Source organism: Lissotriton helveticus, chromosome 3_1, assembly GCF_964261635.1.
Source record: "Lissotriton helveticus chromosome 3_1, aLisHel1.1, whole genome shotgun sequence".
NCBI lineage: Eukaryota > Metazoa > Chordata > Amphibia > Caudata > Salamandridae > Lissotriton > Lissotriton helveticus.
This window is the reverse complement of record NC_136061.1, coordinates 41,525,110-41,597,198: the sequence shown is the minus strand read 5'-3', so window position 1 is coordinate 41,597,198 and position 72,089 is coordinate 41,525,110.

The window sequence follows — 72,089 nt, the reverse complement described above, 5'->3', positions numbered from 1 at the left end:
TTTCCACCTTTGAGAAAGAATAATTTTGTTCCGCACAGTAACGTGCGACTTCATCAGCGTATCTATTGCCTTGTGACACAAAATCTGTATTCTTAGTGTGAGCCACACACTTTACTATTGCGATGTCAACTGGACCTTGCAATGCTTCTAACAACAGCCGCACAAATTCTCCATTTCGAATGGGCGAACCAGAGGAGGTCATGTAACCCCTCTGAGACCACAACTGCCCGAAATCATGAACCACACCGAAACCATATTGGCTGTCCGTGTAGATGGTGACTCTCTTTCCGTTTCCTGCTATGCAGGCACGAGTTAAGGCAATAATTTCTGCTACCTGTGCGGAATGTACTCCTTCCAGGCAAGCGGCTTCCACAACTCCAGTAATAGTACAAACAGCATAAGCTGCTCTCAACCGACCAGTATCGTCTCTTAAACATGAGCCATCAACAAAATAAATTTCATCGGGGTCAGACAATGGCTCATCCACAATATCTGGTCTGGGTTTCGTGCATAGTTCAGTCACATCAAGGCAATCGTGGTCTTCACATCCTTCGCCTTCTATCACAGTGGGTAATGGCATCAAAGTAGCAGGATTCAAGACAGAGCATCTCCTGAGAGTCACGTTCTCTGCGGCAAGAATAACTTGCTCGTAGCGCGTGAGCCTACTATTGGTCAGATGCTGCGTCTTCGTCCTGGTCATTAACAATTCAACTGAATGTGGTACATACACCACCACTGGATGTCCCATCACAATACTCTCGCTCCTTTCAATGCTGACACCCGTTGCAGCAACGGATTTGAGACATCCGGGCAACGCTGCGGCTACTGGATCTAATGTAGCCGAAAAATATGCAACTGGTCTACGGGCGTTTCCGTGGGTCTGTGCCAAGACTGACAAAGCACATCCCTCTCTCTCACAGCAATAGAGTGAAAATGATTTATCGTAATCGGGCATTCCCAGAGCCGGAGCACGACACAAATCGTCTCTCAGCTGCAAGAACGCCACCAAGCATTCTTCGTCCCATGGTACCGGATCACTCACCTCCTTGTGCGTCAGTTTCTGTAAGGGCTTTGCTTTCAGTGAAAAGTTAACTATCCATTGTCGGCAGTAACCCACCATTCCTAGGAACATTCTAACTTCTCTCTGTGTTGTAGGCGCATTCATTTTCATTATCGCCTCAATCCTCTCTGGGGACACCTTACGTTTCCCTTTTTCTAACCTGTGCCCTAGATACTGTACTTCTGTCAGACAATACTGCAACTTGCTCGGAGATACCTTATGTCCATTTTCAGCTAAATGGTTCAGTAAGGCAATTGAGTCTGCTTTACAGGCTTCCTCTGTTTCTGACGCAACAAGTAGGTCATCTATGTACTGTACCAGAACCGAGTTCTGTGGCAGTACTAGATTCTCAAGATTCTTCTTCAACAACTGATTAAAGATGGATGGGCTGTCTGTGAATCCTTGTGGGATTCGACACCATGTTAAAACGCGATCTTCCATTTTAAAAGCGAAAAGGTACCTGCTCTCTTCATCCAATGGGATTGAAAAGAAAGCCTGACAAAGATCTATCACTGTGAACCATTCTGCTTGACATGGTATTTGAAACAGTATCACTGATGGATTCGGTACCACGGGACAACATGAAACAACTATGTTGTTAATTTTTCGTAAATCCTGAACTATCCTAAACTTCCCGCTAGGTTTCTGCAAACCCATAATCGGGGAGTTACAAGGACTACCCACAATTTCCTTCAGTATTCCCTGTTGAATCATTGACTCGATCACAGGCTTTATTCCTGCAATCGTTTCCTGTGACAATTTGTATTGAGGCGTTCTTGGAAACTCAACATTTGGTTTTACCAATATTTTTACCGGCTCTACCCCCTTAATCAATCCTATTTCTTCTCCTGTGAAATCCCATACCTCTGACGCCACTGCATCTCGTAGGTCTTGGGGAAGATCTTCTATTGTCAGAGTAGGATATAGTTCTACACAGGATTTCGAATTGGCCACCTTAAAAGTAGCATCTTCGTCGGTAGTCTGTACCTCCACTCCTTGCGGGGTGCAGTATATGGTGCAGTTCAATTTGCACAACAAATCCCTTCCTAACAGACATACCGGACTCGAGTCACAAACCACAAACTGATGTTCGTTCATGTGGTTTCCAATTTTCACAGACACTGGTTCTGTCAAAGGACTAGTCATTCTTTTATTTGCGACTCCTACCACCTGAATTGTTTCCCCTGACATTGGCAAGTCTGGAACCACCGCTGATCTCAGAGTCGAACGAGTAGCCCCAGTGTCCACTAAGAACGTAGTGGGACACCCTGCCACTTCTGCCTCAACAAATGGCCCTCTCTGATCCACTTCTAGGACTGCCCCGAGGGTACAGTCCTCTTCACTGCTCACCCGTTGTCCTGTCAATGGATCAATGTAATAACACTTTTCTTCCTCGATAAACAGAGGCATTTGTTTAAAGACCTTTCCCCCAGCTGCTATCTTCGGTGGCTGTGGGAATTGGACCCGTGGAGCCGAAGTCCCCCCTTTGGCCACCTTACTGCTTGGAACTGTCACCTTTTGCGTTGGGACTTCTTGGACCTGCTCTTCTACTTCTAGCTCTCCATTTTCCGGGTTAAAGGGACACTCGCGTCGCCAATGCCCCACCTGGTGACACTGATGACACTTTGTCGTTTTCTTTAAAGTGGCAAAGTCTATCCTAGGTCTCTGCCCTTCCTCATTGTCCTTATTCTGACCGTTTGGCTTTCGTCCCATCCCCTGTTTCTGCTGGCCACCCTTCCCGGCGGACTGCATTTGTACCACCATCAATTTCTCCTTTAGATTCTTGGCTTTAGAGTCTATTTCATCACTACAGTATCGTGCATAACGTAGAATCTCATCTAGTGGTTTATTCTGCCAACAGATTAAATGTTGCTGTATCATCAAACAAATATCAGGTCTCAACCCCAAGACAAACTTTGACACAAATTGTCCTATATCTTTGGGATCCATTACATCAAGTCCACTGTATTGCTTGAATGTTTTCAACAACCTCTCATAAAACTCATGCACGGTCTCCTTCGGTTCTTGCCTTGTTCGATCTATCTTTACCCAATCTATACCTTATCTTTCAGCCATGCTATTACCCTTTCATACTTTCGCATGACAATCTCAGATGGTCCATTAGTTCGAGCATCCCTCAATGGTTCAGCATTTGGCCATTCGACACTAGTCTTACAAGGGGTCCACAGATCAGATGGGACCACGATGTCAAACAACGTGTTCAAATCAATCCACAATACCTTCGAAATTTTAACAAACCTCTCTACCTGCTTATACCACTCTACTGGATTGTCCCGCAACTTCGGAAATGAGTTGGTAAATGCAGCTAAGTCTCCTCTACTCCAGGGCACATGTACATAATTTCCGTTGGATATTTCTCGCAAAGGGAATGCCTCCATCTGCCTTACCCTTCCCTCCGGGGTCATCACATTTGTACTTCGCCTAACCGTGCCCTTTTTCGACCACCTTTCTTCCCATTTGTCCTGTTCTCTCCACACTCTTATCCCAGATATCAACTCCCTTATGTGAGTTTTCAATCCAGTAGTCCTCTTCTCATCTAGGTCTTGGTCTGAGTATTGTAACCTATGGTTACTCTGTAGTGCCCTTGTCCTAGATAAATCTACAGCATACCTGTCGGCCAAATTAGATAGTTTCTCGTGGAATGCTCTAGCTCTCCTAGTAGTATCCTTCGCTATGAACAGCAATTCGTCTTGTTCGTACAAATCGATCCTTTCTAAAGGCACCGTTCCTTCTATAATCTCGTCAAGATCGGATTTTAGACTGGAGACATCAAGCCTTTTAACCTTTATCGCAGCTTTCAGCACCTCTGGTCCAGATGTACCTTCTGCCTCCCTCCCGTCCCAGCTCCTAGCCCTGCGTCTAGGCACTGGTGAGTTAAAGGGAGTCCTCCCCTGTTCCCATCTCTCTAAGTCCCATGCCTTTCCATCTTCTCGGGGTGGATGGTGAAATACTTCCTTGTTTCTCACCTTCCCGCCTTCCCCATTCTGCCTGTTTTCACTGGGTACATAGTAAGGCATCCCATTGCTCCCCCTTTCCTCACTATTTCCCCGTGATTCTTGATTACTCGAAGTATGGCGGGACCTATCACTGTTCTCTTTCCTCCAATGTTGAACATCTTCCCCAGGTGCGTGTGAGTGATGAGTACACCTAAACCTATCTCTGTACTCTTGCGTTCTTTGGTCTCCCTCTGTTTGCGTGAGGCGAGACACCTCCTCACACTCCATACTCCTCGTATTCTGTTCCTGCTGTTCTCTCTGATTTGTAGGACATGCATCCCCTCTATTCTCGGGACTTCGGCCTTCCCGACCCTGACTGCTTTCGCTGGCCCCACAGTGAGATACAGTCCCGTTACCCCTGCTTTCCCACTCTGGTTCCGTTCTTGTCCTGTTACTCAGGGATACTATGGACCCGTCCCATTCCCTCAAATCAGCTCTTAATTCTGAATAGGATCTTGGCCGCGGTCCCCTTAGATCCATTGGTCCTCTCGGACCTCCCTGTTCTGAATTGGGACCGACAGTCGTGTCTAATGGGGTATTCCATGTTACCGATCCTGGCAATTGTTTCCATGCATTTGTCACATTATTCCTCCTTTCCATCTCAATCCTTTCCCTATCCGATTGCCTTTGTTGTTCCTCTCTATCTCTCTCAGGGTTATAGATCAAAACTATGGGTCCTATGGTAACAGGCACCTGAAGAGCATCTGGCAATCCCACAGACTCAGCCCTTTCGGTGGTTGGCGTTTTCTGCACCACAAACCTTCCCACTACACTCTGTACAGTGTTGTTTTGAGGTATTTCTCCGCCTTTGATAGGTGTCCATTCCGATATAGGGAGTGGTGTATATCCCTCTATGTCATTCCCATCTTCTCTTGCGAGCCCTCTATCTTCTATCACCCCCACCCTTGGAGGTGGTCTATCCATCAACAACCTGTTTATCAGATTGTCCTCCGACTCGCTTTCCTCGTCTTCTTCCATGAGGTTTCCTCCTCCTCCTGCCACCTCCCTCATCGGATACATTTTTTCCACCTCAATAGCCTGTACCCTCCAACGCTTTGCCTCCTCATCCCATTTAGAATCCCGCACTGCTCTTACCGATCGCGTCAGCCTTTGTTGAGGCCTGTTCAAATTTCTATCGTGTGCAGCCTTAATCCATGCATTAAGGGCCTCAAACTGTGTTGGTCTGGGCGAGGGTTTCAATGAGGACATGGTTGCTTTTAGCCGATGTAACACCTCTAACTTAAACGTCCCGTACTTCGGGAATTGCATTTCCTCATTCCCTTCCGTAAGCTTATTCCAAGCCCCAATCCATAATATGGTATGCAGCCCCACATTCGTTGCCATATAATGAGCTGGCGTACCCTCTGGCGGAGCCTCTTCCCCGTAATAATGTTCACTTCGTTTACGTTTAAAAATCCCTTTCAAACACTTAAAACACTTCATGATTTCTCTTTTCTCTGTGTTTGTTTACTTCCTGATGACACTCCACCAATCTCAGCGCCGTTCTCACTAACTGGCCTATCCGTACGCGACTTTCCTCCGACGTCACTCTAGCCGCCCAACCAGAGCGCGGCTCTAGCTAACGTCACACCAACCGCTCAATCACAGCGCGGCTCTAGCCGACGTCACCCGTCCCCCTTCGCAGCAGTTCCCCTCCTTTCTCAGCTCGTCTCCTCGGTCATGCACGCGTCCCATTCATACTCTGAAAAAAAAAATGATTACTTCCGTCCAAGCGATCACCTTTCTTGACTGTACGCCCACAGTCTTTCTGTAGTTGTCACCTTAACTTGGCGAAATATCTTTCCGTTTACTTCCAGACAATCGCCTTCTCCGATAGGTTACTCACACACAGTAACTTTCGACCAGCGTCCGTTACTCATACACTCACTCTTACACTCCCCCTATCTTGGATCCACGGCGGTCAATGGTACCTCGTGACCTCCGTACTATGGTCGACAACTACCCTGGATGTTCGATACACCCAAAACCACTTAAGCTCTGGCCTGAACTTAAGATTTCACCAGTTCACCCGTTTACCAGGTTACCAGTTTACCAGGTTGCGCGCGCTCACAACCTTCTCTCATTCACACTACAGGCATTCAACTCCGCAAGACATTACAATACAAATACAACACAAAACACCGCAATCTGTTCACGCATGACCCTTTGTTATACTCACTCTCTTCCGATACTGCTGCTTTTCTCGCGCCGTCTGCACCTTTCGGCACACGATTCTTCCGCTGCTCGTCTCTCGACGTCTCGGGCCTTGGGGTAAACTAACCTCTCTAGATTACCTTCCTCAAGAAGATAACCATCCTCACTCTGCTACCAACTGCTAACGCGGGATTACTGGTTACTAGTTACCTTACCAAATCCCAAACTAAGTCGACTGAATCGTTGGTACCTGTCATTGAGTAAAAGGTAATCTTACAATAAGTCAATCACTTTAAAAACTTACACCACTCTAAAGGACCACTGACCAAATTTTAAGTTTCAAAGATTTAATATAAAGTCAGAGATAACTGAAGGTACAAACTTCTCAAAATGAGATTCAAAAGATAAATTGGTATCACTATGAACATGAACTTCTTGAGTAGTCTAAGTCTGAAAAACAGAATAATAAGTACAATCTCGAAAACCATAAGGGTTGTCAAAATGGATATAAGTTGCAATCTCAAAGTCATTACAGAAAAGAAAATTAAGGTTAGTCTGTCCCTACACTATACTAAGTGACATCCCTACTTAGCAAGATCTTTACCCTCTAGGTGTCAGCCGTGGTGACTTCCTAAGAAGATCACGCACTTCTCTTTGTCTCTTCTCTGATAATGGGTCTCTCCTGATCAGCCTATCTGCCTACCCATCCGCTTCCTTAGGCTCCCAAAATCATCTGCTCTGCTCTCCTCCCGGGTCTCTTTCCCTAATACCAAATCACATTTCTGATAGGAACGCCCCTTGGGACGCCCCTCACGTGGTATCTCTGTGCGCGGCAAACTCCATGATGGTACTCTTGAAGACCCTTGTTAAAGTTGACCTTGGTTCCCAGGCTTCTTCTCCAATGCGCCGATACCCCCTAAATTCCTGGAAACTCCTACAGGCCTGCGCAAGGCGCCACTGAACAAAGTCCCTTTCATTCGAGCTGATTAGGACCCTCGCACCTGCATACAGCTCGTCCTGCAGTGGGCCTCAAATTCCAGACTCCACCATATCTTTAAGTCGTAAAACACACTCCAAGCTCTGTGCTGGACACCTCTCGACTTCTTCCCTAACGAGCACATGGCGGTTCAAACGACATGTCATTATCTGTTCAGGCCTACTTGATTTACATGCAGCAGGTCCCTGCACTCTTAAAACGTTAACTTGATTTAAACAGCAAACATTCTTAACTAGCATACGTTTCTAAAATAACACATCTATAAAGCATATACTTTTAACCCTAAGTTCAATAATACATTTGGAAGAACCACGTCAACCTTATCTCACATTATTTTAGCAGCACATTTAGGTTTGCTGTGAATTGCCCTGAGGCCTACACATTTAATCTGGATTTCAAAATTACATTTAATTCGGACATGATTCTTTTAACATGAGAACATGAGGTTTTCACATATATTCCAACATTTCTACATTAATCTCACACCGTTATAATTATAGTTACTCTACTTAACATTCTATACAGTTCGCTACTGAATATAAAACACTCTGTATATTTCACTCCTGGATATAAAACACTCGTGTGCAAAACATGTTTAAACTAACTACGTGCTTGTAAATATGGCGCACTTATACATTTTTTCCCAAACTTGTGCTCTCTCACTACCATCGCAACGCGGGAGAAATTTCCAGAATTTTTTTTAGCAGCCATTTTTCCATTAGAGTCTAAATCTTGTACCAACAACCACCTACCCCAAGGAGAGACACAAAACAAACCATTCTTCACTTCAGCAACAAGACCAACAAAGTACAAGAACACACCAGCAACGCAACGCCGTGAGGCGAACCCTGCAACAGCTCCCGCCTGCAGCGCACACAAATGCCCTACTGCCAGCATGCTCCTTATCGATGACAAGTCTGTCTTCCTCCTATGAAGTCTAAGTCCTCTGCGGATAACATCTTCCCGTCTTAAGTCATGAAGGAAACAACAGGAAGCCTGGTCACTCCTATGAAACTAGACCAATGCTTCTTTTGGCCAAGATGCCTTCCTGGACACAGGTTCAGATAGGTCTTCCTTAGTGGCCCAGCTTGCACCCAGAGGTACTTATGAACTACCAACCATTAAGCAAGCTACTGTTCCTGGGAGAAATTAATGCTAGGGTTGCCAAGCGCCAATAGATGATCTTACTACGAAACCAACAGTTGTGTTTCCGACCACAGTGGCCCAGAGACCGCCACTATCAAGAGATGAATCTCTAGGTGGTCATCGCTGAGCCAGAACCCACCTGTCGACACCCCTGACACCAACGACGCAGCAGACAATCTCGCACAGTGGCTCACCAACTGCGCCGACGACCTCGCCCTACTGGAAACCCTCAGGCAAGACTAGTAACAGAAAAACCTCATGGTTCACAGACACCCTCAAAATCGCAAAGAAAAAATGTCGAACCCTCAAAAAAGATTGGCACCACAAACGAACATCAGTAAACATGCCAGCCCTCAAAAGTGCCACCCGCGAATACCACCAGATGATCCACACCACCACAAGGATATCGTTCAAAGAGCAGCTGGACAACAACTCCCACAACAGCAAGGAACTCTTCAGCATCGTCAAAGAGCTCGCCAACCCCAGCGCCAGCAACAACGACATCACACCGTCGCAAGACCTCTGCAACTCCCTCGCCACATTCTTCCACTGCAAGATCGCAGACATACACGACAGCTTCGGACCCCAGACTCCACCTCCAGCCACCAAACCAACGACCACCAGCCTCAGCGCACGGAAGCCCATCAGCACAGAAGACACCACCCGCGTCATAAACACCATCTACTCCGGCTCACCCTCCGACCCATGCCCTCATCATATCTTCAACAAAGCCGACACCATCATCGCATCCCACCTCCGGAACATCATTAACAGCTCCTTCACGTCAGCCACCTTCCCTGGAAGCTGGAAACACGCAGAAATCAACGCCCTTCTGAAGAAACCAACAGCGGACCCCAAAGACCTCAAGAACCTTCTCCCCATCTCTCTTCTCCCCTTCCCGGCTAAAGTCATCGAGAAAACCGTCAATGAACAGCTGACTGCATTCCTCGAAGCAAACAACTCGCTTGGCCCATCCCAGTCCGGATTCCGAGCCAACCACAGCACCGAGACCGTCCTCATCGCAGCCACCGACGACATCAGGACCCTGATGGACAATGGAGAGACAGCCGCTCTCATCCTCCTGGACTTCTCGGCAGCCTTTGATACCGTCTGCCACCGCACCCTAATAACCCGCCTCTACAACACTTGGGATCCAAGGAAAGGCCCTGGACTGGATCACATCGTTCTTCTCCGACAGAACCCAGAGAGTCCGCCTCCCTTCCTTCCTCTCCGAGGCCACCAAGATCATCTGCGGCGTACCCCAGGGCTCCTCACTCAGCCCAACCCTCTTCAATATCTACATGAGCCCCCTCGCCACCATCGCACGCAAACACAACATCAACATCATCTCCTATGCCGATGACACCCAACTGATACTCTCCCTCACCAAAGACCCTCTCAACGCCAAAGCCAACTTCCAGGACGGAATGAAAGATGTCGCAGAATGGATGAAGCACAGCCATCTGAAGCTCAACTTGGACAAGACGGAGGTCCTCATCCTCGGACAATCCCCATCCGCCTGGGATGACTCCTGGTGGCCCACGATGCTGGGCACTGCACCGACACCCACGGACCACGCACGTAACCTGGGATTCATCCTGGACTCCTCCCTCACGATGACCAAACAAGTCAACGCAGTCTCGTCCTCATGCTTCAACACCCTACGCATCCTCTGAGAGATCTTCTGGTGGATCCCCACCGAAACCAGAAAGACGGTCGCCCAGGCCCCTCGTCACCAGCCGACTGGACTACGGGAACGCCCTATTCGCAGGTACCACAGCCAAACTTCAGAAACGGCTCCAGCGCATACAGAACGCCTCAGCACGACTCACCCTCGACATCCCTCGCCACAACCACATGTCTACCCACCTGAGAAACCTGCACTGGCTCCCCGTCAGCAAGAGGACCACGTTCAGGCTGCTCACCCACGCACACAAAGCGCTCCACAACATGGGCTCGAATACCTCAACAACCGCCTCTCGTTCTACACCCCCACCCGCCAGCTCCGCTCCACCAACCTCGCCCTGCCACCGTCCCACGGATTCGCAGAGCCACCACTGGAGGAAGATCGTTCTCCTACCTGGCAGCCAAGACATGGAACTCCCTCCCCGCACACCTACACTGTTTGCAGTAACTGAACCAAGTAGTTTAATCAATCTGGGCCCAAACTGTTAGGAAACAACATCAGGTTTAATCCTAACTCAAATATCATAATACTTGACTTCCAACTCTCAAATTCAGTCACCGCTGAATTCAAGAGAAGTGTCAGGCCACAATAATTCCAAAAATCAAGAAATTAGTGTGTGCTGTAATCAGACGAAGTGTAGTGAGATTTGCAGTTCCCGCAAGTCTTGGCTAAACTCGGCTGCCATCTTGAGTGAACTGGTTCTCATTGAATATCCGAGCGGAGACCAGCATGTGAGGGCCAGGCCTGGAGTGGGCTTACGCGCTTGAAGTAACTGCAGACAGACACGGTGGCTAGAGCACTCAGCTGGGCTGGAAGTCCCGAGCATCCCCAGTCCGTTTATTTAAGCCTTCTCGCCACGCCTGGCTCGAAGGTGATACATTGTGTTTATTCACTTCCGGGTAGCGGTCTAGTTGTTCACCTAGAGTTACGTGGGACCGCTACCCGGAAGTGAATAAACACAATGTATCACCTTCGAGCCAGCAGACAGTATCAACTCACATGAAGGAACAGCTAAGTACCCGAAAAACAAGAGATCCTGTTACTGCAAGGGCATTGCATAGACTAGTAAGAGCTCGATGGAGATGGGAGCATAACCAAATTATTGTATTATTTGAATTGTGACTTAGCATCCAGACAAGAATGAACTGTTAAGAGCACAACGCCGAAGATATGTAATAGAACTAGGGGTAAATGAAACATACATACATAATTTGCTGTAGTGTTATTACGTGAAATTACAGAACATTTCTGCCAAATTACCACACAATTACACAAAATGCATCTCATGCTCAAAAAATTACCAAAACAGACCATCATGTAATTTTGAGTATATTTCCGGTCACTCACGTACAAAATACTACCACTTAGGTTTGGATTCATGATTTCACGCTCACAAATTTTCTGAACAGTATACCTGGGTAAAAGAAATCTACCTGAATCGCCATTAGCATTTAAAAATTACTTGAACGGTACACATTGTGTTAAGAGTTGTCCCCAAAATTACACGATGTGGAGTAATGCTATTTCATCGATAATTTTGCATATATTTGTTACATTTATCAAAATTATGCCACTTATGCTCCTGCCTGTGCAACAGCGCGGCTCCAGAAATCATTTCTAATCATTTGATGGCCCAACCTATAAGCACGTTGTATATTTAGATCAGTATCCACAGGCAGACTCACCAACTTAGGCAAAAAAAATTATTTGAAGAAGGAAAGAGGATCTGCACCTTCCGTGTTCTCCGGCAGGCCATAAATGCGTAAGTTATTCCTTTGATTTCTGTTCTCTAAGTCTTCAACATGCTCCTGTAGGAGTGTAGGAGAGATAACTGTGATTGTAGAGCAGACACTTTAGTTTCAGACTCAGGATAAGAGGAAACACTCTGTTCCACCGCAACAAGTCTCTCATCTAATTGGGACCATCAGTTGGTCAGAAATTGAAGTTTTGATTTTGTCTCTTCCATGAAGGGTCTTAAAGCCCGTATTTCCTCTAAGAGTAAGTCTAAAGAGGAAGGTGGTGGTGACTTTGCCGGTGAGGGAGGGTCTTTTTTGAGACGTTTAGGGTTCACCTTGACAACATTTGTTGATATAGGCAACAGCAATTGTGACTTAGAGGGTGTACCAGACTTTGATGAGGAAGCAGAAGCTGATTCCATCATAGCAAACTTAGTGAAGATTGTAGAGTTTTTGATAAGTCTATTCGATGGAGATGAAGTGGAGGAAGAGAGCCATCACAACCTCCCCATCAATTTAACATTAGTGACTTGAGAGAAATGTGAGTCAATTGATTACACAAAAATCAAATGCAGAAAAGATCCAGAAATAGTATGGACATGGAGTGCAGGCAGCGTAGTAGAAAATAAGGGCCATATGTATCAAACTCAGACTTTGCGATTCCCAAATTACGATTTTTTGCGAATCGCAATTTGAGAATCGCAAAATGAGATGTAAGTAGGATTTGCAAAAAGATTTGGGAATCCTACATATTCCTTGATTGCGAGTCGCAAAGTGTGATTCGCAATTAAGGAAACATTCCCCATTCATTCATTCATATGGGCCTAGAGACCCATAGGAATGAATGGGAAGACACTTTCAATCTGCGATTAGAAATTAGAGAATCGCAAATTGAGAATGCAATTTCACGGTTGCAAGGGTGTCAAAAGGACACCCTGTTGCACCCCTGAAATAAGCATGGGTGCACATGAAGGGCATGTATTGCACATTGCACTTTGAAAAATGCAAAAAATGAATTTTTCAAAGAAATCGCAAATTACCACCAACTTGAAGTTGGTGATAATTTGCGATTCCTGAAGCCCAAATTGCACTTTTTCTGTGCTTCTTACATTGCATTTAAGGAGTTACCATTCCTTAAATGCAATCGCAAAATAGGGAATCACAAAGTTCTTATTTTGCAAGGCAGTTTTTCATTCATACATACCACTAAGCCCAATTGCGATCCCAACCGCTGAAATTCTGCGAATTTCTGCGTTTGCGATCACAATTTGGAATGATACATATGGGCCTAAATGGGTTAATATGGTCTGGATATCAATTATCCTGCAGAAATAGATATATCACTGGATATAACAATGAGATCCCATACAAAGGGTATTGATGAAGGAGATGAGAATTAAGTTAAACAGTGCGCACAGCTTCAACACTTCAGGAGTGACCAACGTTGCAACCACAATCATATGAAGAGAAAAGCAGTCGATTCAAAAGTGAGCAAGCGACACCATAACAACAGCAGCCTGTGTAGGTAAAGCAAGCCTCAGTTATAAAAAGTTAGGAGATAGAAACTGAGATGTTGGAGGAAACTCAAAAAAAGACTGACAAGCGACAAGTGTGCACCACTACCTCAGAACATTGGAGATACTGCATACAGGATTCACAGGATGAAATTAAGGGAGATAAACTATCAAGTTGAGCGGTGTGTCTTTAACACCTCAGCAGTAAGTTACGTTGCGACCGCTTCATGTTAAACGAGCCACGGTTGATTAAAAAATAAATGTGCAGCATAACAAAAATAATGACATGGCCTGGTAGAGCAAACCTCATCCATAAATGGATATATAACAAAAAAGAAAAGCTAAAGGAGATTGAAAGTTTTAATAAGCAGATTATGCATACCACTGCATTTCAATGCGGCGGGTGAATGAGGAGCGTGTACCGCAAAATGGCGGCCGCGTCTGAGGCGGCAGCAGGGGTGCGGAAAATACCTCCGAAACTCGGTGATGGCACAGCTTCTGCATAACCAGATGAATGTTATTATTATTATTTATTTATTATTTAAGAAATGTATAGAGCGCTCGGCTACCCCCGAGGGGGTGTCCCGGCGCTAGCGACTAAAAACTCAGGAAATAATAGCAGAAACAGTTTATTGAGAGGAAAACAACCAAGTCTTCAGTTTGCGGCGAAAGATGGGTTCAGTGGGAGCAAATCTTAAATCCAAGGGGAGTTTATTCCAGAGTCTGGCAGTCAGGACTCCGAATGCTCTTCCGCCCATCCTAGAAAGACGGAAACGTGGGACAACCAGGAGGCGTAGACTATTCGATCGCAAAGATCTGACGGAGTGAGAAAGGACAATCCGTTTTTTCAAATAACCTGGACCGGACTCACTCAAGGCTCGAAAAGCGAGTGTTAAAATCTTAAAATGGATGCGACGTGCAACGGGGAGCCAGTGTAGCTTTTCGCGGTAAGCTGCTACCGACTGGCGGTAAGGAATGTTACCGATCAGTCTAGCCGCAGCGTTCTGCACAATCTGTAAGCGTTCGATCTGGTACATAGGAGCACCAGCGTAGAGACTGTTAGCGTAGTCCAGATGAGACGTAATTAACGCCTGGACCACAGTTCTACGGGCATTTAGAGGGAGGTAAGGAAGAATCTTTCTAATCATACCCAGTTTCGCAAAGCAAGCGGAGGTGGTTTTGTTAATGTGGGGAGTACAGGAGAGGGTATTATCAAACTGGAAACCCAGATTGCGAACTGTAAGGGCTGGAATGGGCGGGGGGTCAAGCACCGACGGCCACCAAAGGCTAGGGGGAATAGTAGTCTTCTGATTGAAAAACATTACCTCCGTTTTGTCAGTGTTAAGCCTGAGATGGTTGGTAGTCATCCAGGCACATATATTATTCAGACACTGGCGGAAGTTGGCAAACCCGGGGTCAGAGTGATCCCTAAATGAGAACACCAGCTGAGTGTCGTCAGCATAGGAGATCACCCTGACTCCCCATGATTCTACTACTTTAGCCAGCGTGGCCAGGTAAACATTAAACAACAAATGTCAGGTGTTCTAGGACATAGACATTGCAATTCACATGAATGTAGGATCGTCAGGCTCACACATAACGGACTATTCCTATGCCGATCCGGTGGGGGTCACAGAGTGTCCGCCATCTTCCTTGGGCGTCAAGCCACACGCCCCAGCAAGCCTGCCTTATAAATGCTGATATTTCCTTATAGTGTGATGTTGAATCTGGTATATATGGGGGGATTGTAATTATGGGGTTCAGCACCCAGTAGGGCTGGAGGGTGTCACCAAAGCTATCTCCATATACCTGATGTATATATTTGTAATCTAATATGTAGTATCTGGATGATAAGATGTTGTGGCGTGCTAGAGAATGGATATTAGTAGTACACACCACATCTCCTGAGTAGGCCTTGGACTACTCAGCTTCGCTACCCTGAGAAAGTCAAGTGCTACAATAGGGTACTTGGGTCCCAGTAAAAAAACAATTGTAGACCTATTGCTTGTAAAGGACTCACATGCTTGCAACTCTCAACTCAAAACCTAGTTTCTTACAGTATGGTGATTATATCAGAAATGTATTTGATATTCTTTGAGTCCCCCAGTATATTGTGTGGCCACTCTATAACAATATGTTTGCAGGACTTGGAGTCTCATTATTTTGCCGCAATTATGAATGTGTGTTGTAACAAAGTTTGAACTTTCTTGATGTTCGATTAGTTAAAATCATTACATCCCAACTCATTCAATAAACCCGTTCGCTGCTTCTGTTGGCCAACGGCCATCGTGAGCACTACCTCCGTAGTGCTGCGCATGTCCGTTGGCCGAAGCGACCCCGCCCGCTTAATAAAACGCTCTGCACCGTGCGGAATGTTTGAAGCAGCAAACGGGTTAAAATCATCTCAAGACCTAAAACCAATATAAATAATTGATAAGACACTGTTTTGAGAAGGTAAGGAAAAAGGTATCAAGTTTGATGTCCCCTTTTGGAGCCACAAGTGTTCCATGGGGACGGCTGATTGAAAGTGCTCCGTGCTACATTGGATGCGACTCCAGAAGTCTAAGCCCCCTTTTTTAATTCATGTCTGCAAAACAACACCATACCGCCTTCCTGGCGTGGAGCCATCCTTGCACCAATCTTTAAAGGAGGGGATAAAAAATCCCCAGGGAATTACCGTCTCATCGCACTCATCGACAATGAAGCAAAGTACTTTGCGGGAGTGCTGCTCAACTCACTTAGGGCATGGGCTGATGATAACTCTATAATTCCTCCGAATCAAACAGGTTTCACAATAAACACCGGCACCTCAGTCAATCTTATGACCCTTTCTTGCCTGATTGACCAAGCGAAATTCTGTTCTTGCCCACTCTATATGGGGTTCATTGACTTCCAACGGGCCTTCGACAATGTTAACAGAAGTAAACTCTGGCAGAAGTTGTCCAGACTCAACATTCCAGTGGGCCTCCTAAGAGCCATACAACTTCTACACCAGGACACATGGGTTAGAATTAGGATCGGGGACGGCTCAAGATTGTCCCGCCCAATTCCGATGGAAAAAGGCCTTAAACAGGGCTGTGTCTTGGCCCCGACACTCTTTAACCTATTTTTAGCCGACCTCCCTGAAGCTCTCAACAAGGTCAATTCCCACGTCCCCAAACTATCTGGTCTGTTGCTGACAAACCTATTATATGCTGATGACGTGGTACTGTTAAGTAAAACAAAGATCGGAATGCAAAGACTTCTGGATGCTACTTCCGACTACTCAAATAACAACGAGCTTCGCATTAACAACAGGAAGACGAAAATTCTAGCAGTGCACTCAAGGAAAGCTAAGAAACTGCCTTGGGCTTTGAACAATGAAAGCATCGTCGAATCAAATTGCCAAAGGTACCTTGGAGTCACTTTTAACAACAATGAAAAATACAAATCTCACCTAGAAGAGCTAAAAAGGAAGGGTACGGCACTTGCTTTTGCAATCGGACTAATTCAAAAGAAGCTACAAGGCCCAACTCTTGCACCCACACTACAGGTGGCTCAGGCAAAAATCATTCCTAACTTAACCTACGGTAGTGAAGCTTTAAAAGGATTGGACAGTGACCATCTGGACAAAATTATTACCAAGATCTATAGTTCTGTGTTCAAATTACCAAACCATACATCACCGGCACAAATTAGGTTGGAACTTGGCATCTGCAAACAACCATTGGCCAGAGCCATGTCTTTTCTCGTGTGCTGTCACAAATTGAGGTTATCAAAGGAGGGAAGTTTAGGACACCATGTGTGGGCCAGCATTGATAACAACTCATGGCGAGAAGGACATGACTACTGGTCAAAAGGACTAAAAACCCTATGCCTAAATGACCTCTGGAACTTGCACGCTAGTCAGAAGGAATTCAAAAGGCTAGCGAAAATCAGTACCAAACAATTATCAATAGTGGAAGATAAAGCCACCCTTGCAAAAAGAAGCCATGGGTGGATGACCCTTCAATCCTATGCCTTGTTAATTCCACAGCCGTACCTTACTATATCGTTCAGTGCTCGGATGAAACTAAGTTTTTTTTAAACTGAGACTAGGAGTTATTAACCTGTTGACTCATTGGCCAAAATGGAAAAGAGAACATGGTAAAGATCTATGCCGACTTTGTGGGACCCACAAAGAAGACATCATACATATCATATGCTTGTGTCCAAAACTACTGACAGAGAGACGGGCCCTTCTCAAGCACCATTGGAATAGGAACATGATTAGAAGCTGTAGAGCAGCAGTTTTGGTCTGTTTTGATCCTAGGAACACTAAATTAAATTGTGCCCTAGTAAGATTTATGGAGCACGCTGCTAAAAAACGTATTGAGGTGCCCACAGTTTGCGACCCCCCCCATTGGAATAACGCTGTCAAGTTTTACTTGTTGTCGCCACCCCTACTGGCTTTTTAGAATAGGACATTTTAAATGAAAGTTTCATCTGTTACTGTTTACACATAATGGCTTTTTATGAACATAATATGTTAAATGCAATTTTGAAACCTTTTAAATGTTTTGTATTTGCAATGGTTTTTTTAAATCACGCAATAAAGACTTGACACAAGCGACTCCAGAAGTCAAGTGCTCTGTGGAAATAAACCCGATGCAACCCCAGGAGTCAAAGTGCTCTGTGGAGATAAACAACGACAAATATAAAAAGAATCATAAGCATTTTAAACGTACCAATTGCGACATTCACAGATTTTCCTGCTGGCATTATTCTCTTTTTAAACCAGATTTGGCCAGTTCACAACCGCGGCATTATCCTTATCTGGGTCATCAGTTTGACATCCACTGGTCGAAAGAGCTCCGAGCCAGGAGGGTGCTGCCCCAGAGGTCAAGGTGCTCCCTGCAAAAATGATTACCAAAGTAAAAGCAATCAAAAACATTGAACATTGCCAACTGCTGCTTTCTTAAAATTAGAAAAACGCTTCCTCTTCTGTTTGTCCGCACCATCTGCATCGCGTGTTACATTCACCATCCTTGCGACCACATCAAAAGCACCGTAGGAGAATAAGGCCAAAACGCATTCTTAAGTGTATACTTTGCATGGTTTGGGCAGGGCAGATTCAGAGGTTGAGGTAGGGTACCTGGAGTGTACAGTTTCACATTCCACCTGCCATGAAATTTAGCTCTCGGGCCCTTGAGGGCCTGATCCAATGAAATGATCTTTGCTACTTTCATTAATAGCTTAGCTGTGGCTCTCCGCGGTGAGGAGTTATTTATTATAGCCTTATAGCCCGCCGTAGAGGGCTATACCGGCTATTAAAGGCCCTCTCCAGCATTAAAGGCCCCGAGCCGAAGGAGAGGGACTTTAATAGCCGGTATAGCCCAACTACGAAGGGCTGTAAGGCTATTAGAACATTTTGCCACTAGAGGGCAGCATGTTCTAAAAAAAAGAAACAAAGTCTTATGGGAGCGTGAGGGGATTGGAATCCCCTCAGGCTCCCTGGAGCATTTGTTCACAGCCAGAGCTGTGAACAAAGGAACATTGGAATGTTGGAGCTCCAGGCTTATACCAGCCATTACCAGCCCGGAGCACTCCATTGATTTCAATGGAGCTCCCCACATTCCAATGTTCTAATAGATCTTACGCACTCAGGGCTCTAATAGTGGTTGCCAAGAGCAGGCCCCATGCAGAGCCAAGCTCCCCGCAGTTCTCCCAGTGGCGTTTTGTTGAGCCAATTGGTGGGATTTTTACATTTTGACAGAATCAAACAAATTTGGCCCTCAAACTCAAATCCAGCTTCGTGAATTTAAATTTCACTCTTATTTTTGATTGGCTGGTGCAGGCTCGGAGTGCAGCTAGTCGACTATAGCATTCTTGTTCAGCCACTCGAGGAGTTGATCCTTAAACACCATTGCACCATAGGTTAGTGTGGGCATCATCTGTGCTGCCGCCACTGTCAGAGTGCATCTTGTGGCGTGGCATGCAAGACATCTCCTGAGTTGGCCATCGATTCTAGCTGAGCTTTCCTGCCCCCCCCCCCTTTCTTTGAGCATAACGCAGAGAAATGTAAAGCTTGTTTCTCTTTCTAATCTTGAGGGTCCGACGAACCGAGCACTCTTCTCTTTCAGGTTTCTAACAAAGATCTCTGTTTTTGCCTTCTTCAGATTGTTGGTAATGTTCTTACTGGAGCAGTATTGGGCGAGCGCATTAAGGGACCTCTGGGGGCCGATTTGGGTGTAATCAAGTACCACCGTGTCATCTGTGTATTAGAAGATTTAAATTTTTGGCTTCATCCATGGGGGGTGAGGGGGGCAGATCCTTTGGGCTACTAGATGACTTTTCCATATCTGCCATATACAAGTTCAACAGTCCGGGGCAGTGATAGAGCCCTCTTCCATCTTTTATTTGTAGAGCTTTTTCCTGAGGTCGCCCAGTTACAGATAGTTTACCTTCCACCCAGGTGTTACAGTAGAGTGACTCTATGGCCTTCAGGAGGGGCCATGGTATTTCCTATCTCCTTAGCTTCGCCCAAAGCCCACCTCTGGGGATGCTATCGAAGGCGGTGGGAACAAACAAACAAATAGAGAGGTGTGCGGCTCATGCAAAGTTGAACCTGAGCCAAATGCACGAAAGGACATGAAACCTCCCTAATCTGGTGAAGATGCACAAATGAGTTGTAAAAGAAAATGACTAGGCCTGGGTGGTAAATTCCGTTCCACTCGCGGAATTTGGGTAATTTCGCGTTGCACGGAGAACACGAAATTGCCCAAAATTCTGTGTTCCGCGACTTTGCAAAATTTTTTGCTTGTTCGCGTTCTCAAAATGCGTGTTCGCAAGATATTTCCCCCGAGCACGCAAACAGCAATTGTGAACAGTAAAAAAGCATTGCGAACAAGCAATTCAGCGTGCTCGTGGAATTTCTGCGTGTTCGCAGAGATTTTTTACCATTTCGCGGAGATTTGTGTAACGCGAATAAGTAAATTCCGGCCACCCCTAGAAATGACACTCCCGGGTTAGTGATGATCAACAGAATGACCATAAAAGCTAACCATGTATACTGTGACAGACGCTCATTTCAGCGGGGAGGAGAGGGGCTGACTCCTGGAAACTCTCTCAGATGATTAGCGATTAGTATGCTATACAAATCAATATACCATACCTTATCATTCAGCAAAGTTTGCGCTATATAAAAATGTTTAAAAGTAAAACGTGGATTCCGCCTGTCACCCATGCTATTACCTCTTCCTCCAAGAATTAAGGGCAAAGCATTAACTAATCTCTGATGCCAGATAAGACACTTCTCTAATGACTGAATTGCACGGTGTGCAACAGGAAAATCTGGGACAAATCCTAGCTTCCCTGCTTCACAAAATGGTGTGACACCGATGTGGAGTGGTGTGGCTCACTGGTTAGAGGCGGCACACCCGGAAGCAGAGGTCGGCCCGGGACCAGGGTTCGATTCCCGACGCGGCATGGTCTTGGGCCATGGTCAGCGGACTCGATAATTCTCGCCTCGTACCTACTCCAACCATGGGTCCCACTCAGCAACTCTGGGCAATAGCTTGCTTAATCTCTACTAACGGCCCCATCAGCGCCGGGGATGCTTGTCTTCACCTTGGAGATGCCCAGGAGGGACCATCTCACAGAGAAAGCCAGCATGGGTTTCCCAGCGGTATACAGCGCCGGACGCCCCTTTGCTGGGGCAGCTGTGCGCTTTACAAGTATACGACATACGACATTTTATCCTAGGCAAATGGTTATTTCACGGAGCCTCCTTTTTGTTCTTCATCACTGATGAGAAGCACCTTGAGATACTCAGTTCAGTATGTGCGCTGTGAAAAAAGACTTATGTTTGATTTCCTGACCTAGAATGTTACCCCATCTCTAGTAAGAATCTAGTTCACGAGTGGGTATATTTAACCTCTCACTTGCCTTCAAATGCAGAAACTGCATTGCCGTTAGGAAGGGAACAAGAATGCTTCTCAGTTCATGTTTAAAAACTCTCTGGGGCCTATTTACAAGAAATAGCAATATTTATCGCTAAACGTGGTTAGCGAATTTTTTTTATCGCTGCCTATCGCTGGATATTTTAGTGGAGAAAACATGCTATTAGCAACGTTTTTCTCCATTGTGCTAAAATATCCAGCGATAGCGGCGAAATGCGAGAATATCGCTGGAAATCCAGCGATATTCTCGCATTAACGCCAATGGGGGCTTAATCTCATAATCCACCCCCCATTGATTATACAGGTAAGTCAACTTTTTAGCAGTCATTAGTTTATAGTGATAATCGCGCTTAGCGTGATTTTGTTTATTGCTTCGCCTGCCTTGCTAATAGGCAATAGCTGTGTTAGCGACTGCTTTCAGTCTCTAACAATTTGGGTGAGCCCACTTTCCATGTCATTAGCGATAAATATCGCTGACATGCAAAGCGGGCCCCAAAACTGTAGCTATCGCCTAAAAGCTGTCGCTAACTGCTGTTAGCGACAGCTTGCTAATAGGGCGATAAAAATATCGCCGCTTTAGCGGGAAAAAGTCCAGCTAAAGTGGAGATATGGCCCTTGCTAATATGCCCCTCACTTTTTATACATAGTTCTGAAATTATCTGATGTAATAAGGCGAAACGCTTCCACATGTTACAGAAAATAAAGTTTTTGAATTCTAATGACACCATTGCATACTGTAACTTGCTGTTTGTTACAAGATATGCGTGCCAAATACTTTTGAAATGCTTGCCCCTCCCTACTACTACACACAATAGTGATTCAGCAGGTCACAATGTGTACATGTAATTAAACGAACAATTGCATGTACTTGAAGCAAACAATACTGACAATAAAGACTCCTTTTTAGGTTGAGCTTGTGTTAGCAGTGCGAAGCACTGCGTCCAGCCGTCATCTATTGTTACTGACTTCATGGGAATGTGAGACAGGGGATGTGCACGCGCAGGGGATTCTCCCATGTGAGCGCGCATGTTCACCGACAGCCGTGCACATCTCCTGGCCCACATAGCCAGGAAGTGGATAGCTAACTAACTAACTAACTAACTAACACACACACACACACGCACGCACGCACGCGCGCATGCACACATGCACACACACACACACACACACACACACACACACACACACACACACACACTACACACGCATCCCCCCCGCAAGTGCACACAACTTGTGGTCACACAGCCTGCAAGCTCTCACTTACCGGCTCGGTCCTTGCCCGTCTCCTGGCACGCCGCGGGGCTCTCCTCAGCACTTGGGAGCCCCGTGTTGCCTCTGGTGCCATGCAGTCTTCGCCCGGTCCCTCTGATGGGGCCAGGGACTACAGCATTCAGGCTGCAGGGTTCCGGACGTTCTCCCGGCGGTTCTTTACTGTTTCTTTTGCAGGCCCCGCCCACGTCCCAACGAAGGCCGCCTGACTTCCGCGATGTCGAACGCCCAATGCTTGTTTGATATTGTGTTTCAGTCCAGATATATGTGCATATTACTTTTTCACCAAAACACTGCAAACTCAATTGTCTCCATGCACTTAAATATTAGTAATTGTAGTGCCCCTAGCTACACCTATGGTATAGGTCACAAGCGAATGAGGGTGGTATTGAAACCTGCATGGCCTGTTACACAGAAATTTTAGTTGCAGAACTGTGGTATCCTTCTCTTCTATGTATTAGCAGTAGTAGAATTTTAAGTGGTAGAATGTGATGATGCATACTAGTCAATGTTCTGATGCAACCCAAGACGGAGTCAGTTATGCCTTGCTGTGCTGTGGATGAGATCTTTGATTACCTGTATCTTAATAAAGAACCTATCCTGCACTACGTGGTCATCTACCTGTTCACACTGGCGACGAGGACTGGTGAAGATCCATCTTATATTTAAATTGAAGACCATCATATTTGATGCGGATTGGTGTGGATTTGGAAAAGATCTCAACACTGACTATTTGAATTACAAGGTATTTTGCGCTGCAGTTTTTGTTTGGTTAACCTGTTAAAGGTCCCAGACTTTAGCGAAAAGATTTCACTTTCTTTTCAATATCTAACTTTCATCTACTACTTGTGGATTTTCGCTCATGCCCTGCGCGCAATTGTTTTACTCTCTTATGGGGAATAGACATTTAAATTGAAACGTTGTCTTTTATGAAAGCCTGTCTGAGTCTGTGAGTTTACCTGCATTTTACTACTTCAGGCTCTGATTCTACGGCATTGTTTTGACTTTACCGTTGCTGCACTTTTGAATTACTTTCAGAGCATTTGTTCGCTATTGACATTTGCCTTTTGTGAAATCGTTATGAGCCGGGGACATTTATCGTGATTAATTCCTTCGATCTGTGGCTCTGCAGCATTATCCCAACTTTGCTGCCGTTGCGTTTCACTTTGGCATTTAAAAAAACAAATTGAAAAAACAACTACTTACTACGGACTCGCGCTCCTCACTCGTGCTCACCTGTCCTGTCCAGTCTCGTCATCATGCTGTTTCTACGCAACTACGTCACATAAGCTCTCTCATTGGCTAAGCTTGGTGACACTCCTTTCATCATGCTGCTCCTGTGTTCTACGTCACCCAAGCTACTTCCTTAACGACGCTTGGCAACGCTTAGCTTTCTCCTTGACAACGCTTGACAACGCTTCTTTCCAGCTTGGTCTTTCACTGTTGCACACAAACCACTCAGCATGACCTCAGCCTGCATCGTAGCCTGCATCGTGTAAAGCTCTTCACGTCGAGGGAACTCATCAGTGTGATAAGCATTGGTAGCGCGAAATTTAGCGTTTTGAAACATTTACAACTATTTTTCTTTTTAAAGAATTTAAATCGACAGTCAATTAAATTGTTTGACTTTGACATTTCTTCTAGAGAACTTAAATGATACATCTTCTCTACGTGCAGAATATTTTATTTTATTTCTTAAACACGTATGAATTTTATTTTCTTTCAGGTTGGTCTTATACTGTGCATGTGTGTTTCTGCTACATATGTATCTCTACTACATGTGTTTCTTCGCGGACACACTCAGCTTTTCAAGGGAACTACAACGCGCTGATACACACAGCTTAAGGTTCTTAATTTATTTTATTTATATCTTATTTATGGTTCACTACTTGATCGTACTTTGTTGACATACTCAACTTGTTTTAATTCTTTAGAGTGTCGGTTACGCTAGTTTTCTCCTCTCTGACATACAGCTTTATACTTTATATATATAAAAAGAAAGGGGGTGCCTCTCTTTTGCTGAGCTGTCACATTACTAATTTACATTCATAGAACATTTTCCTGGGTTTTATTGCTTAATTTTCACCTTATATTGTTAGCGATGCAGAACGTCACTGCTGCCCCTTTCTTTCTTTCAAAGACTGGCGATCCTCCCATTCGCTGGTCAAAGTAGAAGAAGGTATTCCTTAATTATGCAAGAGTGTGTGGAACATCTCTCTCTGCAGAAAGAAAGTCTGCCTTATTAATGCACTGTTTAGGCTCTGAAGGGCAAGAAGTGCTTGAACATCTGCCTGAGTTGACTGCTGAGGAGTCTTATAATCTAAATGAATTTGAAGTTAATCTTAAAAAACTTGACAAACACTACCTTCCTAAAGTTAGTACCATCTTAGAAAGGTATCACTTTGGCAGGCGTACACAAAAAGAGGATGAGTCTGTCGAAACGTATGTCACTGTTTTGCGCAAACTAGCCTCAACTTGTAAATTTGAGGGTGCCTTAGAAGAAAGAATACGTGACCAATTCATGCTAGGGTGCGATTTAGAGAAAGTTAAGGACGAACTCTGGCAGAAAGATGATCCGGATTTAAATGAGGTAATCACCATAGCCAAGAGGTTAGAACATTCTCTTGCCTGTGTAGAAGTTTTTAAGAAAGAGATAGCCATTCCTGAAGAGAAAGTTCTTTATGTTACTAAAAAGAAATCTGTTGTGAAAGCAACTTCCAAATCAGCTCCCAAGTTTACTAAGAAACAACCCAACTCTACTGCTTCTTCCTCCGATTTCTTTAAACCCACAACTGGTTCTGGAATTAAATGTTTTCATTGTAGGGGGAGGAGCCTAGCTCGCGACCGAGATGGCCGCGCTTTAGCTCGGCTCCGTTCGCCCGCCTGTGTTTTTCACATTTATCCTGCATTTATCCTGCCCCGGGAAGCCCTCCTTGCTGTGTGGTACTATTCCGACGCTCTGCAGGCACTTACCACTTGTTCCAGTTGTCCTGGCTGCTGTGGGTCCGGTACAGTGCCCCCGACCGTTCCCGGGACTCGAGAGCGGACTGGCCTGGTTCTTCGTCCCGGCTCCTGGGCCGGATGCAGCCTGCGGGCTTGCCCTTCGGAGCGCGCTGGAGGTGATTGGAGGGCCGCTGTTCGTGTGAGCCGGAGGTTCCTGGCTGAGAGACTCCTGTGTGGCAGCAGCCTTGGATGGTGACGCTGCCCTTCATTATTGGGGTTCCTCGTGTGTTCAGCTTCCTCCCCCTTTGTTCTCCGGTCCGGCCATTTTGTTCTTTGCCGCCCGGACTCGGAGAACGGGACTGGCGACATTGGGGGGCCGGCGAATCCCCTTCTTCTGGTGGCCCCCCTTCCTGTCCGGGGTGTTCTTCTGCCTGTCGGTGGGACTTCTTCTGCTTGACTGCCGCCCCGGCGGAGGTTGTTGGCCGCGCGGCCTGTGCGGGCTCTCAAGATGGCGACCAACCCCGTTTGTTTGGGCCGGGCCCGGACGAGCACTGGGGGCCCGCCGCAAGGCCCGGGTGTCGGATACTGTAAATGTTTTCCTGCACTTAAGGGGATCTTGAACATCCTGCTATCCTGGCGGCTCTCGGTGGCCGCGCCACTCCTGGCTCTGGAGACGGTTCCTCACTGCGGGCCTCCCGGGCCCCCGCGACCGGATGAGGCATTGATATCGCGGGGTGTGGCCGGTACTCTCCTGGCGGCCTCTGCCCTGGCTGCCGCCCCGGAGGTGCGCAACCTGATGGCGCCTTCTCCTCCTGTGCTGCCTCCTCTGCCCTTGGCCCGGGAGCTGGATTTTGTTTTGCCGGACTTTCATGATTCTCCTGGTCCCTCTCAATCACCACTGCCCGATGACGTCTCCTGTGCCGGCCCGGATGGGTCGGTTTTTATGGATATATCCTTGGAACTGTGCCTGCATCGTTTGCTACATTCTGTGATTTTCCTGGATCTTCCGTGCTTTTCTTCCTGTGACTTTTTTGGACTGCCGTTGGACTCTCCTGCTGCCTGCCTTCTGTTCTTTCTGGCAGGGTCCTCGTTGGATCGGACCCTTACTGCTTTGGATAAAAAGGGTCAGGGCTGATGAAACCTGGCTCTTATATGCGGTAGCTCATGAACGGTTTGGATGATCTTTGTGTCCTGATATGGTTCTGTGTAACTGGTTAGTGCTCCTGGACTTTGGCCTGATATTCTTTGGCTTCCCGAGGACTTGGACCTTTAACCCGGGCGGGTGGATGGGTGCGTTTACTCCTGTCTTTGGCCCTCCCCCGTGTGTATGTTTGTATGTCTTTACTCCCTTCTTTCCTTCCCTTCCTTCCCCCCCCCCCTTTTTTGTCTTTTAATTCTGACTTTCCTTGCTCCACTAAATTTCGGGTTCTACTTAGGGCGACAGGCACGCTGCGGGGGGGTAGGCCGTAGCCTTCTGCAGGGGTGCAGGGTGGGCTTAGGGGTGGGTGGGGGGGGTCTGTTTGTGTCGGGGGGTCTTTTTCCCCCCTTATTTTCCCTTTTTGTTCTATGGCTCTTGTGTATTCACTTTTTCGGGACTCTGTCACCTCGTACCTCCCCCGGGGGTTTTCTGTCCTTCTTCCGGTGTGTGGCTGATTGTGGTTCGCTGCCTATTCTGGTATCGTGTTTCTGTTACATCGCATGCCGGTTATATTGTCCTGTTTTTCCCCCTGGGGGTGCATGGTCTGGCGGGTGTTCCTTTTGTTGTCCTTTTCTCCCTCTTTCCCTTCCTCCTTTATGGAGGTGTCCTTTTTCCGTTGGGGTGCGTATTGCATAGTCTTTGTGCTGGGGCTTTTTGAACACGTCTTCTTTGTTCGGGTAGGGGCGGAGGTGGGTGAGCGCGATTGATTGTTGCCACTTTCGCTATTTGATGGTCTGATTCTGTTTTTGTCCTTTGCTAGATTTGATTATATGGCTTCATTTTCTTACGTTGTGTTTATAAAATGGCGGCTTGCCGCGGTCCCTCCCTTGTATTCTCATATACGGCCCGTTATTCCTTTGGTCCCCTCCCCGCGCTAGAAAACTTAACCTTTATTATCCTGCTCTTGCTGAACGCTCGATTGTTTTATTGCTTCACCAGTGCTCCTGATGTTATATCCTGTGCAGATCTTCTTTTTGTATGCTGGTTATTTGACCATTCTGTTTCTGGCCAGCCCGTGGGGTTGTAGGCCAGTATTTGTGAGCTTCCATTGTTCAATAAAGGTTTTCAAAAAAAAAAAATAAAAAAAAAAATAAAAAAATGTTTTCATTGTAATGCCTCTGACCACCTTGCCAATGATAGGTCATGTCCAGCTTTGCCATCAAAATGTACTAATTGTGGCAAGGTTGGGCATTATACGAAAGCTTGCCTGTCACAATTTAATAAGCCGAATAGACGGGTTAAAGAAGTTTCAACTGATGAAGATTCCGATTCTGATTCTGACACATTACATTGTGGGGAAATTTCCTTGTCATGTAGTGGATAATGTTTCCATTGATAATTGTGTAGTTAAAAGGCTTTTTGACTCCGGGGAAAAAATTACCCTAATACCTAAAGTTTTTTTTGATAAAAATCTTCTTGGAAATGTAAAAGTGTTCAAGCCTGATATAAGGCCATTAGCCTTAGGGGAACAAGCGATCAAACTCTTTGGTTATTTCAATGGTCAGATTGACTATAAAGGGAGACTCACAGCGGGTAAAAACTACATCTCTTGCAGGGGAGATAGCATACTCAGTTGGTTCCACCAAGCTGATTTGGGTGTCACCTTGGTTCCTGGTGGGAATCCCTGTATTGTTTTGAGAGACATTAGGTCTGACTCATGTTCGTATAATACCGGGAAAGATTTATTGTCTTCTCTTTCACCCAACAAAGATTCAGTTGCTGATCCTAATGTCTTGAACTCGATTACATCTGGAGATTCTCTTCCTGATTGGCGTACTAAATTTAAACAGGTCTTTACCGACAAACTGGGTTGTCTTTCAGGCTATGTCCACAACATCACTTTGAAAGCAGGTGCGGTTCCCATTGCATGCAAGGTGTGTAATGTGCCTTTAGCCATGCAGGATCCCATGCACTTAGAATTGGAAAAACTCAAGAAAGAGGGTATCATTGTTGAGACTGAAGCGAGTGAGTGGATAGCTTTAGTTGTTTTAGCACGAAAGCCTTCAGGTGAAATTCGTTTTTGTGTGGACCTTCGGGCTCTCAACAGGGAAGTTGTAGCGGATAGATATCCTCTACCCAACATCAACACCATGTTAACTCAACTTGGAGAAGCCTGTATGTTCTCTACCCTTGACCTCAGGGCAGCATATCATCAGGTGAGGATTGATGAGAAGTCCATGGATCTTACATCCTTTATAACTCCCTTTGGTACATATAAATTCACTCGCTTACCCTTTGGTTTAATTTCTGCGGCCTCCGTGTTTCAAAAGGTCATGGAGGACGTTCTAAAGGAGATCGATGGAGTTAAGATTTACCAAGGTGACGTACCTGTGTATGGATCATCTCAAAAAGAACATGATCGTAGGGTTAGGTCTGTTCTGGAGTGCTTTGCTGACAGAGGTTTAAACCTAAAGATAAGTTGGTAAAAACGATAAGTAATCTTACCACACCAAAGTCTAGAGAGGAGCTAGTTACCTTCTTAGGTATGGCAGAATATTATAATAAGTTTATACCACTTTTTGCATGCAAAACTGTTAACATGAGATCTCGCTTAAAAAAGGGGGTAAAATTTACATGGTCACATGAGTGCCAAAAGGAGTATGAACATGTCAAAGGAGATCTGAACCTGGCTCCATCTCTACAGAGTTTTGATGTTTCCTTTAGCTCAATACTAGTCACTGATGCAAGTTCTCGTGGCCTGGGAGCTGTTCTCAAACAAATGAGGGATGGGAAAGAGGTTACCATCTTGTTTCTCTCAAGATCTATGGTTGGTCCTGAGTCGCTTTATTCAGTAATCGAGAAGGAAGCCTTGTGCATTTTTTAGGCTATCAAGAAGCTTAAAATATTTCTATGGGCAAATCCTTTCACGGTTCACACAGACCATAAACCGTTGAAAGATGTCTTCTGTAAAAAAAGCCTTGATGCTATTTTGTCTCGTATTTGCAAATGGGTTATTGCTCTCCAGGATTTTGAGTTTGAAGTGAAGTATATTCCTGGCGTAAATAACAAGGTTGCTGATTGCCTTTCTAGGTTGATACCTGAGAATGATGCTCAAACTCCTTTGTCCTCGGATGATTCATGGGAAGTGGACGAGTTTAAGGTGTGTGAAATTGTTGAAGCGGTTGTTCCGGAAACTGATTGGAGAGATGCTATGAGTAAGGATGCAGACTTACAAGAAATTTGAAAGTTAGTTTGTGTAGGTTGGCCTAGTCTTAAGAACTTGAATGAGAATGCTAAGAAATTTTGGAATGTAAAAGATGAGCTCTCTGTGAGGGAGGAGTTGCTTTGGAGGGGAACCAGACTTGTTCCTCCTTCTCCTATTAGATTGAAGATTCTCCAATTAGCCCATCAAGGTCATCAGGGCATATCCAAGACGAAAGAAAGGGTGCGTCTACATTTCTGGTGGCCAGGTATAGATATTCTTGTTGAGCGAATGATAAGGGATTGTGTTGAGTGTAGTACTTCAGACAAAGTTTGTAAGACAAGAATACAGCCTATGGTTATTAGAGAGGCCCCTATACAGTGTTGACAAAATGTAGTGCTAGACATTCTAGGGCCTGTTTCTAACAGAAGTGGTCAATTTTAAATTTTGGTCCTGATTGACATGTTCTCCAGATGGCCAGAGGTTAAAGTCACTCAAAGCATCGAAACCAAGGACATCACTAAGTTTTTGCAAGATATTTTCTGTAGGGAGGGTTTTCCTGAAACAATCCTTACAGACAACGGAGTACAGTTGGTGTCAAGGGAGATGGAAGACTTCCTAACCAATAAGGGCATCAAACATAAGCGTTGTTCTCTCTATCATCCGGAATGCAACGGAATGGTAGAGAGATTCAACCGGGTGCTTTAGGAATCTATTCAAGTATCGAAAGATCAAGGCACGGATTGGAAAGCGAGTTTGATTGAAAGAGTTATGGTGTATAGGATCACACCGCATTCCACCACCGGTGAGATACCTTTTGTCTTATTTAGAGGTCGCACACCAAACACGTACATGTTCCAATCTTGGATGAGGAACTTAGGTGTTGAGACTAAGAATTCCGATGTAGGTTTAGGTTTGATCAAACAACAGCTTAAGTCTACAAATAGGAAAGTGAATTTTGACATCAGACATGCTGTTGCTCACACAAATGTTTCGGTTGGTGATCGTGTGAGAGTTTGTCTCCCTCTTAAGTCCTCTGGGACAAAGTTCTCCTCTCCTTTTCATGTCACTAAACTCTTTCGTAATGCTGTTAAACTAAATGATGGACGCATATGGATTTTGAATCGTGTTGCTCCTGTTTCTGGTTTGACATCATAAGAAAATTAATCGAATAGTATTGGCAATTCTTCTAGTTCTAGAAATAACTGTGGTCAGACTGTAGTTCGCACTCCTGTTAGGAAAAGTGCTCGTATGACTAGTGTTCCTGCAGCTCTTCGTGATTATGTTTTGAAATACTTTTTTGGGGTTTTTTTTCGTTTCTTATTGTGATTTTGAACAGCTTGATGTTTGCAATCTTGTTGTTTTTTTTTGGGTTTCAGGGGGAGGTGTGTGGTATCCTTCTCTTCTATGTATTAGCAGTATTAGAATGTTAAGTGGTAGAATGTGATGATGCATACTTGTCAATGTTCTGACGCAACTCAAGACGGATTCAGTTATGCCTTGGTGTGCTGTGGATGAGATCTTTGATTACCTGTATCATAATAAAGAACCTGTGGATGAGATCTTTGATTACCTGTATCTTAATAAAGAACCTATCCTGCACTACGTGGTCATCTACCTCTTCACAAGAACTTCACCCCACTGAGCTATATCAATCAAAGTCATGTTATATGATGAGCCATAGTTCCTGCAGAAAATCACTTGTAAAAGGAGAAGTTTGCAGCTCTCACAAGACACATCCTTAAGTGGAATTTTAGAAATGCCAGATGTATTTCAATAGAAGACGAACCAGATGTTCTCAGGCCTTTCTTCTCCATGAAGTAGAGTGACATGAATTTTGAAAATATTCTCCTATAGTTCTTCAAAAACTCGTTCAGATGGAATTGCGGCGAGAGCAGCCATACTATGTCAGATGAAGTAAAAATGGAATGTGTAAGAGGCCTCCAAGGGCTCGGAGATTCACAGGCCTGGCCCAGTTTAACCCGGATCTCTTGACTGGGGTGAGTGGTTGAAGGTTTCACCGCTCCGTCCATCATCCTGTGCTTGCGATGGCCCACTGTGCACCGGGGCCGAAGTCACACAATCATTTCTAGCTGCAATAAAAGCCAGACAAGAACGACTCCAGTTGCTCCTCCCCAGCCCTAGCTATTATTGTTTTTATTAATGGCCTCCATCCCCATTTTTAAAGATGAAACCCTCTGAAGGCCCCATCACAGGTGACATGATACGAGTTGCTGGAACAGAAAACATTCCGCATAATTTACTCTCTGCCTTCTAAGGCTATTCTCACATGGAAATATTGAAAAGCAAATGTATTTTTTTATGCAAGGGGGTTACAAAGATACAAGCCTCTGCAGTGCCTTCCTGGACGAGGTCAGCACGGACCCCCGCCCCTTCCTCCAGCAGCCTGCCTGGACCTGGGGCCTCTCTGACCCTGATATCCCTGGAACAGGAGTTCACATGAACTCATTCTTAGGAAGGTTGTTTGGTTTCACAGACCTTTCTGTGTAGAATCAATCATTAAAGCAAAAACCTTTTTTGACTGAATCATCAGTGTTATTCAATACCATTTTGTGAGAGAAATACCAGCACAGCCAGTATTTGTATGATGAGTAAATACGGTTCAGATGAACCGAGTTTTATTAGACAAGAAACACTTTTAATTGAGCAATTTTATGAGGGTCATTCAGGACAAAAATAGAGTGAGAATAAATGAGCAAACCCCAGATGTGAAACCAAACCAAAACCGAAGTCAAAACAAGAGAAAGGTGAGGTGGGGAGTGCACATATACGGTGCATTGGTTGATTGACATCCAAAGACAGCAATTAATATTCAGCACATTTTTGGGATACAGGAAATAAATTATCACAATTATGAAAAGTTGTCTGTCTTTGTACATGTGTCGATGATGTTAAGACCCCTGGATGGATAAAAGGGTCTCATCAGGCCTGGGGTCTGGGTCACAAAAGAGGGCGTGGGTGAAGGGGGTGAAGGGTCTTATGCCATCGGATGAAATAAGGGGTGCCAAGGAGGGGAAACAATGGTGAGACTGCAAACTAGCTGAGATTGTAGAAGTGCTGTTCCCCATTGGGGGGCACTCAGAAGATGGCAACCAAAATCAATCTTGGTGGGTGGGAAACATCTAAAAAGGACTGGTATGAGTCGCGTTCCTCTTTGCAGCTCCTGTATGGAAAAAGGCACAATAAAATAGTGTCTGTATAATGGATACTTATAATTGGGAAGAACAGACAGTGAGGGGTTGGCTCACCTTTGGAGAAATTGAAAATGGACTCTTTTTAACCAGCAGCAGACCTTGTAGAGTTAGAGGACGTAGAGAATGGGACATCTTCAATATGATGACCCCATAACAGATAGAATAAGAATAGGGTTGAGTGAAATTGTGGCTGGATGAGAACATTCAGAACATTTAATGTGTTCAATGCTGCTCACCTATTGGGGTAGTGAATGTTCTAATGAGACCGTCTTGCAGTGCTCTCTGCAGCTGCTGTCCCTGTTGGATACAGTGGATGGGGGCCGGCTTGTCCGAGTCGGCAAGATAAAGAAGAGGATGCTGCCCGGGTGGCGCCCTCGTGGAGGGGGCATGTCTGTGGGCGTGGCCACTGTCATAAAAAAAGAATTAAGGCAAAGGCGCAGAAGGTAAAGCCGGCACGCTTGAGTCAATACTAACCCTGGGCTTAGTTCGCGAAGTAGCGCTACGCATAGCTAAGCGAAGTGCACTTCGCACTACGTGAGCTACGCTTAGCACTACGCGAACTGTGTAGTACCCTGTCCGCGATGATTGCAGAGTGCCGGATGCTTGTCCGCACTGTGCAATAATTGAAAAGGGCATCTTGCACAGTGCGAGCAGTCTTTTACTGCCACTCAAGCAGATTTGTACTCGAGCGGCTGCCTTCTCAACGCGGACTGGTAGTTTCTCATCGCGAGCGGTCGCGAGCATACGTGACAACTTGCAATGAGAAACCTGACCTCCCTGCGTTGAGAATCTCGCCGGGGGGGTTTATTTTCCACGCTCGCGATCGGCAACTTGATGTTGCTGATCGTGAACAAGGAAAAAGTCTTGCCGGGATGTCATTTTTCTTGCTTGCGGTCGCCAACTTGACGCTGAGGACCGCGAGCAAGCAAAAAATGACCGCTGCACTATGCTACGGTAGGCTACGCTACGCTATGCATGTTTGCACTGTGCTGCGTGCAGTTCGCATAGTGCGAAGTAGCGCAAACTTCACAAAGTATGCAAGCGTAGCATAGTGCTTTGCCCACGGTTAGTCAATACGAGAAGTTCTCCTAATAAATTAAATGAAATTAAATACCAGCATTTGTAAAGCGCACGCCTACCTCCGTAGAGGTGTCCCGGTGCTGTGGGCAGTTGTAAAGATTAAGCGAGCTATTGCCCAGAATCACATGATGCTGGACTAACCTGCCGTTGGTGCCAGGGATTGAACCCTGAACCTCATGGTCCGGAGTCAGGCGCCACATATATGATAATAAAGGACAGCAAGGTATATTTTGAAAACTCCAATTGGAGGATGAAATATTCTTAATTTAAATTTGAAAAAACACAAATATGAGTGTGTGGGATTCTAACGCTTGGAGTATGATAGCTGACAGGTGTTTAGACCGCTGAGCCACGCCGGGAGGCAACGAATGCAGGCTGGCTACAACCGAGTCAATGAGGTGACGTTCTCATAATAAATGACAAGCATTATTTCAGAACCACCTAATGGAGATTGATATATTCTTTATGTAATATTATCAACAAAAAGTGATATTTATCGCTAAATAAGCTTAGCGTAATTTTTTTATTTTGCCGCGCATCGCCGGATTTTATCGCAGAGATAACATGCTATTAGCAACGTTTATCTCTAAAGCAATAACATTTCCGGCGATAGCGGCGAAATGCGTGAATATCGCTGGTAATCCAGCGATATTCAGGCATTATCGCTAACAGGGTCTCAGCCTGAATAGCCACCTCCCATTGGATATACAGGCTAAGAACTGGTCTGAGCAGGCGTTAGGTTTTGGAGATAATCGCGCTTAGCATATTTCCATCGCTACGTCTGTGTTGATAATAGGCAATAGCGATGTTAACAGTTTGGGTCCGCCCACTTTGCATGTCATTAGCAATAAATATCGCTGACATGAAAAGCGGGCTGCAAACCGCTCGCTATCGCCTACAAGCTGTCGCTAACTGCTGTTAATAGGGCGATAAAATTATCGCCGCTTAGCGGCCGAAAACGGCTGCTAAAGCGGCGATAATCTCTTATCGTCCGCCTTGATAATATGCCCCTAAGAGTGCACGGGATTCGAAGACTTGGATGTGGAAGCTCCCGGGAATTTAGACCGCTGAGCCAAGCCGGGATGCAATGCTTGCGGGATGGCTATGGACAGGAGTAAGAGATAGTGCCAAGAGGCCGTATGTTTCATTAGATATGAGCCTCGAGCTGGTTTAAATTAGTAGAATTCGGGGCATATTATGAAGAACCGGTGTTAAAATTATCGCCGTTTAATCGTCAGGAAACTTCAGATTAAACGGCGATAATGGGCTTGATGATACGCCCTTGTTAATTCCCATAGAAGCCCATGTTAACACCAGAACATGGGCTTCCATGGGAATTAACAAGGGCGTATTATCAAGCCCATTATCGCCGTGGCGATAATTTTAACACCGGTCCTTGATAATATGCCCCTTGGTTTTTAGAGACGCCCGTACGGTAGGGTAATAGACAAGAGGCCACCTTGGGAATGTGCACACCAAAACAATCAAGCATAGAATCCTAGACTGTCTGCCTCTAAATGCATAACACATCACTACATCCATTTATTCAACACATACATATAGCGCAGTATATGATTTTCGAAGCTGGAGGCAGTTCAGTGTTACAGGTGCGGCTCATTTGACACTATGTAAAATCGCATACCTAGCAATTCAGATATGGATTCCCTAAAGCCTAACCAATCTCTACAGACAGCTTTTATATACACATACATACACCAAGGTACATGATGTGCAAGCTCAGTTTTACATCACATATACAATTGTAGTGCTAGTATGTGCATGATAGCTGCAAAGTTTGTTAGGAGCCGGTGTGGATAGTGAGAACAAGCCTTACAACTTGAGACATATACGGACTTTGTAGATGGCAAAAGGGGGGGGGTCAGCGAGTCAGTACATTAGGGTCACAAAGTTCTGCCATTCTACAATTGTATTTAGACCATTTCTTGTAGCATCACAGGTGTTAATCCATTTGTATTCAAGTTTTTTATCTCCATATATTTTATTAAGTTTTGCAACCAGAGACAGACAATGGTAAAAGAAATAAATATAGAGTGAGAGGGGTGGGTTACATTGAGGGGGAGAGGGAAAGGCTGTGCGTAAGATGAATCATTATACAAATATGCAATAGATATAGATCACTTCTTTGCTTGTGAATAGATACAGAAGCACTTAGGCATAAATACTACAGTGAATTTGTAAAAAGATTTTACATTTCCGCATGAGTCATACATCATCGATATTCATACGTGTAAAACACTTCGACGCGGTCAAACAAACGATGCAATCTGATGAGTGGACCTTGACGTCTACGACACCGAGGGTCTTACTCCTATTTAGACACTTATGCCCTTGGAAACAAGTTGCACCAGTGTAGTTATAGGATGTTATAGTTCCAGAAGGGACCCAGTGTACATATAAGGAATGCACAGGTGTGAATAAAAAGTGATTGTCTCACATGAATGAGGGAAGATGGCGGTGAGGATGACCTTGGGGATTGGTATAATACTGGCGGGAGTGTATTTTATTGGCCGTGAAAGGAGCTTACTGCAGGAGAGGTGACTTTCATGGAGGAGAGATCATGGAGCCTTGTGGATAAAGGCTCTTGCGTCTAGTGCGTTCCATATTGAACAACGTGATGCTCTCAACGGGGATAGTTGAAGTGCGATGTTATCGGCACCTCTGAGAAAAGCTAGCCACTCTTGCCACATAGAGAAGGAGATCGCTTTCATGTTTTTCCAGTTGTTTAGTATTAGCTTGCAGGCCAGAGTGAGCATTAGGTCTAGTAAAAAACAGTTGTTATCCTTCTTGAGTTGGAGGTCCAAAGGACCCAGGTTAAAGTATGAGAACTCTGTTATGGGAAGAATATTTAGGGTATATCTGATGCAGTCTAAAACTTTATTCCAAAAGTCTTGGAGGAGGGGGCATTCGAATAGCATGTGGCTAGGGAGCCCTCTTGTTTATAACAGCACCAGCAGCTGGGATCTTGCCTGAGTCCAACTTTAAAGAGTCTGGTGGGAGTCCAGTATGTCCTATTTATTGACATATATTTAGTTTGTGATAGGATCGGTGAAATTTTATGAGAGAAGGAGGATTTGTTGATATCGATCTAGTCAAAGGCTATGTCTTTCATGTTCGATTCAGCTTCCCATTGCCGCTGATTACGTGATAGAGTTTTCTTTTGGTTCGGTAGGAGAGTTTTGCATATGCTAGAGACCAGGTGACCGACTTTGAGTAGGCGTCTTAGAAGGGTAATGAGAGAAGGGTTGGCACCGAGAGGTTCTTTTTAGCAAGTCTTACCTTAAGCTGCAGGAATTTATAAAAATCTAGATTTATGAGATTGAACCGATTTTGCAGAGATGAGAATGGTGGAGGAGAAGTACCTTTGAAGATGTCTTGCTCTAGATTAATGCCTTTACGTGACCAGTCCGACCAGAAAAATGGGGAGCCGTAAATTTTTAGTGTTGGATTATACCATTGAGAGGACAAGTAGGGATGTTGTAACTTGACGTCCAGGTGAGAATCAAGGATCAGGAGGGCTCTTCTGGTGTTCTGTATAATGTTTCTAGCGTGCGGTAGATGAGTTATGTCCATCGTGGCTAATGCAGCGAGAGGAGGGTTCTGTATGAGGGATTTTTCTATCGCCACCCGGGGGGGGGGGAGGTTCAGAAGATGGATGATCATTGAACCAATTGGCATCTTGCAACCTTGAAACCTGGAAAAGCCCCAGGACCCGACGGGTTTAATGTCAAATTCTTTAAAACCTATGCCTTGTCCCTACTGCCACCACTATTGAAACTCTTTGATCACTTCTCAGAAACTTGTCAGGTAACTGGCACGCCAGCTGAACCAATCATAACTGTCTTGCCCAAAGAAGGTAAAGACCCCCTCTTAACTAAAAACTACAGACCAATATAGTTAATAAACCTCGATTTTAAGATCTATGCGGCAATTCTCTCCAATAGGATTCAACAACACATTTCGAAACTAATACACCCATCTAAGGTGGCATTTTTTTAAATATAGGCTCTCCAGTGACAACACACGTCTGTTATGTCATACCATAGATAAAGCTAGCCTCCTTGACTCACCCACGGTAGCCATTACATTGGATGCAGAAAAAGCCTTTGATAAGGTTGATTGGAGATACCTTAAGGCTGTTCTGGAAAAGTTTAAACTAGGATATAATCGGATCAAAATGATAATGGCCCTCTATCATAAACCGTCCCCCAAAGTCAGAGCTGGAGGCATAATTTCCTCTGCATTTACTCTGAACCAAGGGACAATGCAGGGCTGTCCTCTCTTGTCCCCCCCTATAATAAAGACATTGCCGGTGTCTCCTTTGGTAACACAACTGTCAAGATGGCTGCATGCACAAAGGATGTGCTACTTGTCACTGAAGACGCCTCCACTGCCATTCCAGCCCTAATGATTACCATATACCAATACTCAGAAGTATCAGGGTACTCCCTTAAGAAGGACAAATCCGATGTAAAACTCCTCAGCCGTTGTGGTGATAAAGGTATCCTAGGCTCTTCAGGCCTCACCTGGCAACAGGACTCTATCAAATATCCAGGTTTAGAGTTCACAAACAAACTAATCACTACCTTACATACTAACGAAAACATGCTGTCAAAAAAAATAGACTCCCTGCTAGATAACTGGTCTCCTACATTTTTATCATGGTGGGGCAGAGCAGAGACACTAAAGATGATGATCACGCCCCCTAACAACTATCTAATTGGCATACTACCCATCATCCTAACAGAAGAATTTTTCAACAAGATTGATAAGACCTTTTGAAAATTCCTGTGGCAGGGCAAAAAGCTGAGTATCTCTATGAAAAAGCTCAAGCTGGCCAAGGACAAATGGGGCCTATCCCTACACAGCTTCAGAAACTACCAAACGGCCTTTCTTTGCAAGCAAGGTGGCAATTGGTTGATTGTATTCATGTTTCTGTAGGAGGTATTTGATGTCCCCTCTGCTGGAGGACAAAGTGGCTTGCTCCTGCACTTGCCATTTGATGTTCTCCGCTGTGTGCTTTTTCTCTAGGAAATGGGGCAATCATAGGTGCCGTGATGACCGAGCATCGGATTCTGCTCCTGTGTTGGGAAATCCTCGCTCTGATTTGTTGAGTGGTCCGCCCAGTGTAGATCGATTCACAGGGACACCAAATACAGTATGCAGCATCAGTGGACGCACAGTTCGGATGCTATTGTAGCGTGGATATGTCACGTCCATGTGTGAACGTTTTGGTGTTGAAAGTGAATCTGCATGAAGTAAGCCACCACTTTTGGGGTGACCTGTGATCAATTCTAGTCCCCACACGGAGAGGATGGTGTTGGGGTGTTTGATTTGTATCTGTATTGGCATGAACCAATGCTTGTTTGATATTTTTACCCTTTCTAAAAGAAAAAAGGGGAAGTTCTTTGAAGGTCCCCTGGGACCTTTCAGCAGGGGGGAGGGGCAACTGTGAAGCTGGGGTCAGGCTGGCTCATCGTTTGGCTCAGCCCCTTGACACCTTCAGGTATAGTGCGCTTCACAAATACTATCCTATCCTAGTGTGGCTTGTGTCATGTGCACACATATATGACTATTAATATATCAACTATCTAATTAGCATACTATCCATGATCCTAACAGAAGAATTTTTCAACAAGATTGATAAGACCTTTTGAAAATTCCTGTGGCAGGGCAAAAAGCAGAGAATCTCTATGAAAAAGCTCTAGCTGGCCAAGGGCAAAGGGGCCTATCCCTACACAGCTTCAGAAACTACCAAATGGCCTTTCTATGCAAGCAAGGTGGCAATTGGTTCATTGTATTCACGTTTCTGTATGAGGAATTTGAGGTCTGGCTGCGGCGTTCTGGACGGTTTGGAGTTTGTGTAGAAGGGTTCTGGTGATTCCGGTTTATAGGGCGTTTCCGTAGTCTAGTATGCTGGTTATGAGAGTGCGGGTGACGGTTCTTTTACAGTTGGGGGGGGATCTATTTGAAAGTCTTGCGGAGGATCCGTAGGCAATTGAAACTGGTGGAGGCGACAGCGTTGATCTGACGTTTCATGGAGAGGGAGGAGTCGAGGATGATGCCGAGGTTTCGTGCGTGGTCTGTGGGGATGGGCGGGCTCCTGAGGTCGGCGGGACACCATGTGTTGTCCCAGGCGGAGGTGCAGGGTCGGAGGATGAGGACCTCGGTCTTCTCAGAGTTGAGCTTCAGACAGCTGTCCTTCATCCAGGCTGCCACATTCTTCATTCCTTCCTGGAAACAGAGTCTGGTGTCTTCAGGCTTATTCGTGAGTGAGAGGATGAGCTGGCTGTCAATGGCGTAGGATACAATGCTGAGCCCATGCTGTCTGACGATAGCTGTAAGGGGGGCCATGCAGATGTTGTAGAGCGTGCGGCTGAGCGAGGACCCTTGGGGTACTCAGCAGCTGATATCGGTGGGTTGGGAGAGGAAGGGAGGGAGTCTGATCCTCTGTGTTCGGCTGGAGAAAAAGGATTGGATCCAGTTGAGGGCGGTTCCTTGTATCCCAGCTTTGTGAAGTCTGGGTGCGAGTGTGCAATGTAAGATGGTGTCGAAGGCTGCGGAGAGGTCCAGAAGGATGAGGGCCGTGGTGTGTTGCTGGTCAAGTATCATGAGGATGTCGTCGGTGGTGGCGAGAAGGGCGGTCTCGGTACTGTGGTTGCTGCAGAATCCAGATTGAGAGGCATCCAGGATGGAGTTTTCTTCAATGAAAGTGGTCAGTTGGGCGTTCACGAGTCTCTCTGTGACTTTGGCCGCAAAGGGGAGTAGAGAGATGGGCTGGTAGTTTTTCAGGTCTGTAGGGTCAGTCATTGGTTTCTTGAGGATGAGTTTAACCTCTGCCCGCTTCCAGTCATCATTGAAGATGCCGGACATGAAGGAGGCATTGATGGTTCATTCTAGTTCGGGTGTGATGGCAGCGGCGGCCCTGTAGAATCTGTGTGGTGGGCAGAGGTCCGTGGGGGCTCCTGAGTGGGTTTTCTTCATGGTCGTGGTGATGTGTTCTAAGTAAGCATGGGCGTAAAATCCGCTCCGATCGCGGATTTTTCGGATTTTCGGCAAATTCGCAATCCGCGAACGCTCGCGAATTTGTCGAAAATCCGTGTGCGGCGCGCGGCGTGGTGCACGGCGTTCACTTTCCGTCATTTTAGCGTTTGCCGAGTTGTTTTTCTTTGCGAGTGACGCGCCATTTTAGATCTTGCTGCGTGTTCCCGCGGGAGTTTGTCGCCCGCGAATACGTACTCGCGGCTTGCCACCTTGCACAGCACACCTCGCGAGAGTTCGCAATTGCGAACACGTAGTTGCGGCGGAAAGGAACAATCTCGCACTTGCGAAATAGAGATTTTGCAATTTCGCACAAGAAAATCACCAGCAAACAGGATAAACCTTCAGAAAATTATGATTTTTATCAGAATCACTCCTCAGGTTGACATTTGCATGGCCTTTTTTTTTGCAAGGAGTCCATTTTGGGGGGGGGGAGGAAGGAAGTGCCCCACAGTCTCCAACTTCCTGTTCCTGTCCAGCAGGCTCCTCCCAGTGCTTTGTCCATCTCCTGGTCACTTTCATTTGGATCTGGAGCTGGAAGGATTACTTTTTGTGGGTGCTGCTGGATATTTGGATTTGAGGCCTTTTTGACTGTCTTTGGATCACTTTTGGATTAGAAATCAACTTTCACAAGTAAGTTTGTTTGGGGCATTACAGTTGCTGCAAGTACAATTTTGGAACTTTTTCAGAAAATTAAATAAATTATATTGTGGGTAGCCACAGTATCCAGTAGGACCAGGGTTGGTTATGGGTGCATGATACAACTGTTTTGTTGAATTTAAACACCATTGAGGCCATGGATGGGCTGGGATTGTGCAGATTTTATTGTTTTTTGTCGTTTTTTTGGGCCTGCTGGTGTGGCCCTTTGCCCAGGGGTGGTGAGTGTTGCATGGGCCTAGTCTTTCTGTGGGGTGTCTTCTTGAATTTAAACATAATTGAGGCCATGGATGGGCTGGGATTGTGCTTATTTTATTGTTTTTTGTCGTTTTTGGGGGGCTGCTGGTGTGGCCTTTTGCTTGCCCAGGGGTGGTGGTGGTGCATGGACTGAGTGTGCCTGTGGTGTGGTCTCACTCTCTTTGATGTAAACATCATGGATGGCATTGGATTGTGGTGATTTCTGGCTGTTTTTCTGTTTTTTGTGGGTGTACTGTTGATGTGGACTGGCCATGTGGGTGGTGGTGGTGGCCATCTTGAGTGCTGGCTGGTACAGGCAACATGTGCTTGGGGTGTAAGGGGGCCATTTTGAGGAGAGGCAGTGTCTGAGGCCTGCACTTATTTTGCCTACTTTTCATCCCTTATGCCCAGGGGTAGTGAGTGTTGCATGGGCCTAGTGTTTCTGAGGGGTGTCTTCTTGAATTTAAACACCATTGAGGCCATGGATGGGCTGGGATTGTGCAGATTTTATTGTTTTTTGTCGTTTTTTTGGGCCTGCTGGTGTGGCCCTTTGCCCAGGGGTGGTGAGTGTTGCATGGGCCTAGTCTTTCTGTGGGGTGTCTTCTTGAATTTAAACATAATTGAGGCCATGGATGGGCTGGGATTGTGCTTATTTTATTGTTTTTTGTCGTTTTTGGGGGGCTGCTGGTGTGGCCTTTTGCTTGCCCAGGGGTGGTGGTGGTGCATGGACTGAGTGTGCCTGTGGTGTGGTCTCACTCTCTTTGATGTAAACATCATGGATGGCATTGGATTGTGGTGATTTCTGGCTGTTTTTCTGTTTTTGTGGGTGTACTGTTGATGTGGACTGGCCATGTGGGTGGTGGTGGTGGCCATCTTGAGTGCTGGCTGGTACAGGCAACATGTGCTTGGGGTGTAAGGGGGCCTTTTTGAGGAGAGGCAGTGTCTGAGGCCTGCACTTATTTTGCCTACTTTTCATCCCTTATGCCCAGGGGTAGTGATTGTTGCATACTTGCATGTCCCTAGTCTTTCTGTGGGGTGTCTTCAATGTAAACATCATGGATGGCATGGGATTGTGCTCATTTTTCTGTGTTTTGTCGATTTTTTGGGGTGTATAACTGAACTGATGTTCCTCTGTCTTCCATTGCTTTTAGGTGCACAAGAAGACTCAATAGAACCACCAGTGCCAGGAAGAAGTCCTGCAGCGGTGTGTGCAGCATAACGTCACGCGACGTCACGTCTGGACACAGAACCCTCTGCAACTCGTGCAACTGCTGCCTGCTGACCTGCTCTGAAGAAGATGGCCCCAAAAAAAGTAACCCGTAGCTCGAAAGGTGCCAGTAAGGAGCAGAAGAAGCAAGTTACCAAGGACACTGGTGTGCCGCCCGCCCCTTTTTTTGGGAGTAAAAAAAAAAGTATGCCTGCAGCAGCTGCAGCGGGATCTGCTGAGGACCAAGCTGGCAGCAGCACCCCCGCTCCATTGGGCTCAGTGCCACCACCACCACCACGCCAACTTAAGTCCAAGCCCTTGAGTGCTGCAGAGGCAGCCAGTATACTTCTTCAATCACCATCGACCAGTGATGTTGGCTCATCGCAAGAAAGCAGCAGCAATGTCCCTCAATCAACACAGGTTGTTGTAGCTCATCTGACGAGTGTTGAACAACCACAGCCGCAACAACAATCACATGTGCAAGTACAAGCCCAAGTACATGTGGAAGGAGAGGCAGCGCAAGGAGATGCGCAAGCAGAGGTGCATGGAGGGTCACAACAAGTGCCCACAATAGTTGTTCCTCCCGAAGTAGGGGCACATCAGGAAATCGACAATCAAGGCGAGGTATCATTTGAGGAAGCCACTCCTCCTGATGATCCTTCATTGTCTTCCACACCCCTAGCAAGGAAGAGATCAAGGGTGGTGTCTACATCCTCTTCAAGCACACCTCCTTCTGATGATACGGATCAAACTTGGGAACAAACAAAGGTAGTTAAGCGTAAAAGGAAGCTCGTCCAAAGTCTCAGAGTTATGGAGTGTGATGAGTCTCAACAAGAAGTGGCGGATACTGCTGCTGATGAAGACTCTGCCAACGACGACCCAGTTATCATAAAGGTCACTGCAGCCCCAGCGGGCATGCAGCAAACAGACATTTTGACCCTAGCCCGAAGAGCTGCTGAGCGTGATGATGATGTTGTCGATGAGGAGGCAGTGGAAACACCACAATCATTGGAGTTAAGTAGTACACCAACTCGTCCCGCTTCCATATTTCTTTCTGGCAAGAAGAGACCTCCGTCAACCTCGACCTTAATTAGTGGCGGTGAAAGTGCAAAACGTACAAAAGTTGGGCAATCCACATCCTCCACTTCATCTGGCATTAGCTTCATGACCACCACCACCAGTATCGCCGCCTCCTCCATGTCCCACAGACACTTCAAGTCCCCAGTTTGGGACTTCTTTACTGTTTGTCCAAAAAATCCAAAGTTTGCCATTTGTACCATTTGTAAGCAAGCAGTTAGTCGTGGTAAGCCAGGTACCAACTATGGTACCGGAGGCCAGAGAGGTCATCTTAGGAGACAGCACACTGTCAAATGGTTTGCGCACCTAGATGCGATCAAGAAAGGCCAAATTCAAGGAAACGTTGATGTTTCATCTGATGATGACGAGCAGGAAGAAGACGTGTCAAACACTTCCCTTACACCCAGTACCCCTGTCAGCAGCACACCCAATGTGAGGCACACTAAGAGTGTTGGAGCGAGTGAGACACCAACGCACAAAAGTTCACCAGCGAGCAAAATTGGGTCAACGAAGTCATTATCAGCCCGTAAATGCTTGGTCCAGGGCAACATTAGAACAATGCTTACTTCAGACGTGCCATATGAACGCAACCACCCACTGACGCGTCTGTATAACACTAAGCTGGCTAAAATGCTAGCTGTGGACCTTCTACCTTTTTCTTTTGTAGAAGCGGTAGGTTTTCTTGAATTAGTGGCAACGCTCTGCCCTAAATGGAAGGTTCCGAGCCGGTTCTATTTTGCCAGAGTTGCGGTTCCAGCACTACATGAAGATGTGCTGCAGGCGATTGGGGCAGCTTTGCAGAAGAGTGCTGTTCACACAATACATCTGACAACAGACATGTGGACCAGTGGCGCAGGCGCTGATTACATGTGCATCACTGGACACTGGGTCTCTTTTTCAGGTGTTTTAGCAAAGCTAAACGCAGGTGTTGACCCGGACAAAGCTTTCAAAGCTGCTCGGAAGCATGCAACACTAGCCATGTTTGGCTTGGAGAAAAGTCACACAGCAGAAAACCTTTTGGAAGAGTTTAACAAAAAGGTCTTGAAAATGCTATCCCCCTAAAACTCAAGATTGGTTATGTTTCCACGGATAATGGCGCCAATGTAGTTAAGGCCATGCAGAAGGGTGACCATGTTAGAGTGCCGTGTTTGGCGCACTGTATCAACCTGGTAGTTCAAAAATTCTTGAGTGATAAAGACAGTACAGCGTTCGAGGTAATGGCCACCTGCCGCAAAATGTGCAACCATTTCAGCCATTCTTTTAAGGCCCGGAAGCATCTGCGGAGACTGCTATTTATACGTGGAATGCCAGTGAAAGCACTCATCCAGGAGGTGGCAACACGTTGGAACTCAACCTTCTACATGCTTGAGCGTCTGTATGAGCAGTATACGGTACTCGATCACTATTTCTTCACAGAGGGTACATCTCAGAAGGAGGACCTGCGGATGAGTGCGGCGCAATGGGACATAGTTAAAAGCCTGACAGACATGCTTCGTCCTTTTGAGTTCTTCACGCGTGCAGTCAGCCAGGAGGACTGTAATTTGGGAAAAGCTATCCCATTGTTGTGCATGCTGGAGCACCAACTGATGGCGGTGTCTTCTGAGTTTGAAAAAGATGAAAAAAAAAAGACCATTTCATTTTGTCTGAGAAATTATTAGAGCGCCTACGTGGTGATGAACGTCTTCAAAAGATCAAGTCAGATCAGCATTACATTTGTGCTACTATTCTGGATCCACGCTACAAAAAGGCGCTGGCAGGCGAAGCATTCTTTCCTTTTGCTGATGCAGATGTTCAAAAGTACAAACATTGGTTAGCCTGGTCAGCCAAGAGGTTTGAAAAAGAACGGCAGGTTATTGAAGGAGAAGCCAGTACATCAGCATCAGCATCAGCAGGCCATCCCCAGTCACAAGAATCCACTTCTGCACCTGTGGCTGGGGCACAAGTGACCTCTCAGCCGTTAAAGACACCGGCAACTGGATCATCTGCACCACACACAACAAAAACAGTGGCTGTTGTAGAGGATTGGCTAAGTTTGCTTGGGTATGGTTCTCGAAAAAATGTCACAGCCACAGCAAAAAGTAAGCAAAGTGGAGGAACCGTTGCTGACCTTGAGTCGATGGTGCAGGACTATCTGAATGACTCAACAGTGGTCTTTCTTAATGATGAGCCATTGCAGTATTGGCATGGCAAAAAACAATTGTGGCCACAGCTCTTCAACCTGGCTATAAACTATTTGTCTTGCCCACTCGCAAGTGTGTCTTCTGAACGTGTTTTCAGTGCTGCTGGTGGCATTGTAACTCCCAAACGGAGCCGCCTCTCGCCCAAAAATGTGGAGCGGCTGACAATGATCAAGATGAATCAGCACCTCATACCACCAGATTACAAAGTACGAGAAAGCACGCCGCATGAAGACGAGGAGGACGGCAACGTAGATGAGGGGATTTGTTCTCTGTTCGGTGGCACTGACCTCATCCAGCCTGAATTCGCAGAGTATGATGACGAAATCTTGTTCTTATTCCCTGACACCGAGCCCTGAAAATGAGACAATCAATCAAGAACTTTCTTTTTCGTCCTTATTCACTTTTATTCCTGTGTGCTTTGTGTCTCTCTTTCTTTGTTTTGCACAGTTAATTTAATTCAAACTTTAATCACCTAATCCCAAAAACAAGACCATCATCAGAACTGTCTTCACTTGTTTGCTTATTGATTTGAAGGTGCCGCAGTCTACATTCCTCAGGTTCACAAGTTCTGAAGAACATGCTCCTCTATCCTCCTCCTCCAGACTGCGATTTCCCTCCAAGCAGAGTGCTGGATTACGCCCAATGAAGAAAGACTCAGCACTTGTGGGGGTGTTGTACTTCTTTGCGGGTGAGTTGACGGATTTCGGCCCATTGCTGTGAAGCTCTAATAATGGACAAAAGTGTTTTGGACCAAATATGAGGTGGAAATTTCTTGCCGTTTTTGCTGACTTGCTTGCCTTTGAGGTGCTCTTTGGCGGGGTTCCGGGTGTTTGTGGGTAATTTTTGGTGTCTGTCGAAGCACTGATGCGACATTCTAATCTTGATTGCATTTGCTTTTCAGGAAATCCGTGGTGGAAAACAGGAGTTATGATGATTGATGATGATGACCTAGCTGAACAGCGCCGCATTTGGACCGAAGGCCGAGAGATATTGTAAGTATGAGATTTAGCTTTTTCGCTGTTTGGGGGTGTTGTCGGGTGCTTTTTTGCGGGTGGGTTGGCGGGTCTTGCCTGGGGCATTCCTGGGAAGGTCTAATACCGGATAGAAGTGTTTTGGACAAAATCCATAAGGAACAGCCTTTTTTTTGCTATTTCTTCTGACATCTTGCTCAATGTAGCGTTTTGGGGGGCTTCCTGCTGTTCGTGGGTGGGTTGCGGCCGGGGTCTCTGTCGAAGCACTGCTGCGACAGTCTAATCTTGATTGCATTTGCTTTTCAGGAAATCCGTGGTGGAAAACAGGAGTTATGATGATTGATGATGATGATGACCTAGCTGCACAGCGCCGCGTTTGGACCGAAGGCCGAGAGACATTGTAAGTATGAGATTTAGCTTTTTCGCTGTTTGGGGGTGTTGTCGGGTGTTTTTTTGCGGGTGGGTTGGCGGGTCTTGCCTGGGGCATTCCTGGGAAGGTCTAATACCGGATAGAAGTGTTTTGGACAAAATCCATAAGGAACAGCCTTTTTTTTGCTATTTCTTCTGACATCTTGCTCACTGTAGCGTTTTGGGGGGCTTCCTGCTGTTCGTGGGTGGGTTGCGGCCGGGGTCTCTGTCGAAGCACTGCTGCGACAGTCTAATCTTGATTGCATTTGCTTTTCAGGAAATCCGTGGTGGAAAACAGGAGTTATGATGATTGATGATGATGATGACCTAGCTGCACAGCGCCGCGTTGGACCGAAGGCCGAGAGACATTGTAAGTATGAGATTTAGCTTTTTCGCTGTTTGGGGGTGTTGTCGGGTGTTTTTTTGCGGGTGGGTTGGCGGGTCTTGCCTGGGGTTTGAATACAATCCACGGTCTGTATTTGGGCCTACTGTTACTTTCAAAGTACGTTTTGTAACCATTTTTCTGCTAGGCATCGTTTTTGGAGATCTGATTGGGGTTCTTCTACATTTTTGCGACTGGCTTTAGTAAGGGTCTTGGTGGGAGCATTGCTGGGAAGGTCAAATTTTGTTCTAAAACACAGTTTACAGTACACCTACCTTGAGGGGAAAGATCCGCTATAATATTTTGGCCATACTTATTTATCCTTAAAAAGGTGACTCAGACAGAGCACGCAATTTCAAAAATATTGTACTGTCTATTAGGGAAATCAAAGTGTCACTTTTTGAACCACACAGCGTACATACCTTTTATTTATTTATCAGTGGTATTGTAATAGCACTTCCTGTTTTCCGTTCAATAATTACAGGCCGGGTCTCAGTCAACATCCGCCAGGCAGGCAGTGGACAGGGTGTCTTCTGTCAGTGGTCACCACATTGATGGACGAAGCGTCAGCTGGAATGGAGGAGTGCCGCCAATAAGAGGAATTGTTTGCTGCATGCAACTTACTTACCAAATTCAACAGGACAACTCCAACAACATACGCAATACAGATACAGTATCCATTGTTGTCTTTTATTCTATGAGTGTGACTGCATGTGCTTACCTTTACTTTGTAACCAAAGATTGTCTGTATCTTCAATTATTGTTTGTCCATGCTCTGCTTTTTTTTTCTTCTCTCAACAAAACCTACCCAAAAAGAGACCCCCATTCCCATCCATTTTACAAACCCTAACCCTCTTCCCCCGGGCTGTGTTGTTTTGCTCGATGTCTGACTAAAATGACATCAATAATTTCACACACTTGCTGGGGAGGATAAGGTCATAGCAACAGGCTGGTGAAGGAATACGAGGATATCTTCTAGACTTACTCAGCTTCAGTACTATATCTTCTAGTAGTAGTAGCCAATGTCAAATAAATTCAACGCAAGTACTAGTTATACTTGCAAGCAAATACTTTACCATTTGTTAGGCTACATTATGGCACTGTTCTAGTGTACTGTCACCTGCTATTTTCTCGATCGTACCGTAACCGTTGTAATGCTACAGTAAGGACAAACAAGGTTTCGTTTTCTTTTTTTCCATAGGCATGCAACTGCCACTGTGTCACACCACTAGTACCACCGCAATGAGGAAATGTCACCCGCCCAGGATTGACAACGTTAATCCCCATTTCACCTGGAGCCAGCCCTGGGCCTAGCCCTAATTTCTAACACAAATTACAGGTAAGATAAGCGTTTGGTGGGAGGTAGTATAATGGAGTATTATTTAGGACTAGACGAGAGATTGACGGTTGTACTACTAAAGTCCTACGACTGTTCAGGAAAACAAAGTTACTGTTACACCCCCGCCCCCCACCCACCAGACTGAAAAGCAGTAAAAAACAGGTATGGTCAGATAAAGTTTAAAAATATATTTATTTAGCCCTAACAAAATAATCTCCCTCACCCACCCTAACCCCAACGATTGTCTTTGAAACGTCCCAAAACGATCCCAACTCCCAAATCCCACCCCCCAAAAGTCTATAAAAAAAGGGCAAGGGACACTCCACTACTGGAGGGTGCTGGTGCTGGTGCATGATGCGGCATGGGCATCATACTCCTTGCGGAGGGTGGCAAGCTCGGAGCGGAGGCCCTTAACCAAGTTCTTATACTTCAGGACCTCCTGCTCCAGGTTGGACATGCGGACTCGTAGGCGGCGTTGGCGTTCCTTGCAGCTCCTGTGGGGGGCAGCTGGTATTTCGGTTGCTTGGCGGTGGTGGTCGTCTTTCTTAGCCCGGCTCGGTCGCGCTGGCTTAGTCACGGAGGAGGATGCAGTGGTCACAGTCGAGGATGTCGTTGTTGCCCCGCTCGACTGCGTGTCCTCCTCCTCCTCCAGGGCCACCAGCCGCCGATATTCGGCGACAGTGGCCTCCAGCCTCCGTTGCCGGGCCAATCTAGCCTGCTCCCTCCTTGTTGTTGATTTGGAAGGAGCAACTATATGAAGAAAGAAAGACATAGTCTGTAACCAATGCTCCTTATTAATAACACAAAGTGATTGAGCCGAAAGTTGGGTCACAGAGTACAAGTAGCAAATTGAAAGCACAGTACATAACTATTGAGGACAGTATCTATGTAACCTCCCACTTCTGCATCCTTGCTCTAACATGACTTTAGGTGCTTTGCTTAATATTGAGTGAACAGTGATACACCCACACATGAATGACGTACTACAAGTAAACTAAAGTTATTAAGAGAGGTACGGAGTGTCCACCGTAATAACCAGATATATGCTGTGATTGCAAACGCAGTACAAAGTACTGCTACTATTCATGGTAGTATTGGACACATTTACAATTTCTTTTCCTTGCCTTCCCTGCACTGGAACGGACGTACGGGTGCGGTGGTACATGCTCTTCAAGGTAACACTTACTTCACCTGGCGACCATCTACTCTCTCTAGATACACATGTGCTATCTAAGAGTCAGAGAATACCATGCTCCAGGCATCCATTCAGTCAAAGTATACGCACACATACAGTTTCTGTTTCACCCACCCAGGCTGCTGTCCTTCCACCCATCCTTGCTTCATCATTGACCCAGCCATGCACCATACCATATTCTTTCCTTCCCAGCCACCTCGGGGGCCAAGCAAACACATATCGTTCTTCTTTGCCAGCCATCATACAAGTTCGCGTCCCACTTACTTACACCCTTCTTTCCCTTTTCGTTCATCCCATCCATCACGTTCGTCTAAGAACTTATTGGGATTCTTCTCACCAAAAACTTCACAGCTAAGTCGAAGTACATTTCGAGGAGGCTACTACCTGGTTGATTTGTAATTGTAATACACCCGTGCAGAAAGCACACTATGCAGTCTTCAATCTCAATAAGTAAGGAATATATAGCTTACCTGTTTCCGCCACCACCGTTTGATCCCCCACAGGACCGTCCGCCGGCTCTTGCACCGCCTCCTCCCCAGAGGCCTCCGAGTCCTTGCCCAACACAGCCACCTCCGCGCTGGCCCCGTCACCAGATGTTACACCTACAAAGTACATTTAAGAATGTTAGAATACACCACTCACTACTATATAATATTTGGTCTAGGAGAAATGTTAAAAAAACAGAATACAATGTAATAATTTGTGACTGTCTACTCCATAGTAAAAATGTCCCATTTTCCAGGGAAGGCTGTTGTCTTGCTGCACTTTTATGCACAACTGATGAATGCTTGCTTTTGATTTTTAACACGCACCACTTTTTCTCCTAACAGACAGAAGCTTGACTCCTAAGAACACGACCAGGATCAAGTTCAAACCAGGTGAGAGCTCGGCTCGACCACAAGAAATGTGTCCAATTAATCGTCAGCACTAACCACTTTTCCGTTTTCAGTTAAATAGTTTTATGACAAAGTAGATTTTAATAAATGTGTTTACTTTTAATAAAGCTTTTAAACTTAAATAGACTCTGTGGTTTTTGTTCCTCCAGACTAGAGTGGATGAGCTAAAAGTTTTGGAATTTTTGCAAGCATGAGTGCCTCTGACACTTCTTGACTGTGCTGTGACTCCGTACTACTCTCTTGTCCTGCGTACGATAATCTAGAGATCATTGGGGATCTATAATCGGTGACTTCGGGAGCTGAATGACTCTGCCACACTATCTAGTCAGTAAGGAGACAGTGCATAGAGCTATTGCTGAATAGAATGGGAGTCCAATGGAATTGCCAAATGTCCAATCTTAGTTAGCTACACAGACAGACTAATAAGAATAGTCTAGTAATACCACAGGGAGTCATATTCGAGGCAGGATAAGAATTTATATCCAGTCTACAAGAAGATCAAAGACGATTTAGAAAAAATCGAATGAGGAACGCTAGGAAAAAATAGGTACTCTTTATTAAAATGTAAACTTACTGGGGCCAGCAAAGGAGCCCTCGCCTGCCCGATCCTGGCCTGCATCCTCAGCACCCTCCTCCTGTGTCCTCCTCTTGCCCTTGGGGGGAGCTGATGTACAACATGAAAGAAAGAAAGACCAGAAAACATGGATGAGATTTTTCAACCAAATCAAACATTTCAAAAGAACAATAACTAAATATTTTGGAGAAATAGCAAATAGATAGACAACTATTCCACGGGATCTATCTCATGTGGTATACTACGTTATTCGTATTGCCTGATTTGCGGAACGTTGACTTAGAAAGTTCCTATGTAACTCAATAAACAGACTACTAAAGAGGTTTGCCTAGGCCTGGCACTGCAGGCAGCAGTCCGCAGCACGCGAAGTGACAGACAAAGTCCATCCTGCTTGCAGATCAGTGAATACTCAAACTATCAATCCACCCACCACCGCCACTATTTCTTCTTATAGCCATGTGTCTAAAGGAAGGACTGGACTTCAGTCTGTTGGGGCTGATTTAGAAGTCCCTTGCGGCTCATTTTCCTCCATTGTTGCGTGCCTTTTGTGACGCAGCGGCAGAACAAAAGACTCGCCATGGTGTTGGTGCGGCGTATATATTAAAAAAAAACACATATGGGCATATGGGCGATGCATCACGTTGTAAAGCCCTGCGCCATCAGGGGGCGTTCCGGCGCAAGGGAGGGCGTACCTGCGCAGGAACGAATCCTAAAAGTGGCTGAGGGAAATCGACAAGATGTCAATCAGTCACTTTTAGGACAATGATGCATGACTCAAACCCTGCGCGCTTGAAGCCGACGTACGGCTTGATGCAGCATTGGGGAGATAGGGTACCCCAGAGCATTGCTGGAGCTGCGCCATCGTTGGCACGCAACTCCAGCAATGCGCTGCCTTTACGGCACAGATGCGTAAGGCTTCTGTGACGTTTTGGGCCAATGGGTGGTGGTGGCATGGCACACAATTACTGCCGCATCCCTGCTTCTTTGCAGGGATGCGCCGGTAATTGAAAATATGACCCTTAGTGTCTAGCATTACGCAGTTCTTATCTTTACACTACACTCATACATAATTTCTCAGGCCAATGAAATGCTTCTGAACACAACATACAAAACAAAGAAGCATAGTAGCAAGCAAGGCTACTGAGAAGGAGAGCAGTGCACCTGAAATGCATACAAGATTTTGAAATATAATTTACCTCAATGTAATCGGCAGCATTATTGCTCTTGGTAAAGAACAAAGATTTGCAAATAACAGAGCAGGATAAAACAGAGTAGTAAATGTACTACTACTACTACTCACCAAGCCCGGGGACCTCTACGCCGAGCGCGTCCAGCAAGTCCCGCTCCCGGTCCATGACATCGGTCCAGCGGTGGGTGGCCTGGTTATATGTGCGCCGGACCCCAGAGATCTTGTACATGGCCCGGCACACCTTCTCCCACCGCTTGCGACGCTCCCGGATGCCATAGCCAGTCGCGATCTTGCCGCCTCCCAGGATCGTCTTGGGGAGGCGGCGCTGGACGTGGAAGATCAGTGCCGCCACTTCCTCCGCGCTGAAGATCTCCCTCGGGACCACTTGCTCCCCCCTTAAACGCCCGCACGGGAGCCGGGCACGGGGTGCGGGACCCTTCCCCTTCTCAGGGTGCTTCCCGGCTCCCTTTACCATGGTCTGGGCAGAAATAGAGTTAAATGATAAACAAGAAATAGAATAGTGAAGAAGAAAAGAAAAGAGTTTAAAAAAGTAGTTTAAAAGTAACTAAAAGCTGCAGAAAACACAAAAATATAGAGCTAGAAAAATAGAGGGATAGATAATAAGTAAAATTAGATCAAAAAAACTTCAAACAAGCAAAGGATGGCAGAGATTGAGAGAGGATAGAGAAAGCATGCCCAGAACCATAGCAATGAATGAGAAACAAGATGGCCGCGCCCGTTCACGACCGCGTGGGTAAGTTCGCGCGAGATTTTCCTTGCGAGTACGCGCGAAATTGTACTAGCGAGCAGCACACTTTGCGAGATTACACATAGCGGCCGGAAACGGAATTACGTCACGCCAACAAGATGGCCGCGCCCGTGTACGACCGATAGGGTAACTTGGCAAACGTATAGCTAGAAGCGCCTCGCGAACACGCGCAAGATCACGCGAACATACACGTCGCAAAAAAAACACTTTTGTATTCGCACGTATTCGCGGCTTCCGAAATCGATCTCGCACGGATTCGCGCCCCAAAAAACGCGCGAAATTGCAGAAAAATACGATTTTAGCTAAACTGAATAGAATGAGCAGGTGCAAAAGTTCAAACTTAACATTAGTAACATTCAAGGTAGTGCTTCCTGATGGGCCCCTCCAGAGTTTGCAACTATTCTATGACCCTGCTATGACCCAAACAGCAGGCTCATAGAATAGCTACAAGTAGACCATAAAGGTCCTGTGAAAAATTTTTTTCACTGCAACAAAAAGCAAATTACAGATAAGGAAGGAAGCAGGTGCCAGCCAGACTGGAACTTTCAAAATTACTGACACATTAATGACACACAAATTAATTGATGGCAGTTGAAGAAGGGCAGGTGTGCTTGCTTTTTTCAACCACCATAATCTACAGTGATAAATAAACCTAATGGGTGGCAGTGAGGATGTACCAGAGGGTGGCATGGGTGTCCCAGAGGGTGGCAGTGGTGAAACAGAGGGTGCTGTGAACCTGTGATGATAAACCAGACGTAGAAACAACATAGTCGCGGCCGTTGCGAGCCGAAAAGTAAGTTCGCAATTGCGAACTTGTCCCAAAATCGGCGCGAACGCGCGCCAACACAAAAAACGGGAAAATCCGCAAATCCGCTAGAGTTCGCGGAACTTCGCGGATTGCGAATCCGTAAATCCGCAAGTTCGCGTACGCGAGATCCGCTAGATCCGCCCATGCTTAGTTCTAAGGTTGCAGGAGTCCAGGTCATGATGGATGGCTTATCAGCGGTGAGGGGGGGTGGTGTCTGGCATCTGTCCGTTGAAGTTGTCATAGAGGACCTTGATCTTCAGGTGGAAGTAGGAGCTGAGCTTGTCGCAGAGTTCTTGGGAAGGTGTGACGTCCGCGGCTTTGCTGGGGAGTTCGGCGAACTGCTGTATGACGTTGAACAGTTCCTAGGTGTTGGCTGTGGTGGCCTGGATTTTGTCTCTTATGAGGGTCCGTTTAGTGTCTCTGATGCGCTGGTGTTATTCTTTCAGGGCGCTCCTGTGGTTGTTCTGTGCTTCCGTGGTTTTCTGGTTTCGTCAGGTTTTCTCTAGGCGTCTGCAGGAGCGTCTGGATTCTTGCTGTTCTGTGGTGAACCAGGTGGCCTTAAGAGGGCGTTGTTTGGCGGGGCAGCGGAGGGGTGCGAGTTTGTCAGTGCAGCAGGAGATCCAGCGTTGAAGGTGTTGGTCAAGGCGCAAGGGGGGTCTTGGAGGAGGGTGGTGTTGAGGAGTTCCTCTGAGATCTAGCTCCAGATCTTGCATGGAGGTCGCGGGGGCTTGGGTGTGGTGGTGGTGTTGAAGGTGAAATGGACGCAGTGGGACACAGTGGTGGTCCGTCCAAAGGTGCTGGGTGGTGTGGCTGAGGTGGATGTTTGTCCCACCCACGAAGATGGGGTCAAGGGTGTGTCTCGCTTTGTGCGTGGGCATATTGACCAGCTGCTTCAGTCCAAAGTTGACGAGGTTGTCGCGGAGGGTGGAGGAGTCGGGGTCATTGCAGTTGTCGAGGTGGAAGTTCAGTTCCATGAGTAGGATGTAGTCCGTAGAGGTGATGGAATGGGGTGCAGCGAACTTGGCGATGGTAGTTGCGGCCTAGGTGCGAGGCCCTGGTGGCCTGTAGATGAGGGAGCTGCATAGCGTGATCCTGGGACGGGACTGGATCTGGAAGTGGAGGTGTTCTGTGTTGGAGTGGGGGTCACTTGTGCTGGATGTGGAGAGTCGGAGGGGGGTCTTGTGTGCGATGGCAAGTCCTCCTCTTGGGTGGTCCTTCCTCTGGATCTTGTAGCCGTTGGGGATGGCAGTGGCAATGTCGAGGCCGAATGTGGCATTGGTCCAGGTGTCCGTGAAGAAGGTGACATCGGGCGAGAGGTGTCGATCAAGTCCCAGATCTCTACGGTGTGTCGGTGCAGGGAGTGCACGTTGAGAAGAATGCAGGTTAGGGTTTCAGCGGTGGTTGCATCGTGCGGGCATTTGGCGGATGCAGTGGTTTTGTCGATAGTGAAGGATCTGTGGCAGAGTCTGCACGAGAACAGTCCATGGGTGGTGATGAGTGAGGTTCTTTCTCAGTCGGTGTTTCTTCCTCGGCTGAGTGCGTGGAGTGCGGGGGAGGTGTAACGGCGGGGTTCCAGGGATCCAGGAATCCTGGCGCTGGCCGCAGTCGGGTTGCGGATGGGGGCAGACGGCCGCCATAATGTAGGGGATGGGGGAGGGACGTGCAGGTGGGAGGCGGTAGCAGGGGGAGGGGTCATGGGTCAGCGGCGGCGGAAACGGCTGGTAAAACGAAGGGGAAAAGAGCACAAAACAGATGGAAGTGAGGAAAAAAACAAGTACAACACCAATAGACACAATCACAGTAATTTAAGCCACAGAGCGTCAAAGGAGAAACCGGAACCAGGGTGGTCTCCAACCCTGCAACCGTGGGGCTGGCTACGCAGGCGACGCAGAGCACAGCGGTGCTGCTGGGGAGAGTGCGATCCCAGGACCGAGTCCTGAGTGACACCCCATGAGCTGCCCTCCTTCCTGCAGGGTTTCTGTGGTCTGACCCAGATGGGAGGACACTCAACAAATCAATGGCTGAAGGAGGAACAATAGTCCCTTTGTGCTATATCAGTCTCGTTTAATTTTTCTATTTTTCTAAAATATCTGGCGGATGGAGCTGTCTCAAGGCCACAACTAGAAGAGTCCTCAGGTGTACAGAGTATGATGACGCTGAAAAAAGACATTCTGTGACAGTTTAAGCACACAGACTGGGAGAGGCAGGCAGAGGGATGAGAAGGGCCTTTCCAAAGCATCAGTGGAGAATCCCATATTTCAAAAGCAGATTTATACCAAACTCAATTACAAGTGGGAAGTTTTTTAAACACCTCCTGAGGTAGAAGTGAATATGTTTAGTTGACCTTTCAGTAATATCTGCTCTTTAAAACGCATATTCCATTGACATTTTGATAATGCATTTTTAGTGCCAAACACCATAGCAATCTGAATAGGTATTGCAGTGCAATGTTCATTAATCTAGCATCCAATTTCAAAACATGGACCCAATGCAGCAGAGTCTTGACAGGCTCCTAAGTTATTTTACATTTCACATTTCCTATTGAAGGCCTGTGGTCTGGAACTATGACTGCAGGCCTGAGTAGCTGATCTGGATAGAAGGCGCTAAGGGGCAGATTTACAAGCCCCTTGCGCCTCATTTACGCCGCCGTTGCGTCACTTTTGTGACACAGCAGTGGCGCAAATCCTGCTCCATGGTGCAAGGGTACTTACAACGTGATGCATCTGGGAGTTTGCGTCATGTTGTAATGCCCTGCGCCACATGTAGGCGTTCCTGTGCGGGGGGGGGGGGGGCGTTCCAGCACAGGAATGCCTCCTAAAAGTGGCTGAGTGAAATCTACAAGATTTCACTCAGTCACTTTTAGGCCCATGCTGCATCAAAACCCTGCGCCTGCTTGAAGCAGGCGTAAGGATTGATGCAGCATTACAAAGATAGGGCCCCCAGAGCATTGCTGGAGCTGTGTTGCGCTTGCGACACAACTCCAGCAATGCGTCACTTTTACGGCACAGATGCGTCACGCATCTGTGCCGTTTTTTGCACCACGGTGCGCCGCATTGTAAATGCGGCGCATCCATGATGGCGGAGCTGTGGCGCACGATAACTAGCGCATCCCTGCTGATTTGCAGGGATGCACCAGTTATTGTAAATATGCCCCTAAGTTTATTTCTGAGTTTACTTTTCAACACACTCATTGTGGAAAATGAACATTCACATACATATGTTAACCCAAACATGCAAACTACTTTCTAGGACAGTGTATTAAGGAGAGGAGAATTATCAAAGTGCAAAGTTTTCCATGCCACTATCTCCATTTGCCAATAATGCTATTTCTTTCTCCCTGAATTGCAGAGTGTCTCAGGAAAGATCTTCTGTATCCCCGAATTCCAGCAAGAAAACTGAGCTTTACCTCAAACTTCTGATTGCCACCTCTCATTTTTCCTTTCAAATGGCCCTCTCCTTCCCATTCATCCTCTGCAGGTGTCTGCATGGAAGGGTTTGCTTCTGCACACAACACTAATGTGGTGGTCAACAATAGTCAATAATACTCGACCAACCGCTGGCCTTGGGTTCCATAACAGCATGCTGCCTGACCTAAAGCACTTCAATGCCTCGTTAAGAGTAGTAAGCGCTATATAATGCAATTACACATGCAATATAAACTATGCATTGGTGCACAGGGACTGTGGAGACCCCCATTACTCCACTCACTCCATGAACCATGTATTGGTGCACAGGGACTGTGGAGACCCCCTTACTCCACTCACTCCATGAACTATGCATTGGTGCACAGGGACTGTGCAGACCCCCATTACTCCACTCACTCCATGAACCATGTATTGGTGCACAGGGACTGTGGAGACCCCCTTACTCCACTCACTCCATGAACTATGCATTGGTGCACAGGGACTGTGGAGACCCCCATTACTCCCCTCACTCATGAACTATGCATTGATGCACAGGGACTCTGTAGACCCCCATTACTCCGCTCACTTCATGAACTATGCATTGGTGCACAGGGACTGTGCAGACCCCCATTACTCTGCTCACTCCATGAACTATGCATTGGTGCACAGGGACTGTGCATACCCCCTTACTCCACTCACTCCATGAACTATGCATTGGTGCACAGGGACTCTGGAGACCCCCATTACTCCGCTCACTCCATGAACTATGCATTGGTGCACAGGGACTGTGCAGACCCCCATTACTCCGCTCACTCCATGAACTATGCATTGGTGCACAGGGACTGTGCAGACCCCCATTACTCCGCTCAATCCATGAACTATGCATTGATGCACAGGGACTCTGCAGACCCCGATTACTCCACTCACTCCATGAACTATGCATTGGTGCACAGGGACTGTGCAGACCCCGATTACTCCACTCACTCCATGAACCATGTATTGGTGCACAGGGACTGTGGAGACCCCCTTACTCCACTCACTCCATGAACTATGCATTGGTGCACAGGGACTGTGCAGATCCCCTTTACTCCGCTCACTCCATGAACTATGCATTGGTGCACAGGGACTGTGCAGACCCCCTTACTCTGCTCACTCCATGAACTATGCATTGGTGCACAGGGACACTTCAGACCCCCATTACTCCGCTCAATCCATGAACTATGCATTGATGCACAGGGACTCTGCAGACCCCGATTACTCCACTCACTCCATGAACCATGTATTGGTGCACAGGGACTGTGGAGACCCCCTTACTCCACTCACTCCATGAACTATGCATTGGTGCACAGGGACTGTGCAGATCCCCTTTACTCCGCTCACTCCATGAACTATGCATTGGTGCACAGGGACTGTGCAGACCCCCTTACTCTGCTCACTCCATGAACTATGCATTGGTGCACAGGGACACTGCAGACCCCCATTACTCCGCTCACTCCATGAACTATGCATTGGTGCACAGGGACACTGCAGACCCCCATTACTCCGCTCACTCCATGAACTATGCATTGATGCACAGGGACTGTGCAGACCCCCATTACTCTGCTCACTCCATGAACTATGCATTGGTGCACAGGGACACTGCAGACCCCCATTACTCCGCTCACTCCATGAACTATGCATTGGTGCACAGGGACTCTGTAGACCCCCATTACTCCGCTCACTCCATGAACTATGCATTGGTGCACAGAGACACTGCAGACCCCCATTACTCCGCTCACTCCATGAACTATGCATTGGTGCACAGGGACTGTGCAGACCCCCATTACTCCGCTCACTCCATGAACTATGCATTGGTGCACAGGGACTGTGCATACCCCCTTACTCCACTCACTCCATGAACTATGCATTGGTGCACAGGGACTGTGGAGACCCCCTTACTCCACTTACTCCATGAACTATGCATTGGTGCACAGGGACACTGCAGACCCCCATTACTCCGCTCACTCCATGAACTATGCATTGGTGCACAGGGACTGTGGAGACCCCCATTACTCCCCTCACTCATGAACTATGCATTGATGCACAGGGACTCTGTAGACCCCCATTACTCCGCTCACTTCATGAACTATGCATTGGTGCACAGGGACTGTGCTGACCCCCATTACTCCGCTCATTCCATGAACTATGCATTGGTGCACAGGGACTGTGCAGACCCCCATTACTCTGCTCACTCCATGAACTATGCATTGGTGCACAGGGACTGTGCATACCCCCTTACTCCACTCACTCCATGAACTATGCATTGGTGCACAGGGACTCTGGAGACCCCCATTACTCCGCTCACTCCATGAACTATGCATTGGTGCACAGGGACTGTGCAGACCCCCATTACTCCGCTCACTCCATGAACTATGCATTGGTGCACAGGGACTGTGCAGACCCCCATTACTCCGCTCAATCCATGAACTATGCATTGATGCACAGGGACTCTGCAGACCCCGATTACTCCACTCACTCCATGAACTATGCATTGGTGCACAGGGACTGTGCAGATCCCCTTTACTCCGCTCACTCCATGAACTATGCATTGGTGCACAGGGACTGTGCAGACCCCCCTACTCCACTCACTCCATGAACTATGCATTGATGCACAGGGACTCTGGAGACCCCATTACTCCGCTCACTCCATGAACTATGCATTGGTGCACAGGGACTGTGCAGACCCCCATTACTCCGCTCACTCCATGATCTATGCATTGGTGCACAGGGACTGTGCAGACCCCCATTACTCCGCTCATTCCATGAACTATGCATTGGTGCACAGGGACTGTGCAGACCCCGATTCCTCCGCTCACACCATGAACTATGCATTGGTGCACAGGGACTCTGGAGACCCCCATTACTCCGCCCACTCCATGAACTATGCATTGGTGCACAGGGACTGTGGAGACCCCCATTACTCCGCTCACTCCATGAACTATGCATTGGTGCACAGGGACTGTACAGACCCCGATTCCTCCGCTCATTCCATGAACTATGCATTGGTGCACATTGACTGTGCTGACCCCCATTACTCCGCTCATTCCATGAACTATGCATTGGTGCACAGGGACACTGGAGACCCCCATTACTCCGCTCACTCCATGAACTATGCATTGGTGTACAGGGACACTGCAGACCCCCATTACTCCGCTCATTCCATGAACTATGCATTGGTGCACAGGGACACTGCAGACCCCCATTACTCCGCTCACTCCATGAACTATACATTGATGCACAGGGACTGTGGAGACCCCCATTACTCCGCTCACTCCATGAACTATGCATTGGTGCACAGGGACTGTGGAGACCCCCATTACTCCGCTCACTCCATGAACTATGCATTGGTGCACAGGGACTGTGGAGACCCCCTTACTCCACTCACTCCATGAACTATGCATTGGTGCACAGGGACTGTGCAGACCCCCTACTCCGCTCACTCCATGAACTATGCATTGGTGCACAGGGACTGTGGAGACCCCCTTACTCCACTCACTCCATGAACTATGCATTGGTGCACAGGGACTGTGCAGACCCCCTACTCCGCTCACTCCATGAACTATGCATTGATGCACAGGGACTGTGCAGACCCCCATTACTCCGCTCACTCCATGAACTATGCATTGGTGCACAGGGACTGTGCAGACCCCCATTACTCCGCTCAGTCCATGAACTATGCATTGGTGCACAGGGACTGTGCAGACCCCCATTACTCCGCTGACTCCATGAACTATGCATTGGTGCACAGGGACTGTGCAGACCCCCATTACTCCGCTCACTCCATGAACTATACATTGGTGCACAGGGACTGTGCAGACCCCCATTACTCCGCTCACTCCATGAACTATGCATTGGTGCACAGGGACACTGCAGACCCCCATTACTCCGCTCACTCCATGAACTATGCATTGGTGCACAGGACTGTGCAGACCCCCATTACTCCGCTCATTCCATGAACTATGCATTGGTGCACAGGGACTGTGGAGACCCCCCTTACTCCGCTGATTCCATGAACTATGCATTGGTGCACAGGGACTGTGCAGACCCCCATTACTCCGCTCATTCCATGAACTATGCATTGATGCACAGGGACTGTGCAGACCCCCATTACTCCGCTCACTCCATGAACTATGCATTGGTGCACAGGGACTGTGCAGACCCCCATTACTCCGCTCACTCCATGAACTATGCATTGGTGCACCGGGACTGTGCAGACCCCCATTACTCCGCTGACTCCATGAACTATGCATTGGTGCACAGGGACTGTGCAGACCCCCATTACTCCGCTCACTCCATGAACTATGCATTGGTGTACAGGGACTGTGCAGACCCCCATTACTCTGCTCACTCCATGAACTATGCATTGGTGCACAGGGACACTGCAGACCCCCATTACTCCGCTCACTCCATGAACTATGCATTGGGGCACAGGGACTGTGCAGACCCCCATCATCCGCTCATTCCATGAACTATGCATTGGTGCACAGGGACTCTGGAGACCCCCATTACTCCGCTGATTCCATGAACTATGCATAGGTGCACAGGGACATTGCAGACCCCCATTACTCCGCTCATTCCATGAACTATGCATTGGTGCACAGGGACATTGCAGACCTCCATCACTCCGCTCATTCCATGAACTATGCATTGTTGCACAGGGACACTGCAGACCCCCATTACTCCGCTCATTCCATGAACTATGCATTGGTGCACAGCGACACTGCAGAGCCCCATTACTCCGCTCACTCCATGAACTATGCATTGGTGCACAGGGACTGTGGTGACCCCCATTACTCCGCTGACTCCATGAACTATGCATTGGTGCACAGGGACACTGCAGACCCCCATTACTCCGCTCATTCCATGAACTATGCGTTGGTGCACAGGGACACTGCAGACCCCCATTAATCCGCTCACTCCATGAACTATGCATTGGTGCACAGGGACTGTGGAGACCCCCAATACTACGCTCATTCCATGAACTATGCATTGGTGCACAGGGAAACTGCAGACCCATATTACTCCACTCACTCCAGGAACTATGCATTGGTGCACAGGGACTGTGCAGATCCCCTTTACTCCGCTCACTCCATGAACTATGCATTGGTGCACAGGGACTGTGCAGACCCCCTCACTCCATGAACTATGCATTGATGCACAGGGACTCTGGAGACTCCCATTACTCCACTCACTCCATGAACTATGCATTGGTGCACAGGGACTGTGCAGACCCCCATTACTCCGCTCACTCCATGAACTATGCACTGGTGCACAGGGACTTGCAGACCCCCATTACTCCGCTCATTCCATGAACTATGCATTGGTGCACAGGGACTGTGCAGACCCCGATTCCTCCGCTCACACCATGAACTATGCATTGGTGCACAGGGACTCTGGAGACCCCCATTACTCCGCCCACTCCATGAACTATGCATTGGTGCACAGGGACTGTGGAGACCCCCATTACTCCGCTCACTCCATGAACTATGCATTGGTGCACAGGGACTGTGCAGACCCCGATTCCTCCGCTCATTCCATGAACTATGCATTGGTGCACAGGGACTGTGCTGACCCCCATTACTCCGCTCATTCCATGAACTATGCATTGGTGCACAGGGACACTGGAGACCCCCATTACTCCGCTCACTCCATGAACTACGCATTGGTGCACAGGGACTCTGGAGACCCCCATTACTCCGCTCACTCCATGAACTATGCATTGGTGCACAGGGACACTGCAGACCCCCATTACTACGCTCATTCCATGAACTATGCATTGGTGCACAGGGACACTGCAGACCCCCATTACTCCGCTCACTCCATGAACAATACATTGATGCACAGGGACTGTGGAGACCCACATTACTCCGCTCACTCCATGAACTATGCATTGGTGCACAGGGAATGTGGAAACCCCCTTACTCCACTCACTCCATGAACTCTGCATTGGTGCACAGGGACTGTGCAGACCCCCATTACTCCGCTCACTCCATGAACTATGCATTGATGCACAGGGACTGTGGAGACCCCCATTACTCCGCTCACTCCATGAACTATGCATTGGTGCACAGGGACTGTGGAGACCCCCTTATTCCACTCACTCCATGAACTATGCATTGGTGCACAGGGACTGTGCAGACCCCCATTACTCCGCTCACTCCATGAACTATGCATTGATGCACAGGGACTGTGCAGACTCCCATTACTCCGCTCACTCCATGAAGTATGCATTGGTGCACAGGGACTGTGCAGACCCCCATTACTCCGCTCACTCCATGAACTATGCATTGGTGCACAGGGACACTGCAGACCCCGATTACTCCGCTCACTCCATGAACTATGCATTGGTGCACAGGGACTGTGCAGACCCCCATTACTCCGCTCATTCCATGAACTATGCATTGGTGCACAGGGACTGTGGAGACCCCCCTTACTCCGCTGATTCCATGAACTATGCATTGGTGCACAGGGACTGTGCAGACCCCCATTACTCCGCTCATTCCATAAACTATGCATTGATGCACAGGGACTGTGCAGACCCCCATTACTCCGCTCACTCCATGTACTATGCATTGGTGCACAGGGACTGTGCAGACCCCCATTACTCCGCTCACTCCATGAACTATGCATTGGTGCACAGGGACTGTGCAGACCCCCATTACTCTGCTGACTCCATGAACTATGCATTGGTGCACAGGGACTGTGCAGACCCCCATTACTCCACTCACTCCATGAACTACGCATTGGTGCACAGGGACTGTGCAGACCCCCATTACTCCGCTCACTCCATGAACTATGCATTGGTGCACAGGGACACTGCAGACCCCCATTACTCCGCTCACTCCATGAACTATGCATTGGTGCACAGGGACTGTGCAGACCCCCATCATCCGCTCATTCCATGAACTATGCATTGGTGCACAGGGACTCTGGAGACCCCCATTACTCCGCTGATTCCATGAACTATGCAATGGTGCACAGGGACACTGCAGACCCCCATTACTCCGCTCATTCCATGAACTATGCATTGGTGCACAGGGACACTGCAGACCTCCATTACTCCGCTCATTCCATGAACTATGCATTGGTGCACAGGGACACGGCAGACCCCCATTACTCCGCTCATTCCATGAACTATGCATTGATACACAGCGACACTGCAGACCCCCATTACTCCGCTCACTCCATGAACTATGCATTGGTGCACAGGGACTGTGGAGACCCCCATTACTCCGCTCACTCCATGAACTATGCATTGGTGCACAGGGACACTGCAGACCCCCATTACTCCGCTCATTCCATGAACTATGCGTTGGTGCACAGGGACACTGCAGACCCCCATTAATCCGCTCACTCCATGAACTATGCATTGGTGCACAGGGACTGTGGAGACCCCCATTACTACGCTCATTCCATGAACTATGCATTGGTGCACAGGGACACTGCAGACCCCCATTACTCCACTCACTCCATGAACTATGCATTGGTGCACAGGGACTGTGCAGACCCCCATTACTCCGCTCATTCCATGAACTATGCATTGGTGCACAGGGACTCTGGAGACCCCCATTACTCCGCTCACTCCATGAACTATGCATTGATGCACAGGGACTCTGGAGACCCCCTTACTCCGCTCACTCCATGAACTATGCATTGGTGCACAGGGACACTGCAGACCCCCATTACTCCGCTCACTCCATGAACTATGCATTGGTGCACAGGGACACTGCAGACCCCCATTACTCCGCTCACTCCATGAACTATGCATTGGTGCACAGGGACTGTGGAGACCCCCCTTACTACGCTCACTCCATGAACTATGCATTGGTGAACAGGGACTGTGCAGACCCCCATTACTCCGCTCACTCCATGAACTATGCATTGGTGCACAGGGACACTGCAGACCCCCATTACTCCGCTCACTCCATGAACTATGCATTGGTGCACAGGGACACTGCAGACCCCCATTACTCCGCTCACTCAATGAACTATGCATTGGTGCACAGGGACACTGCAGACCCCCATTACTCCGCTCATTCCATGAACTATGCATTGGTTCACAGGGACTGTGCAGACCCCCATTACTCTGCTCACTCCATGAACTATGCATTGGTGCACAGGGACTGTGCTGACCCCCATTACTCAGCTCATTCCATGAACTATGCATTGGTGCACAGGGACTGTGCAGACCCCCATTACTCTGCTCACTCCATGAACTATGCATTAGTGCACAGGGACTGTGGAGACCCCCTTACTCCACTCACTCCATGAACTATGCATTGGTGCACAGGGACTGTGCAGACCCCCATTACTCTGCTCACTCCATGAACTATGCATTGGTGCACAGGGACTGTGCAGACCCCCATTACTCCGCTCACTCCATGAACTAGGCAACGGTGCACAGGGACTGTGCAGACCCCCATTACTCCGCTCACTCCATGAACTATGCATTGGTGCACAGGGACTGTGGAGACCCCTTACTCCACTCACTCCATGAATTATGCATTGGTGCACAGGGAGTGTGCAGACCCCCATTACTCTGCTCACTCCATGAACTATGCATTGGTGCACAGGGACTGTGCAGACCCCCATTACTCCGCTCACTCCATGAACTAGGCAACGGTGCACAGGGACTGTGCAGACCCCCATTACTCCGCTCACTCCATGAACTATGCATTGGTGCACAGGGACACTGCAGACCCCCATTACTCTGCTCATTCCATGAACTATGCATTGGTGCACAGGGACTGTGCAGACCCCCATTACTCCGCTCATTCCATGAACTATGCATTGGTGCACAGGGACTCTGGAGACCCCCATTACTCCGCTCACTCCATGAACTATGCATTGATGCACAGGGACTCTGGAGACCCCCTTACTCCGCTCACTCCATGAACTATGCATTGGTGCACAGGGACACTGCAGACCCCCATTACTCCGCTCACTCCATGTACTATGCATTGGTGCACAGGGACACTGCAGACCCCCATTACTCCGCTCACTCCATGAACTATGCATTGGTGCACAGGGACTGTGGAGACCCCCCTTACTACGCTCACTCCATGAACTATGCATTGGTGAACAGGGACTGTGCAGACCCCCATTACTCCGCTCACTCCATGAACTATGCATTGGTGCACAGGGACACTGCAGACCCCCATTACTCCGCTCACTCCATGAACTATGCATTGGTGCACAGGGACACTGCAGACCCCCATTACTCCGCTCACTCAATGAACTATGCATTGGTGCACAGGGACACTGCAGACCCCTATTACTCCGCTCATTCCATGAACTATGCATTGGTTCACAGGGACTGTGCAGACCCCCATTACTCTGCTCACTCCATGAACTATGCATTGGTGCACAGGGACTGTGCTGACCCCCATTACTCAGCTCATTCCATGAACTATGCATTGGTGCACAGGGACTGTGCAGACCCCCATTACTCTGCTCACTCCATGAACTATGCATTGGTGCACAGGGACTGTGGAGACCCCCTTACTCCACTCACTCCATGAACTATGCATTGGTGCACAGGGACTGTGCAGACCCCCATTACTCAGCTCACTCCATGAACTATGCATTGGTGCACAGGGACTGTGCAGACCCCCATTGCTCCGCTCACTCCATGAACTAGGCAACGGTGCACAGGGACTGTGCAGACCCCCATTACTCCGCTCACTCCATGAACTATGCATTGGTGCACAGGGACTGTGGAGACCCCCTTACTCCACTCACTCCATGAACTATGCATTGGTGCACAGGGACTGTGCAGACCCCCATTACTCTGCTCACTCCATGAACTATGCATTGGTGCACAGGGACTGTGCAGACCCCCATTACTCCGCTCACTCCATGAACTAGGCAACGGTGCACAGGGACTGTGCAGACCCCCATTACTCCGCTCACTCCATGAACTATGCATTGGTGCACAGGGACTGTGCAGACCCCCATTACTTCGCTAACTCTATGAACTATGCATTGGTGCACAGGGAAACTGCAGACCCCCATTACTCCACTCATTCCATGAACTATGCATTGGTGCTCAGGGACACTGCAGACCCCCATTACTCTGCTCATTCCATGAACTATGCCTTGGTGCACAGGGACACTGCAGACCCCCATTACTCTGCTCATTCCATGAACTATGCATTGGTGCACAGGGGCACTGCAGACCCCCATTACTCCGCTCACTCCATGAACTATGCATTGGTGCACAGGGACTGTGGAGACCCCCATTACTCCGCTCACTCCATCAACTATGCATTGGTGCACAGGGACACTGCAGACCCCCATTACTCCGCTCATTCCATGAACTATGCATTGGTGCACAGGGACACTGCAGACCCCCATTAATCCGCTCACTTCATGAACTATGCATTGGTGCACAGGGACTGTGGAGACCCCCATTACTCCGCTCATTCCATGAACTATGCATTGGTGCACAGGGACACTGCAGACCCCCATTACTCCGCTCACTCCATGAACTATGCATTGGTGCACAGGGACTGTGCAGACCCCCATTACTCCGCTCATTCCATGAACTATGCATTGGTGCACAAGGACTCTGGAGACCCCCATTACTCCGCTCACTCCATGAACTATGCATTGATGCACAGGGACTCTGGAGATCCCCCTTACTCCGCTCACTCCATGAACTATGCATTGGTGCACAGGGACACTGCAGACACCCATTACTCCGCTCACTCCATGAACTATGCATTGGTGCACAGGGACTGTGGAGATCCCCTTACTCCGCTCACTCCATGAACTATGCATTGGTGAACAGGGACTGTGCAGACCCCCATTACTCCGCTCACTCCATGAACTATGCATTGGTGCACAGGGACACTGCAGACCCCCATTACTCCGCTCACTCCATGAACTATGCATTGGTGCACAGGGACACTTCAGACCCCCATTACTCCGCTCACTCCATGAACTATGCATTGGTGCACAGGGACTCTGCAGACCCCCATTACTCCGCTCATTCCATGAACTATGCATTGGTGCAGAGGGACTGTGCAGACCCCCATTACTCTGCTCACTCCATGAACTATGCATTGGGGCACAGGGACTGTGCAGACCCCCATTACTCTGCTCATTCCATGAACTATGCATTGGTGCACAGGGACACTGCAGATCCCCATTACTCCGCTCACTCCATGCACTATGCTTTGGTGCACAGGGACTGTGGAGACCCCCATTAATCCGCTCACTCCATGAACTATGCATTGGTGCACAGGGACACTGCAGACCCCCATTACTCCGCTCATTCCATGAACTATGCATTTTTGAACAGGGACACTGCAGACCCCCATTAATCCGCTCACTCCATGAACTATGCATTGGTGCACAGGGACTGTGGAGACCCCCTTACTCCACTCACTCCATGAACTATGCATTGGTGCACAGGGACTGTGCAGACCCCCATTACTCTGCTCACTCCATGAACTATGCATTGGTGCACAGGGACTGTGCAGACCCCCATTACTCCGCTCACTCCATGAACTAGGCAACGGTGCACAGGGCCTGTACAGACCCCCATTACTCCGCTCACTCCATGAACTATGCATTGGTGCACAGGGACTGTGGAGACCCCTTACTCCACTCACTCCATGAACTATGCATTGGTGCACAGGGACTGTGCAGACCCCCATTACTCTGCTCACTCCATGAACTATGCATTGGTGCACAGGGACTGTGCAGACCCCCATTACTCCGCTCACTCCATGAACTAGGCAACGGTGCACAGGGACTGTGCAGACCCCCATTACTCCGCTCACTCCATGAACTATGCATTGGTGCACAGGGACACTGCAGACCCCCATTACTCTGCTCATTCCATGAACTATGCATTGGTGCACAGGGACTGTGCAGACCCCCATTACTCCGCTCATTCCATGAACTATGCATTGGTGCACAGGGACTCTGGAGACCCCCATTACTCCGCTCACTCCATGAACTATGCATTGATGCACAGGGACTCTGGAGACCCCCTTACTCCGCTCACTCCATGAACTATGCATTGGTGCACAGGGACACTGCAGACCCCCATTACTCCGCTCACTCCATGAACTATGCATTGGTGCACAGGGACACTGCAGACCCCCATTACTCCGCTCACTCCATGAACTATGCATTGGTGCACAGGGACTGTGGAGACCCCCCTTACTACGCTCACTCCATGAACTATGCATTGGTGAACAGGGACTGTGCAGACCCCCATTACTCCGCTCACTCCATGAACTATGCATTGGTGCACAGGGACACTGCAGACCCCATTACTCCGCTCACTCCATGAACTATGCATTGGTGCACAGGGACACTGCAGACCCCCATTACTCCGCTCACTCAATGAACTATGCATTGGTGCACAGGGACACTGCAGACCCCTATTACTCCGCTCATTCCATGAACTATGCATTGGTTCACAGGGACTGTGCAGACCCCCATTACTCTGCTCACTCAATGAACTCTGCATTGGTGCACAGGGACTGTGCTGACCCCCATTACTCAGCTCATTCCATGAACTATGCATTGGTGCACATGGACTGTGCAGACCCCCATTACTCTGCTCACTCCATGAACTATGCATTGGTGCACAGGGACTGTGGAGACCCCTTACTCCACTCACTCCATGAACTATGCATTGGTGCACAGGGACTGTGCAGACCCCCATTACTCTGCTCACTCCATGAACTATGCATTGGTGCACAGGGACTGTGCAGACCCCCATTGCTCCGCTCACTCCATGAACTAGGCAACGGTGCACAGGGACTGTGCAGACCCCCATTACTCCGCTCACTCCATGAACTATGCATTGGTGCACAGGGACTGTGGAGACCCCCTTACTCCACTCACTCCATGAACTATGCATTGGTGCACAGGGACTGTGCAGACCCCCATTACTCTGCTCACTCCATGAACTATGCATTGGTGCACAGGGACTGTGCAGAGCCCCATTACTCCGCTCACTCCATGAACTGGCAACGGTGCACAGGGACTGTGCAGACCCCCATTACTCCGCTCACTCCATGAACTATGCATTGGTGCACAGGGACTGTGCAGACCCCCATTACTCCGCTAACTCTATGAACTATGCATTGGTGCACAGGGACACTGCAGACCCCCATTACTCCACTCATTCCATGAACTATGCATTGGTGCTCAGGGACACTGCAGACCCCCATTACTCTGCTCATTCCATGAACTATGCATTGGTGCACAGGGACACTGCAGACCCCCATTACTCTGCTCATTCCATGAAATATGCATTGGTGCACAGGGGCACTGCAGACCCCCATTACTCCGCTCACTCCATGAACTATGCATTGGTGCACAGGGACTGTGGAGACCCCCATTACTCCGCTCACTCCATCAACTATGCATTGGTGCACAGGGACACTGCAGACCCCCATTACTCCGCTCATTCCATGAACTATGCATTGGTGCACAGGGACACTGCAGACCCCCATTAATCCGCTCACTTCATGAACTATGCATTGGTGCACAGGGACTGTGGAGACCCCCATTACTCCGCTCATTCCATGAACTATGCATTGGTGCACAGGGACACTGCAGACCCCCATTACTCCACTCACTCCATGAACTATGC